The sequence below is a fragment of the Ruditapes philippinarum genome, unplaced genomic scaffold (assembly GCF_026571515.1).
Source record: "Ruditapes philippinarum isolate M1 unplaced genomic scaffold, ASM2657151v2 ctg3340_1_1_1_1, whole genome shotgun sequence".
In the NCBI taxonomy this organism is placed as follows: domain Eukaryota; kingdom Metazoa; phylum Mollusca; class Bivalvia; order Venerida; family Veneridae; genus Ruditapes; species Ruditapes philippinarum.
In genome coordinates, this window is record NW_026859239.1 from 57,044 (window position 1) to 129,132 (window position 72,089).

General features: G+C 32.5%; 5 protein-coding genes and 2 long non-coding RNA genes across 7 annotated transcripts; 2 read left to right on the forward strand and 5 right to left on the reverse strand.

The window, feature by feature from the left end:
• Positions 1 to 200: 200 nt before the first annotated feature.
• LOC132755744 (proprotein convertase subtilisin/kexin type 5-like) lies at positions 201 to 3,033 on the reverse strand. Its single transcript, XM_060746659.1, has 3 exons — positions 3,010 to 3,033; positions 1,588 to 2,694; positions 201 to 1,083 (listed from the first exon to the last, which is right to left on the reverse strand). The coding sequence occupies exons 1-3, from the start codon at positions 3,031 to 3,033 to the stop codon at positions 946 to 948; spliced, it is 1,269 nt and encodes a 422-aa protein (XP_060602642.1). The 3' UTR covers positions 201 to 945.
• A 494-nt stretch (positions 3,034 to 3,527) lies between these two features.
• Positions 3,528 to 4,628, reverse strand: LOC132755745 (proprotein convertase subtilisin/kexin type 5-like). Its single transcript, XM_060746660.1, has one exon. The coding sequence runs from the start codon at positions 4,494 to 4,496 to the stop codon at positions 3,528 to 3,530; it is 969 nt and encodes a 322-aa protein (XP_060602643.1). The 5' UTR covers positions 4,497 to 4,628.
• A 9,605-nt stretch (positions 4,629 to 14,233) lies between these two features.
• Positions 14,234 to 36,417, forward strand: LOC132755739 (uncharacterized). The gene is made up of 4 exons (XM_060746654.1): positions 14,234 to 14,868; positions 22,419 to 22,442; positions 22,744 to 22,868; positions 35,785 to 36,417. The coding sequence occupies exons 1-4, from the start codon at positions 14,415 to 14,417 to the stop codon at positions 36,100 to 36,102; spliced, it is 921 nt and encodes a 306-aa protein (XP_060602637.1). The 5' UTR covers positions 14,234 to 14,414; the 3' UTR covers positions 36,103 to 36,417.
• On the reverse strand, positions 26,269 to 31,472 carry LOC132755738 (uncharacterized). Its single transcript, XR_009629250.1, has 3 exons — positions 30,850 to 31,472; positions 28,132 to 28,245; positions 26,269 to 26,730 (listed from the first exon to the last, which is right to left on the reverse strand). It is a non-coding gene; the product is annotated as an uncharacterized LOC132755738 (long non-coding RNA).
• Positions 36,418 to 36,445: 28 nt separating the features above from the next.
• Positions 36,446 to 38,770, forward strand: LOC132755740 (uncharacterized). Its single transcript, XR_009629251.1, has 4 exons — positions 36,446 to 36,562; positions 37,045 to 37,092; positions 37,345 to 37,434; positions 37,804 to 38,770. It is a non-coding gene; the product is annotated as an uncharacterized LOC132755740 (long non-coding RNA).
• A 5,633-nt stretch (positions 38,771 to 44,403) lies between these two features.
• On the reverse strand, positions 44,404 to 46,819 carry LOC132755741 (uncharacterized). Its single transcript, XM_060746656.1, has one exon. It carries the CDS (start codon positions 46,355 to 46,357, stop codon positions 44,633 to 44,635), a length of 1,725 nt encoding a protein of 574 aa, XP_060602639.1. The 5' UTR covers positions 46,358 to 46,819; the 3' UTR covers positions 44,404 to 44,632.
• An 18,395-nt stretch (positions 46,820 to 65,214) lies between these two features.
• LOC132755746 (uncharacterized) lies at positions 65,215 to 68,496 on the reverse strand. The gene has a single exon (XM_060746662.1). It carries the CDS (start codon positions 68,494 to 68,496, stop codon positions 65,215 to 65,217), a length of 3,282 nt encoding a protein of 1,093 aa, XP_060602645.1.
• Positions 68,497 to 72,089: the final 3,593 nt, after the last annotated feature.

Consider the following 72,089-nt stretch of genomic DNA (forward strand, 5'->3'; position numbering starts at 1 on the left):
CTTTCAATCCGTATTGTTTCCGAGGTTTTATAGATAATAGCCGAGGCAGTTCCGTTATGCCGTGAAATCATGCACGTTTAAAAACCGTAATCATGCAGTTAAAATCGCGAATTTACGAAGTTGAATTCGTGAATTGAAATCAGTGAATTCATTGAAGTTGAAATCGTGAATCGTGAAGTAACATAAAAAAAATCGTGAATTCATGAAGTTGAAATCGTGAATTCGTGAAGTTGAAATCGGGAATTAATGAAGCTGAAATAGTTAATTCGTGAATTCTGTATGTTAAAATTGGGAATTCACGAAGTTAAAATTGGGAAGTCATGAAGATGAAATCGAGAATTCATGATGTTGAAATGGCCCTACCAGATTTTCGTAATAAGCCATTATTTGTGTGTGTGTGCGTGCGTGCGTGCGTGCGTGCGTGCGTGTGTGTGTGTGTGTGTGTGTGTGTGTGTGTGCGTAAAATAAGTGATAAAATGAAAAGATGCATTAGAAGATGTATTTAAGCACTAAAAATAAATGACATAAAGTAAACAAAACATATATAGCATATTTCCTCAAACAAATTGTTTTGCTCAGATGAGCTTATGAAAAGATACATGAGTTAACTGTGAATTTACTAATTTTACAACTGAAATGCATTCGCCTTTCAGGCATGAGTCATGTACTAGCACGGTGTTGCATGAATTAAAAACACTTTAAAGAAACTTGAATGAAAATTCATTCAATATATTTGAGGTAAAGTATGATTTGCAAAACATTGTATAATGAATGACAACTAATAAAATAATCAAGGCAAACATGACAAATAATACTGTCTGGAAAAAAACACATTTGTTTAATAACACACTTGTTGATTATAACTGAATGCAATGGAATTTAACTCAAATGTTAAATTTTTAATTGGCATACACCAGAATAGGTGAATGCCATTTAATACTGCGCTCAAAAAGTGTGCTCATCTTCCATGTGAGGTATAAGTTCATGCAAAGATATTACATCTTCTGCTCCTCTGTTTTTCTCTTTTAATTTTGAATTTGACTCCGACTGAATCAGTCGTTTTTCTTCTTCCTCAATCATTTCCTGAAATAGCATGTACGAACACTATAAAAGAGTGTTTTCGGATACAATTCTCCGACTTGTTTAAATTAAGGATTAATTTAAGCAAACCAAAATATGCTTTAAATTGACCAGAGCCTGATCGACTGTAAAATTTCGTTAATTTCATCGCATGGTTATGTTATTACCTGCTAGGCGAAATGGGACGACACGATGGGATCTGATCTTATAAATCGCCCGAATTTATACTGTAAGTGGCAAATTCAAATGGCAATCAGTGTCTTTTTATACCTTAGATAACCGATGTCATGTATAACATAAAAATTACAGACGAGCAATTGTTACTTATATATCTAAAGCAAGCTTCATTCAACTCTAGTGTCTTACAGATATATAAAACACTAACACTTATTTTGGCATTTTAAGTTAAGTTTAAAAAACTTTTTCATATAAATGGACTCATCTTTAAAATATATCTTTTTGAAGTATTAATGTGTTATAGATACAAACAATTACTAAAATACTTACATACGACATAAAAACTAGCCTTGCTGCCATCTTGAAGTCTGGAAGCAACTGTCGACTTAAAATAATCAAAGGCAAAAGCAGAAAGCAGAGAATTCCAACAAATATTTTTGGAACCAAAGTGTGTCGACACTCCCCCAACCATACAAGACCTTCGGGACATCTATGAAGACATTTATCATTGTATTCGAACATAGGATCGTCACATAAATAACTTTCAATACATTCTCCATCTCTAAATAATTTCGAATCTCCACAAGATTTTCTACACACAAATCTGTCTTTTTCTAAAGCTACTGGATGTGATGACGGACACTCGGACACACATCTTGCATTGAAAATGTATTTTATGTGCTTTGGACAGCGGCTATAACAGGACCTATTAAACTCCCCAACAGTTTTTGCACATTGATCAACACACACTTTTGTTGTTAAATTGTTCAGTTTATTTCCAGGGCACGATTCTACACACATGCCGTTTATTTGGTATGGAACATCTTTAGGACATTTTCTTACGCATGAATTATGAAATTGTAAAGGGTACCTCTCTGAGCACTGTGAAACACACTGACTTGTCTCCACAGTTTCGTTTCTAAGAACCCATTTATCTGTAGCAAGCGACCACCATTGTTTAAACCATGTTGAGATTGCAACTTCTGTCTTTTCGACTTTCAGGTGAGTATTTGGACAAACTTTGACACATCTGTTTGCATGTATAACTGTATTGTTCGGACAAACGTTCTTGCACTCCTTATTAAACAGAAACTTTTCAGGGGGACAACTAGCGCGACATTCTTTAAAAACAGCTACATGTTTAGCGCATATCCCTGAATAACAATTATACTGCTCCATTGCAATATGTCTTTCATCAATAATTGCGTGTGAAGATGGACAGAAGCGTACACAAGTTTGATCAAATACGTATTGATTATTCAAACATTGGAAAACACAAGTGGTATTTGAAAAAAATAAATTTGATGGACACGTATCAAAACATTTAATGCCAGTTGAATTATAAAATCTATATTTTGTTTTACATTCATCCCTTTGACATGATCTATTCACAATATATTGTCTATCTAAAGGACACGTGTCAACACATTTTTTTATCTAGTAACATTGGTACTCTTTGGGCAGTTTGCCAAACATCTAAGAATAGTTTTTGTGACTTCATTATTACTAAATTTTCTTTCCACCACTTTCTATTATCTTGTCGGTAAATGACACTGGACGACGTCCCATATAAAACGAAAGCATTTAAATGGGCAATATTCACAACCATACGTTCAAGAAGTAAGAAGTGGGGGTTTGGCAATAATTGACACCAAGATCCGTTGAACTGGAGAATATTCGTCCCCACAATCTTTTCGTGCAAATTATTTAATATAAATGTCGCCTTCCCAATAACCACCATAAGATTCAAACCTCATTTGCAATCGAAACAGCCATGATTATTATAGCTATGTGCATTTTTCAATGCAAGAACTATTAAGGGTGAAATTTCATTTGTGTACCTGTACATGTAGCCACGCACGTTTTGTTTAAAATGAATGTTTTTGGTTTGCACATATCGAGAGACATAATATTCCAGCTTTTAGTTTCCTCCTCGTATTTTGTTTACATTTTTGTTGAGAGCATGTTCTATTTTCAGAAAGTGTATAGCCATTTGGACAGGCTTTGACACATGTATAATTTAAATAAAATGTGCCGGTTCCACAGGCAGCGACGCATTGCTGAATATGTTTTTGTTCTTTATTTTGTTTGTAGAAACTACTATAATACTGCTGTATGAAAGGTTTGTAAAGTTACTTGTTTGAGTTTTTTTAAATGGTTTTTGTTTGGGACACATCGACACACAGTAGCTACCGCTATAACAGCGAATTCGGAGGACAATATTGAAAGCAAGTATAGTTGTAGATATAAAATTATCCGTTGAACAGTTTTCAACGACAATACAGATCGGTTTTAATGCTTTTACAACCTCCCCATTCGCAGTTGATGCCATTTGTTATATTTTGTTGATATGGTTTAACGACTGGGCACGTTTCAGTGCATTCTCTCCCGAAAGTTGAGTGTCCGATTTTACATGAAAACACACAGGTATTGTTCCAGATCAACATAGATTTAGGACATTCATTCACACAAATCGTATGAGCCAATCTTTCGCCAGGTTTTTCTCCGCAATTATAACCAACCGGTACCGTGCACATATAAGAAGTATACATAGGACATTTATCCGCACAATCATTTTTCACAGCAACAGTTTGAGATGGACAAACAAGTACACATTTATTCTTATACCTGTATTTATCTCCACAGCTTTTAATACAATATTCAAAACCCCTGTTGTATACGTTTATTGTAGAATAGGTTAATGGAAACTCATTTGGACAACTTTCGACACAGGTATTATTAACAACATATGGTCGTTTATCTGGACACTTTGATTGTACACATGTTTTATTATCATGTCCATCAGCAGGAGCGTCATACGGACATTGTTTCAGGCATGAGTTGCGTAACAAATAGGATGTATTCGATGGACATTGCTCAAGACATGAAGAACCTATCACTACTTTATTTTCGGGACAGACATTAGTACAAAAGCTACCGTCGTTGATTGATGGACATTTATTCTTGCATTTGTAATGGGATAGACCATGAATAGTTGTAATAACCTTGAACGGTCGCTCCTCTGGACATTGTGAAATGCAGTTATTTCCATCTATATATCTGAATCCTGAAGGACAAACGTTTACACATGAATCATTTGAAATATACATTCCATGCCACCTGCATCTTACACACTTCTTTTCTAAATACGGCTTGCATATGGTTTGTTTAAGTGTTTCTTTGTAAAATGTTCCCTCTGGACATGCAGAGATGCAGTTTCGATTTTCATCAACAAACATTTCTCCGCAATCGGAGACACAATTGCTTCCATGGATATAAAAGGGAGCTGGACATTCGAAGATACAACCAACTTCACTACAGAAAGGTTTATCGGATGGACATAATTCAGTGTCACTGCAGTTTCTTGAACAAACACCCTGAAATGGTACATTTGGTTAAAAGATTTATATTATGTTTTGAGGGGATGCTTTTTCTTTTTCATAAATTAACAACTTTAAATTTGAAAGTAAACATGAAAAGATGCATCTTTAAACTTGATCAACCAGTTTGACTTCCTAGTATAATTCATTTATTAACTAGCACTGTGTTCATGAGACGTTAAAACGAAAGACTTGTGGTGGCATTGCAACTTCTTAAATTCTTGTGTTCATCTCCATAAATTCTCGATTTCAACTTCAAGACTTCACAATCTCAACTTCAGGAATTCACTCTGTCAAATTCATGAATTCAAGAATTCACAGTATCAACGTTATGAATTCAACTTCATGAATCTACGCTTGAACTTAAAGGTTCCAATTTTGTAAAAATGGTATCTTGAACGAAAAGAAGTTGAAATCGTAAAGTTGAATTGAAAATGTGTGAAGTTGAAATCATAAATTCGTAAAGTTGAAATTTTAAAGTTAAAACGTGAGTTTGCAAAGTTGAATTTGTGAAGTTGAAACCGTGAGATCATTAAGTTGAAATCGTGAATTCGTTTACATGGTTTAGTTAGAATAGAGATGAAATCGTGAATTCGTGAATTTCATTTGTTGCAAATGTAAAATTAGTAAGTTAAGATAATGAAATCGAGAATTCATGAAGTTGAAATATTCCCACTAGTCTTTCGTACGTTTATGTCCCCACTATATTTGTCTGTCGCACTTGCATGTTTACTGACTTTGGAAAGAACATGAAGTAAATCACCGTTGTTTAATTAATAGACGAGATACTAGTATAATAAAAATTATGCAATCTGATGTGAAAACTAGAAATATGTCGTCACACCACAAATGCCCCGTGTGCAGACAACATTTTATATTTTATGATAATACATGTATATTGTTCAAAATTAATTCGCACAAACCATTTATTTTAAATTATTCCATGTTAACACAAACCATTTTTATTTAAAGTTCAAGGTCCCAAAACTTTCAGTGTTAACCAACCTTTTTCAAATTGCATATTGCATATTTGTAGCCGAGATAATTTTTAAAAGTTAAGACTTTTTTACATATTTTCCATCTTCATGACGAAACATGTCAAAAAACACATCTGACCATGACCAAATGGAACTGGACTTATATGTTCAGGTAATATACCAACCTCGAACATACATTACTTACAAAGTTAGAATTTTCTTCAAGTCTTACAACTCTGTCTAGAATCATCGAACAAAAACCAAACCAAAAGACTTTTTCTATTTTCTGGTTAAATGACTGCACATGCAATTTCAACATTAAACATACATTTCCACAGAATTAAGAGTGCGGAAACTGAAAATTTCAATTTTTTTCCAACGATCAAGAGAGATGAGTTTGTCCAAATAATTGAACCATGACAAATTAAAACCTGACTTGCTTATTCATATTATGTATCTATATGTTTAATTTGAATTTAATGTATACATCTGTAGGGGAGATGATGAAAGGAAACTGAACATTTTTTCAAAGTAAAAGGGGCATAACTCTACCAAAACCATCAAACCATAACCAATTCAAACTTGACCTATGCATTTCGTTGGCATATCCATATTTTATATTTGAGTTGAATATGTACAACTGTTGGGGAGATAAAGCTCAAGAGGGAAAACTTAAAAATCATCGAATCATGCCCAAATTTGACTTACGCATTCCTATTACATATCCATATGTCGAATTTGAATCAAATGTGTACAACCGCCGCGGAAATAATGAACGGAAACTTTTTTTAAGTTGAAAATGCATAACTCTGTAAAAAAAATAGTCGAATCACAACCAAATTGGATCTTGATCTGCTCATTCCTTTGCAAAATCCATAATTCAAATTTGAATTGGTTATGTACAACTGCTGGAGAGATAATGAACGGGAGATGAACATTTCTTCCTTTTTTTCAAAGCTTAAGAGGGGCATACTTCTGTCTTAAATCATAGAACCATGACCAAAATCTAATTAAATCTAATCTAATTAAGTTTAGTTTAATGCCAAGATAATGAACGGTAACTGATGATGACGGAATAACGGAATGGCGGAACAAGGTAACACTGTATACCCAAGCCATTTTATTTATCTTTACTAAACTTGTGTATGAGTTTATTTGTGTAGCAAACACAGGTAATGCACCATACCAACAAGTTACATGTTGTCCAGTATGCTAAATAAATATACAGTATTTCAGTCATATGTGTAAAAATTTGACAGAAACAATTACAAATAAGTCACATCCGACTGAATCAATGTAGTGCCTCTGCAAGTTAGTATTATTTATATAAAGTTAATAACTAAATTATATTAAGTGAACTACGAATAAACTATAATATCTAAGAAAATACTTACATAAGTAGACGCAATAATTATTAATATAAGACCTATCATTTTAAAGCTAAATCGAAAGTGCAAGTCATACACGTCTAATGATTGGGTAAATATTTGTGTTGTTGCATAGCATAGTCTATTGATATTTTTGTGCACTACTTACCACATACAAATTCATATGTTCGTGATATAAGGTAGTATTTGCATTGGAAAGAATTTTAAAAATCAATTTGAAATATTAATTTTATGTGTGAATATATAAACGTGAATATGGAAATTTCAAATTCTTTTTAAACGTTCAAGAGAGATAAGTTTGTCCAAAATAATTGAACCATGACAAATTTTAACCTGACCTGGTTATTCATATAATGTATTTATATGTTTAATATGAGTTTAATGTATACATCTGTAGGGGAGATAAAGTTCAAGAGGGAAAACTCAAAAATCATCGAACCATGCCCAAATCGAACTTGACTTGCATATTCCTTTTACATATCCATATCTCGAATTTGAATTAAATGTGTACAACTGCCGCGGAAATAATGAACGGAAACTTATGTTTTTAAGTTAAAGGGCATAACTCTGTAAAAAATAATCGAATCACAACCAAATTGGAATTTAACCTGCGCATTCCTTTGCAATATCCATATTTCAAATTTGAATTGAATATGTACAACCGTGGAGAGATAATGAACGGAAGATGAACATTTCTTCTTTTTTCAAAGATTAAGAGGAGCATACCTCTGTCTAAAATCATAGCACCATGACCAAAATCTAACTTGGCCTTTGCATTCTTGCGACGTATCTATACATATGTCAAATTTAAGTTGAATGTGTACAACTGTTTAGGAGATAATGAACGGAAACTGAAATCATTGAACAATTACCAAATTCGAACTGGACCTGTACATTTCTTTGACATTCTTTATGTCAAATTTTGGTTGAACGTATACAACAGTTTTGGAGATAATGAATGGAAACCAAACAATCTTATTTGTTTCAAATTTAAAGGGTTATAACTCTGCCAAAAATCATTGGACCATGACCAACTTTAAACTTGACCTGTAAATTCCTTTGACAAAGCCAAACGTCAAATTTAAGTTGAATTTGTGAAACTGATTGTGAGATAAAGAACGACGGAAACTAAAAATACTTCAAGGGGCATAAATCTGTCAAAAATCATCGGACCATGACCGAATTCGATTTGGCCAGCATTCTTCTATTATATATTTGATTTTAGTTTAATTTGTGCAACTGTTGCCAAGATAATGAACGATAACTGATGATGACGGAATAACGGAATGGCGGAACAAGGTAACACTGTATACCCAAGCCATTTTATTTATCTTTACTAAACTTGTGTATGATTTTTTTGTGTGTAGCAAACACATGTAGTGCACCATACCAACAAGTTACACGTTTACCAGTATGCTAAATAAATATTCAGTATTTCAGTCATATGTGTAAAAATTTGACAGAAACAAATACAAATAAGTCACATCCGACTGAATCAATGTAGTCCCTCTGCAAGTTTGTATTATTTATATAAAGTTAATAACTAAATTATATTAAATATCACGACATACAAACAAACAGAACACAGAAATAGAATATCTTAGTTTATCATTTATCTATGAGTGAACTACGGATTAACTATAATATCTAAGAAAATACTTACAGCGGTAGACGCAATAATTATTACTATAAGACCTATCTTTTTAAAGCTAAATCGAAAATGTGAGTCATACACGTCTGATGATTAGGTAAATATTTGTGTTGTTGCATAGCACAGTCTATTGATATTTTTGTGCACTACTTGCCACATACAAATTCATTTGTGCGTCATATAAAGTAGTATTTGCATTGGAAAGCATTTTCAAAATCAATTTGAAATATTAATTCTATGTGTGAATATATAAACTTGAATATGGAAATTTCCAATTCTTTTCCAACGTTCAAGAGAGATAAGTTTGTCTAAAAAAATTGAAACATGACAAATTTAAACCTGACCAGTTTATTCATATAATGTATCTATATGCATTTGTTTAATTTGAGTTGAAGGTATTCATATGTCGGGGAGATGATGAAAGGACACTGAACATTTTTTCAAAGTTAAAGGGACATAACTCTACCAAAACCATCGAACCATAACCAATTCAAACTTGACCTGTGCATTTCGTTGGCCGATCCATATTTTATATTTGAGTTGAATGTGTACAACTGTTTGAGAGATAATGAACGGCCGCTGAAAATTTCCTCTTTTTTCAACGTTTAGAGGGGCATACCTCTGTCGTCTAAAATCATGAAACCATGGCCAAAATTTAACTTGGCCTTTGCATTTTTGCGACGTGTCTATACATATGTCAAATTTAAGTTGAATGTGTACAACTGTTTAGGAGATAATGAACGGAAACTGAAATCATTGAACCATTAACAAATTCGAACTTGACCTGTACATTTCTTTGACATTCTTTATGATAAATTTTGGTTGAACGTATACAACTGTTTTGGAGATAATGAATGGAAACCAAACAATTCTTATTTGTTTCAAAGTTAAAGGGTTATAACTCTGCCAAATATCATTTGACCATGACCAAATTCAAACTTGGCCTGTCAATTCCTTTGACAAATCCAAACGTCAAATTTGAGTCGAATTTGTGAAACTGATTGTGAGATAAAGAACAGAAACTACAAAATACTTCAAGGGGCATAACTCTGTCAAAAATCATCGGACCATGACCGAATTCGATTTGGCCAGCATTCTTCTATTATATATCTATATGTCAAATTTGATTTTAGTTTAATTTGTGCAACTGTTGCCAAGATAATGAACGATAACTGATGATGACGGAATAACGGAATGGCGGAACAAGGTAACACTGTATACCCAAGCCATTTTATTTATCTTTACTAAACTTGTGTATGATTTTATGTGTGTAGCAAACACATGTAGTGCACCATACCAACAAGTTACATGTTTACCAGTATGCTTAATAAATATACAGTATTTCAGTCATATGTGTAAAAATTTGACAGAAACAAATACAAATAAGTCACATCCGACTGAATCAATGTAGTCCCTCTGCAAGTTTGTATTATTTATATAAAGTTAATAACTAAATTATATTAAATATCACGACATACAAACAAACAGAACACAGAAATAGAATATCTTAGTTTATCATTTATCTATGAGTGAACTACGGATTAACTATAATATCTAAGAAAATACTTACAGCGGTAGACGCAATAATTATTAATATAAGACCTATCATTTTAAAGCTAAATCGAAAATGTGAGTCATACACGTCTGATGATTGGGTAAATATTTGTGTTGTTGCATAGCACAGTCTATTGATATTTTTGTGCACAACTTGCCACAACAAATTCATTTGTGTGTGATATAAAGTAGTATTTGCATTTGAAAGCATTTTCAAAATCAATTTGAAATATTAATTCTATGTGTGAATATATAAACTTGAATATGGAAATTTCCAATTCTTTTCCAACGTTCAAGAGAGATAAGTTTGTCTAAAATAATTGAAACATGACAAATTTAAACCTGACCAGTTTATTCATATAATGTATCTATATGCATTTGTTTAATTTGAGTTGAATGTATTCATCTGTCGGGGAGATGATGAAAGGACACTGAACATTTTTTCAAAGTTAAAGGGACATAACTCTACCAAAACCATCGAACCATAACTAATTCAAACTTGACCTGTGTATTTCGTTGGCCGATCCATATTTTATATTTGAGTTGAATGTGTACAACTGTTTGAGAGATAATGAACGGCCGCTGAAAATTTCCTCTTTTTTCAACGTTTAGAGGGGCATACCTCTGTCGTCTAAAATCATGAAACCATGGCCAAAATTTAACTTGGCCTTTGCATTTTTGCGACGTGTCTATACATATGTCAAATTTAAGTTGAATGTGTACAACTGTTTAGGAGATAATGAACGGAAACTGAAATCATTGAACCATTACCAAATTCGAACTTGACCTGTACATTTCTTTGACATTCTTTATGATAAATTTTGGTTGAACGTATACAACTGTTTTGGAGATAATGAATGGAAACCAAACAATTCTTATTTGTTTCAAAGTTAAAGGGTTATAACTCTGCCAAATATCATTTGACCATGACCAAATTCAAACTTGGCCTGTCAATTCCTTTGACAAATCCAAACGTCAAATTTGAGTTGAATTTGTGAAACTGATTGTGAGATAAAGAACAGAAACTACAAAATACTTCAAGGGGCATAACTCTGTCAAAAATCATCGGACCATGACCGAATTCGATTTGGCCAGCATATTTCTATTATATATGTATATGTCAAATTTGATTTTAGTTTAATTTGTGCAACTGTTGCCAAGATAATGAACGATAACTGATGATGACGGAATAACGGAATGGCGGAACAAGGTAACACTGTATACCCAAGCCATTTTATTTATCTTTACTAAACTTGTGTATGATTTTTTTGTGTAGCAAACACAGGTAATGCACCATACCAACAAGTTACATGTTTACCAGTATGCTTAATAAATATACAGTATTTCAGTCATATGTGTAAAAAATGGACAAAAACAAATACAAATAAGTCACATCCGACTGAATCAATGTAGTGCCTCTGCAAGTTTGTATTATTTGTATAAAGTTTATAACTAAATTATATTAAATATCACGACATACAAACAAACAGAACACAGAAATAGAATATCTAAGTTTATCATTTATCTATGAGTGAACTACGAATAAACTATAATATCTAAGAAAATACTTACAGCGGTAGACGCAATAATTATTAATATAAGACCTATCATTTTAAAGCTAAATCGAAAGTGTGAGTCATACACGTCTGATGATTGGGTAAATATTTGTGTTGTTGCATAGCACAGTCTATTGATATTTTTGTGCACTACTTGCCACATACAAATTCATTTGTTCGTGATATAAAGTAGTATTTGCATTGGAAAGCATTTTCAAAATCAATTTAAAATATTAATTTTATGTGTGAATATATAAACTTGAATATGGAAATTTCCAATTCTTTTCCAACGTTCAAGAGAGATAAGTTTGTCTAAAATAATTGAAACATGACAAATTTAAACCTGACCAGTTTATTCATGTAATGTCTCTATATGCATATGTTTAATTTTGAGTTGAATGAATTCATCTGTAGGGGAGATGATGAAAGGAAACTGAACATTTTTGCAAAGTTAAAGGGGCATAACTCTCATAAAACAATCGAACCATAACCAATTCAAACTTGACCTGTGCATTTCGTTGGCCGATCCATATTTCATATTTGAGTTGAATGTGTACAAATGTTGGGGAGATAAAATTCAAGAGGGAAAACTCAAAAATCATCGAATCATGCCCAAATTCGACTTGTGCATTCTTATTACATATCCATATGTCGAATTTGAATTAAATGTGTACAACTGCCGCGGAGATGATAAAAGGAAACTTATTTTTTTAAGTTAAAGGGCATAACTCTGTCAAAAATAACATCATAACCAAATCGGAACTTGACCTGTGCATTTCTTTGCAATATTCATATTTCAAATTTGAATTGAAAATGAACAACTGTTGGAGATAATGAACGGAAGCTGAAAATTGTTTTCCCAAAGTTTTCCCAAAGTTTTAGAGAGGGGCATACCTCTCCCTATAATCATAGAAACATAACCAAAATTTAACTTGGCCTTTGCATTCTTGTGACGTATCTATACATATGTCAACTTTGAGTTGACTGTGTTAAGGAGATAATGAACGGTAATTAAAATTTTCTTATCTTTTCTTCAAAGTAAAAGGGGGTGTAACTCAGCCATCAAACATCGAACCATTAGCATCTTCGAACTTGACCTGACATTCCTTTGACGTTTACACATGTCAAATTTGAATTGAATGTATACAAATGTTGGGGATATGATTAGCGGAAACTGAAAATGTCTTTTTTTTTCAAAATTAACGGGACATAACATAACTGCAAAATAAATCATTGAACCATTACCAAATTCGAACTTAGCTTGTACATTTCTTTGATATTCTTTATGTTAAATTTGGGCTGAACGTATACAACTGTTTTGAAGATAATGAATGAAAAACAAAAATTTCTTATTTGTTTCAAAGTTAAAGGATATAACTCTGCCAAAAGTCATTGGACCATGACCAAATTCAAACTTGACCTGTAAATTCCTTTGACATATCCAAATGTCAAATTTGAGTCGAATTTGTGAAACTGATTGTGAGATAAAGAACGGAAATTACAAAATACTTCAAGGGGCATAACTCTGTCAAAAATCATCGGACCATGACCGAATTCGATTTGGCCAGCATTCGTCTATTATACAATTAATATTAATAAGCCGGTTTTAAGCCGAAAAATGTGGCTAAATTGAACGTAAAATTTTACACAAAATTTACAGTATTCTTTCCATTTTTTAAACATTTTTTTTTTGCGTAAAACGATAAATTTTATATCAGCTTAAAGGAAAAAATAATTTCCGTCGAATGCTTTAGAATTTTAGATATTTTGTCCGCCAATGACGTTGAAATATCCGTAACAGTTGCCAAGGATACGCAACGACGTCATGTTCAGAAACGGGATTTGATGGTCAACTTTGACGTCGTGTGTACAAAAATTGGATGAAACTATTGGAATAAAATTAACGGAATCAAATCAGAAATATGGTCAACTTTTTGCATGCCAATTTTTAAAACGCTACTCGAAAGTTCGCAAAATGTCGCGTTCTACCTTAATGTGTGCAACTGTTGGCAAGATAATGAACGGTAACTGATGATGACGGAATAACGGAATGGCGGAACAAGGTAACACTGTATACCCAAGCCATTTTATTTATCTTTACTAAACTTGTGTATGATTTTATGTGTGTAGCAAACACATGTAGTTCAGCATACCAGCAAGTTACATGCTTATCAGTATTGTAAATAAGTATACAAAATCTTAGTCATTTGTGTAAAAATAGGACAGAAACAAATACAAATAAGTTACATCCGACTGAATCAATGTAGCGCCTCTGCAAGTTTGTATTATTAATATAAAGTAAATAACTAAATCATATTAAATATCACGACATACAAACAGAACACAGAAATAGAATATCTAAGTTTATCATTTATCTATGAGTGAACTACGAATATACTATAATATCTAAGAAAATACTTACAGTGGTAGACGCAATAATTACTAATATAAGACCTATCATTTTAAAGCTAAATCGAAAGTGGAAGTTATAAACGTCTAATTAATGGGTAAATATTTGTGTTGTTGCATAGCACAGTCCTTTGATATTTGTGTAGACTAATAACTTTATTCACATTCGTTCGTTCGTGATATAAGGTAGTATTAATTTGCATTGGAACGAACTTTAAAAATCAATTTGAAATATTAATTCTATGTATAAATATATAAACGTGAATATGGAAATTTCTTCTCGTATACCGGATTTACCGCCTAACAAGGAATATCACTTATTTATTTGTTATGAACGGAATTCTTTGTGTACTGTTGCAGAAATTGTTCAAAATTTGGAGAAAGAAGGAGTCGATTGTTGCTACTTTGAGAGAGATTTCGTTCCGGGAAGGTCAATTACTGATAATATGTATGATGCAATAGAGAAAAGCATGAATATGCTTATTGTTCTATCGGAGGAATTAGAAAATAGTTGTTATTGTATCGATGAAATTGACAAGGCATTTAATTTAAGAGTACAAGGACAGTATAATCTCATACCTATACGGATCGAGCCCTGTTCTATACCAGTATGCCTACAGCATCTCGTGTATATAGATGTAGAAGAAGCCATTGATGAAGCACATACAAAAATAATTGATGCCATGGTGAAGAAAGGTAAGGTTCCGATTATCATTCTAGCTCACCTGGTAAAAAAAGTCTATTATGAGCTATTTCTGGGTGTGTAAATGTGTAATCACATGTTCCAGCGCACCACAAACAGAATGAAAATATATCCATATATATGATATCCTGCAAAGAAATCAAAAATGGAGAAGGTTATTTTCATTTGAAACCCTGGTAACACTAAAAAAAGATAGAAATAGTAAAAAAAACTGTATAATAATGTTGTTTCAGGCATTAATTAAGAAAGTTGTTTACAAAAACATCTTAATGCACAAGTTTGATAAATGCATGTATATCCTGACCAAAATCTCAAATTACAGGCATTTAAAAGAAGAAAAAAAGAAAATCTTGTCGTACGGTATTGGTCCACGGCGCACGTAACTGTCACAAAAATAAAACGTTATGTGAAATCTATTGGTTACTTCTTTTCAAAAATGTCCCCGCTATGTGTTGTTTTTAAGGTGGAGTTTTAACCACTTTAAAGTAGATGTTTAATTTTGTAACAGTAACTTCATATTTACAATTTAAACAAGACAAATGAATTGGTTACTATTTACCTCTGAATAATAAGATATGTTGCCAGTGTACCCCCGTCTCACTATGTGAACGAGTCTGACGCCGTGGATATCCTTTAAGACAAAACATACCATCTAAGATCTTTGCAACGAACTTAACGTTGTTAGTCTTACTTGATGGCGGTCCTCCCTGATTCTTCCATATCATAGACATCTCTTTTCTATTTTCCTGTTCTTAATAATGAACAAGCATTTCGTTCGTGATGATTCTAGGTAGAAACGATGGGTCTCTCACAGCTTTACGGATGAATTTTCGAGATGCCGAGACCTTGTTCATTTTCTCCTCTGCCGTCAATAAACGGGAAGCACATGTGTCATTTAGAGAACGTCCATATAATATGCATTTTGCTAGTTGCATAATTTTACAGCTATTCCCCAAACAGCATGTACGTAGTTGTGATTATCAACGTCTGTCCCTAACGTGTGTTCTTCCGCGCGGCATATTTTGTCCACATACATACTCCATCAAACTGATGGATCAAGACTGTTTCTCTTTATTTTACACCAAATATGTATTATCTCCTATTGCATATACAAAAGTTCCAGGTGTAGAAGCCTCTACTATTTATAAGATGTTAGGTAAATGCGAAAACATGAGAATATTTATAAGAATATATTAACCAATTTTGCAGCGAATATGTCAATATTGATCAATGCGAGTTTTATGATTTTTTAATGTTCGATCAACAGACAAAATGTACTTTAAGTCGGAGGCCTATATTACTTGAAAAACAGCTTTAAACGTTTACATGTATACAACATCTATAATTACACGTTTTCCCACATTTAAGGAAAAATAAAAGCCTACTTTGTGTTAGATATTAAAATAATTATTTAAAGAATTGTCAACATTTGACAATGATAATGAAATATCTGCATTTAAAAATGGTCCTTAATCGCACATATTCTTTTCTTTATCATATCATAACATGCTATTTAATATTTATGATGCTGTTTGGTATGTAAATAATTTACAAGAAAAATCAGGAAGGTTTGATAGTAAATTCGAACAAAAAAAATTAAATTTGGTAAATTATATAAAAAATAAGATGATGAAAAATCTTCGACGCTCTTTCGGTCTTTCTAAACATAACACAATGGTACGTCATCAGTAACACATAATCGGTGAAGTGACCCATTCGTTAAGAAAACAAAACAAACATAAATGCCAAAGACAGCAGCTCAGCAAGCTCAGTAGGTTATATTGTTTCCAAATTTACATTTGTTTGGGGTTGTTTTTTTTGGGGGGGGGGGGGGTGTTGTTGTTGTTGTGTTTTTTTTCGTTACAACTGATATTAACCTGATATATAGTATGATTACAAATAACGAACGCGAGAGACGCGGTTTCTTCCTCACCCCCATGTTTATTAACAAGATGTGTGTGCGTGTATCACGTGACCTCCGTTCATTTACAAATAAGGATGTAACATACACTTAGTGATAACGTCAGATTTTTCTAACGATAACTATGCGACTATTTACATTCTGACAGCCGCAATTGTTTTTTTTAATCTTTTGAAGACTATCTCTAAAATCTAGATAAATTGTAATTCCTCGGAAGCATTAATCACAACAAAATCACATCAAAATTGCAGACTCGGCCCGACTGAGTCTGTACATGAGGGATGATGAAAATGTGCAACATCCTACTAACTCCCCCTCACACCGATTTGAGCGGTACCGAGTTTTCAACACTTACAAGTGCCGGAATCAATGAAACACATACAACATGCAAAAGTACTGTTTGTACTTCTATCAAACGTATATGAAATGTCACAGGATCTTTAAAATCTAGAATTTAAAGTTGATATTAACAGCCATATTTGGGACGGTTGTAACCTGTATCAAGGAGTATTATATACAAGTACCGTATTCGGAGATAAAAAAAACCTTTAATTTTCCTCAAAGGTGTATTTTTCCCTATATACTTATCTGAAAGTTACGACAGACGTATAATTATATAAGAGCTAATTTTTGAATCTCTTACCCGAAAATAGTAATATTTAAATTTTTCTAGCTGATTGTTAATTTTCGGGATGTAATTCGTGAAAGGAAAATTGTGATCATATCTAACTCGAAGGTAAAGATGAAAGTCGATTGCCTAGCCCAACAAATATGTTTGAATGTCTAATTTAAATGTGGATTGTCTAGACAAAATGTAGATTGCCTAGACAAAATGTAGATTGTCTAGCACAACATTCAATTAAAACATGGTACATTTTGAAGATCTATTTTTGAGCTCGCACGCAGCAGAACATCGACAAAATCGAAATAGCTGCACGGTGGGTTACTAAGGACTATTCTACATACAGCAGTGTCTCCTTTATATAAGATAAGTTAGGTTGGCGTTCACTAGAAAATAAGAGAACTGATGCCAGACTCCTAATGTTTTACAAGATTGTGCACGGACTGGTTGCAGTGCCTAAACCCCTTTCAATATGTTCAGTCCTCCCCCGCCTTACCTGACACTCGCATCCTCTTTCTTTCAGGCAGATCTTCACTCCATGTAACAACCACACATGTTCTTTTTTCCAACAACTATAGTCCTCTGGATCTCACTGCCATCTGAAGTTGTGAAGGTCCCTTCCCTGGACCAAATTAAACAGGGAATGGCCTCTCTTCCTCGCATTTAAAATGAAAATATTGTTTTAATCTGCTTAAATTGTGTATTTTCTCTCTTTAACTATCAACTTTTTATTCCAACTGTTACAAATACGTGTACGGTATTTACTTTTATTTTTTCTTATAGATAGACAAACTAAGACTAGACTGACTTTGACTGACTAAAATATGATAAACAAGATCGACAAGGAAAGGCGGCACTCAATGAACGCAGCCCCCACCCGACCAGCAACAAGCGCCAGCTGCAAGGAGCCCAGGAGGACCCCAAAGAAAAACAGGACAGGGCACAAGGCAGAGTACGGGCAGGCAAACCACTACATCAGAATACATAATTAGTAACTTATAAGGAAATAAAACAAAACAAATAAATGATTTAATATAAGGCCCGTAATGTCAAAATGCACAGGGGAAGGGGACATGAGACACGGGGAAGGGGGGGGAATAAAATAAATAAAAACTAGGGACAAAGGGAAGATACTTACCGTAGACGAGCAACAACAAGAGACACGAGCAAAAGTGTCACCAAAACAGTATAAAACAACATAGACATACATCTGAGGAACACAGAGGGGCGCCGCCTTGGAACGGTCAGCAGCATAATAATGACTACTGGGGAGTTTAAACCGGTTAATGGTGCACCAAACCTCGCTCTTAGCCCCACCATGTTCCTATAAACGAGACAGTGTAAATAAAATGAATCCCCGCCAAGTGAAATTCTAACAGTTGTTATGGTTACAAAAGGTTAAATAAGTAAAACACCAAAATGATCATGTAGAAACATATAAAAGTAAACCCAATGACCATAACAAAAGTACTCGATGTCTTAAAGGAAGACAGAGCAACAAGAAAATCACCTACAAGGGCCCGACGAAGCAAGACAGAAGACAAACATTAAGGCAATTCAGTCCCAAAGGGCTTTAAGAACTGTCCATCATATAGTCTCCCACTTGGCCCGTCAGATGTAATCAAAAGAGGAAAGCGTAGTGTCCAACTGTAAATGGGTTGAACACTAAGCATGCGGTATGTCTTAAAATAGTAGGGTCATAACCCCTTTTAATAAAACGTTTTATAATTTTAGTAAACACAACAGAAAAATTACAATGACCCAAGAACTTACGAAGTTTGTAAACAACATCACCGTAAAAATCAGACTGGCTAATCCCTTGTCGCAGAAGTGTTTTAGATCACTATTGAATTTTGAAATTAAATCAAAGTTACGATTGTAAAATTTTGTAAAATATTTACGTAATTTATAATAGCGGTAGCCCTGTTTTAGAAGCTTACCGGTAATGAAAATATTTCGCTCGTTAAAATCCTTTACGTTGCTACAAGCTCTAGCAAATCTAATTAACTGAGATATATAAACCCCGTAAGATGTTGCGTGCGGTACGTCTCCATTCAAATGAGGATAATTTACTATACTAAAATCAAAGTCATTTTATCATAAATTTTCGTGTGAATCGAATTGTTTTTGATAGTGATATGAAGATCCAAAAATGATGTAGTTAAATTTCAAGAATTCGTTTTATTAAGTTGTAGCTCCGTAGGATAAATATTAGACACCATTTGATCAAAAAAAGAATTATCTAAATTAAAAATGTCATCAAGATATCTGGAAGTGTTATTAAATGCTGATATAACATCTTGTTGTGTATTTTCAGAGAGACTTAACATAAAATCTCTTTCATAGCAATACAAAAACAAATCGGCGACCAGGGGTGCACAATTAGTACCCATAGGAATTCCTATGATTTGCTTGAATAGGGTATTACCAAACCTGACATAAATATTGTCTAAAAGAAAAGAGAGTGCTCTACAAACTTCGTCACAGGTCTACATAGTATATTGTTTAACAATACAGTTTGTAAAGAAGGCTTTTTGAGAGTTACATGCAAGAAATGTAACCTTTTCCCGTGCAAAGGTTTTCTGAATAAGGGAAATTAGTTTATCATTAATTAAATTATGTGGCAGTGTAGTATAAAGGGTATAAAAATCGTATGTACTGACAGTTGAAGCCCGATAGTTCTTAATTTTTAATTAGTCCCCTACCGGTTTAACCGGAGGGGACTTTAGGTTTACCCTCCGTCCGTCTGTCTGTCTGTCCGTCTGTCTGTCTGTCTGTCAGTCCGTCAGTCCGTCCGTCCACAAAACTGGATCCCGCGATAACGCAAAAAGTACTGAAAATATTTTTATGAAACTTGATATATGGATAGATGGCAGTATGGAGATTATGCACGTCTTTTTTTTTCTTCCTATGTTGAAAATTCTGGTTGCTATGGCAACAAATAGTCTGAAAATATGGCAAATTTAACACATAAACTGGATCCAGTGATAACTCAAAAAGTACTGAAAATATTTTTATGAAACTTGAAATATGGGTAGATGGCAGTCTGGAGATTATGCACATCTTTTTCTTTTCTTCTTATGTTGAAAATTCTGGTTGCTATGGCAACAAATAGCCTGAATTTCAAGATTTATGATTTAAATTTTTCAGCTTTTTCACTATATGTTCTTTTATTTCTTAAGGTGTTTACTTCAAACTTTAAATATAAGTTTCTGGTCATCAACCACATCATATGTGACAAGGTTTATAACTCTAGCACAAAAAATATCAGTATTACCTCCCTTGAACTTAGATTTTTTAGGGGAAAAAATGTTGTCTTTTTTAAATAACTTCTTTATTTCCTAATGTATCTACTTCAAACTTCATATATATGTTTCTTATTATCACTCGACATTTTTGAGAAGGTTAAATACTCTAGCAAGACTATTTCCAGAATTATGTCCCCCTTGAACTTAGATTTTTTTCGAGAAACTGGTATTTTCACTCCAACTTCTTCATTCCTTATAGGATTTACTTTAAAATCCCACATCGTAATAATATGACAAGGTTGTATAAACATAATTTCCTTACTAAGCATGGAAACTTAACACATTACTGTGATATAGACAAACTTATTTTATTATGTTTTGTGGTCGATATTTTCAAATACAGACTTCATCCTCAAATTCATTATAAATGGCAATACACAGGAGTGTATGACAATTAAAGAACTTTTTGAGGGACCGGTAGGGGACTACTGTATTGCCTGCAATACTATCAAATGCTTGTTTATCCAGAATTTCACCGGAATTCTTAATGGACCAAAATAGATGTTTGCCTGTATTTTCGTATACTTTATCACAGTATCTAATTACATGTGTTTTAATGGCAGTCAAACAAGACGTCAATAAAATAGAAAGTTTAGTTGTTGTGCTAGATGTAGAATTAGCAATGAATCTGGCTTTGTAAGGTTTTTTATGTAATTTAGGAATCCAATACATAATAGGAAGTTTTAGTTCTTTTTCATCGATTCGGACTTTTAGACTGGATATATTAGTAACATGATTGTTAACAATGTCTTTTTCAGAAGCAGTAGTTTTAGAATACGCATTAGTGCTATTAAGTTCTTTATGTAAAACGTTAATGTAATGGATACGTCATATTATGATATTATTAGCCGCCTTGTCCGCTGGTACCAAAACAAATTTTGAGTGAAAAGCTAGAATATCCTTTTTTAGATGTCTTAAAGTAAGTCTCGGTTTAGGTGGAAGAAGATGTTCATTTCCACGATAAAAATTAATACGTGAATCAATAATTTTGAAAATGTTACGTTTCCAAGTAGCTAGAGCATTACTATCAGCATTTTCACGGCGACACTATTTACTTGAAAAATCCTCAATTGTTTCAGCAATCTGACAACGACAAGCATTAAAATCAATTTCTGAGGGAATTCTGTATTTAGGTCCTTTTAAGATAAATTACGAATAAGACTAGACTAGACAGACAGACAAACAGACAGATCCAGTGTCTATTCTAGGATTTGAAAAACAAGGGGACTTTTATTTGAAAGTGAGAATTTATTATATTTGTTGATTTTTTCCATTCTTTCTCTGTGTAAATTTTTTCCCTGTCTCTGAAGAAATAGGGGGGGGGGGGGGTATTTTCAAAAACATGAGTGTCCCCCCCCCCATCCCCCCTGCTAGAATGGACACTTATAGATCTGAACATCGATTCAACGTCGATTCAACTATATTTCAATAGTTATATGATTTTAAAATATTAGAATTAAAATGTACTAAAGTCGGCGTAAACCAGACAAACGAACTAAAAGATACCATATCACTATCACAGCACTGGGGAAAGTGCGGTGTGCTGCCAGAAGACATGTCATGTTTCCTCTTTGTTTGCAACATAAAGGTGTTTCCTATGGAACAGAAAGTAAATTATTCAAATAATTTGAAATTTTATTTTTCGAAATCCTATTTTATCCTATCATTTTGTTCTGCTTCTTACTGTTTCAGATCGACAGATTGCACTTAAGGAAGGTAAAGTGTCTTGTTACTTTATTTATCTAACATACAATATAGTGCCAAACTGAAATTTAAATATTAATATGGATCAAATATACTATACTTAGAGACTATCGTATTATATAATCATTTACTTTGTTGTTTTTTTTTCATGCAATATCTAATTTTGATTTTTTTTCGCGTTTTTGTCCAATATAACTTTCTTTATTTGATACGGGTTTTGAGGATTCGGAGGAAAATAAAAATGAACTATTTAAATTTAGATATATTTTATGTTGTTCCAATTTCTTCTTTTTTTTTTCTTTTTATCATATAGATTTAAACGGGGAGTATATTGAATTTGGATTAAAGGCAAATAAACCTTACTATTTGCCTTTGACAAGATATAGATTGAAGATTACAGAAAAGGAAAGGGCAAAACTATGGAAAAACCAATTCGAGGTAAACAGTTAGTACCAGTTTATTATTTCTGAAGTTATTGCATATATAAGTTTGCCGTTCGTTTGTCTGTCTGTTCGTCTGTCCGGGCGAACGAGATAACACTTGTTGGGTACCAAGAACAATTGATAACAGTAAATTACATTCGTTCCGTCAGTATTGTTGGATACTTTAAGGGTTATTGGGTATTTTAACAAAAGAAATGTCCAATGAATGACATCCGTGAAGTTTGTACGACAGTCTGTCCGTACGGACTCACTCCTCATTATGTGATGCATATCCGTTTTATGGAGTGAAAAAACGCTGCTTATGGGATTTTTGAGATCAAAGAAGATAAAACAAAAAGAACGTATTTGTTAAACAGAAATGCCCCTTGCTCAGATTCTTATCAGTTATAATATTAAAAAGAATGATTACACAGAAAAATTGCCGGAAAAAATGTAAACGCAATTAAATAATTTGGCGCTGTGTAATTGTGCAAAAATATAAACTGGAAAGGCATTGCTATGTCTTGTGATGAAAATGAAAAATATTCAATTTTATCAAACATATATATAAAGGCAAGACTTCACCTTGATCCCATGTTACCACAAATTCCATCCCAACCTAAAGGACCACCTTAGGTACGTTCCTTATTATTATGAGACATTGAAAAAAACATGTGTAGAAATCCCTAATTAGCTCCTTTGACCTTGACCCACTGACTCCTCTTTCTATCAACCTACTAAAAATGAAAAACATCTGTCAATAAATAACAGCTGTATGGGCAAAAGTGTAATAATCTATGTTTAGCACTGGTAATATCGACCCAACTGACTTTTAACTCCATCCTAAACGAAAAATATATTTGTCAATTAATAAAGGTTATATGTGTTAAAGTGTTAACATATCTTTTAAGCACTGGTGACCTTGACCCACTGATCCCTACCTTAATCAAAAGGAAGAATTCCATGCAAGCTATATCCCTACACAATACAAAGTTCACCTGTCAATAAATTAAGGCTGTATGAGCACAAGAGTAATCAAAGTGCTGAAGGCACTGCAGTTGGGACGTTCTTGAAGGATCAAAATAACCATTTTTTACTATTTCGGGGGCAGATAATTCAATGAGTGAAGGGTGTTGCCGGTTGATAAATATAAAGTGCACAATTCAGTTAATGAACAGTAGTGGATACAATTATGCTATGACATACATGTTCAAATATAATATTTAGGTAACATGTACGTGAAAGTCCATCACAAACTGTTTTTGGCCCTTTTAGACAAAAGCACCAAGTGAAATAAGAGCTACAAGAGGAAACTGCAAGCTCGACTTTTTTTACACATGACATAATAAAGGGAGACAAAGCTATGAAAAAACAAGATATGTTTGTGAAACATGTATGCCCCCTATCAGAAGCCAATTTGTCATGTGATCAGGTTATTATGCACAACTTCTGACCCAGTGAACAAAATATGACACTGACCCCTTGACCCTAAAATCAATAGGGGTCATCTACTGGTCATGACCAATCACCATACTAAGTTTGAAGTTCTTAGGCCTAAGCGATCTTTAGTTATTGATTGGACACCGTTTTTCCTTACAAGGTCAATGTGACCTTGACCTTTGACCCCAAAATCAATAGGGGTCATCTGCTGGTCATGACCAATCACCATACCAAGTTTGAAGTTCCTAGGCCTAAGCGTATTTTAGTTATTGATCGGAAACCGTTTTTACTTACAAGGTCAATGAGACCTTGACCTTTGACCCCAAAATCAATAGGGGTCATTTGCTGGTCATGACCAATCACCATACCAAGTATTAAGTTCCTAGGCCTAAGCGTATTTTAGTTATTGATCAGACACCGTTTTCACTTACAAGGTCAATGTGACCTTGACCTCTGACCCCTTGACCCTAAAAATCAATTGGGTCATTTGCTGGTCATGACCAATCACCATACCAAGTTTTAAGTCCCTAGGCCTAAGCGTTCTTTAGTTATTGATCGGAAACTGTTTTTACTTACACGGTTAATGTTACCTTGACCTTTGACCCCAAAATCAATAGGGGTCATCTTCTGGTCATGACCAATCACCATACCAAGTTTGAAAATCCTAGGCCAAAGTGTTCTTTAATTATTGATCGGAAACCATTTGGTCTACGGACCGACGGACCAACAGACAGACAAATGCAAAGCAATATACCTCCTCTTCTTTGAAGTTGGGATAATAATCAATTGTGATATAAATATATTAAATTTTCTGTATCAGTATCAAGAAAACACTCAAATGGTCAATATTTTTGCATCACATTATATGAATGTGGCCATGTCATTGGAACTTATGGTGGCTTTAAAGTGTTCACTGCACTTCTCATGCTAATCTCTGTCACTGTATGAAGTTTCAATCAAATTCCTTCAATATTTTAATCCTCTCTCTGAACATTCAAAAACTAAGTAATGTAGAATTTTTGTTATTTGACACAGCACTTCTGCTCACTAGTCTCTACAACTGTATTTAGTTTGAGTGAGATATCATTGAAAAGATTTACTCCAGACAACCAATATTTTTAATGTTGATGTATTATAAGAGATGATAATTGTAAAAATTATGGTTCTATGAAAATGCACTTCCTTTCACTTGAATGTTTTTGCTGTGTAAAATTTAAATCAAATTCCATCAACTCTTTTCCAGTATTTCTCTTGGCAAGCATAATTAAGTTATGTATTATTAAAAAGAAAGATAATTAAAAAAGCTAAGGAATGCAGTTATGGTTCTTTGACACCTTGGCAAATTTGAGTCTGTACAACTGGGTGTAGTTTCAGTGATAGTTTGGAATAAGCATTTTTAGCTTAAGGGAGATAATTAAAACATGAAGCAAGGTAGAGTTATGTTTCTTGGACACTGCACTTCCTCTCAAAAGTCTCTATCACTTTGTGAAGTTTACATAAAATCCCTTTAATACGTATCTAGTTATATTCATATTCAGAACAAGAGTGTGAAGGACGGATGTCTATCTAAGTTCACAATGTGTTTTTTTTTCTTTAATCACCTAAAATCTCAAAAACACCATAAGAAACATATTTTCCTCCCATGACTTCCCCATAGGTACAAGTTCCCCACAAGTAAAAGTATATATAGAATGAACACGGCTATTTATCCATAATATCAATTGAGTCCATACAGACAGATGGTTAAGACCGCAACTGTATTCTCTCCCTTTTGAAGAGCATAAACTATAATAACATGCTAAATCTCTGTATGGTTCTATATCAGATACCAGTACGATGAACCTTGCTTTTGTACCTTTTGAGTAATATCAGAATGCAGATTTCATTGACATACAGAAAGGGTTAGCCTTTAGTCCCCTCTTGGTGATAACAGAAGGGGACTAATAACAACAATTTATTGATAATTCTAGTTTCAATTCTCAGGTTCATTACTTTTCATCAAACCAGGCAAGCTAAGATACATGTTATACTAGCTCTGAATGTATTTACACAACATTGCTAAACATTACACAATATTTAATAAATTTTGGAATGTGCAGTCATATGTTACACAAGTCCCAGGAGCTTCAATTCATGGAAACTTTTGGGGAAACAGTCAAAATATCACAATTGGTTTAATCTATCACTGCTGGGTAAGTGTCATGGTTTTGTTTGAAGCCAAAACAACTAGAGTTAACATTTTCCTTCAACACAATGTTCTTGACAGGGGATTCAACTGAAGTGGTAACTCAGACTACCCCTCTAAAATAGTCCAACTATATGTAGTCCAAAGTGTTCATATCGGTGCCTATACAGTTATGATCACTACATCTGGAAACTGGAGATTCCCACAGACTGTGGTGCTAATCTTCATTTGCTTGACAGTAACACATGTCCACCTTAAAAAAATGCAACAACAATTATATGAAGACACTGAAAAAATTTGAAAAAATGTTTTAAATTTTCTTATTTGTCTCTTCTTATATACATTCATGATGCAGAGCACTAGATTTGTGTGTCTGTCATACAAAATGACTTTCAATAACACTATTTAATTTTTAGATATATTTGAAATACAATTTCTTTAATAAATACTCATATTAATACTGACTTCCTTTTTGTGATATTTTTTCTGTCACATATGTTCAGACAATATACAATTAATTTGTTTAGAGGGCATACAATTTAAAAGTATAATTATTTATTTGCTACAAATAAATGTAAATTATGGTTAGTTTAATAACCAATATGAATGTTTCAAAGATTATCACTTCAAACTTTAAAAACAGCCTGTCAATTAAGCAGATCTTAGCAATATTAAAGGCACACTAAACAGAAAAACAATGGTCAATCAAAGGGTAGGGAAATATTTTTGTACATATTTAAATCATTTGGTGGGAAAACAATCACTTCACAGCTGTGCTTTGCTATTGAATATTTTCATTTGTTTCAATCTTGAATAATCAAAATGTAAACAATGTTCATAAGGATGAACTGTATTGTTAAATTCGTATAAATATTGAGGTCTTGTTCAAGGCAACAGTATTGTAAATTTTGCAGTTCCTTGTAATGCCCTGTATGATTGATTTGTACAACCTTAAAACACCATACTATGATATTTCATGTAAGTGATCATTTTCAGCATAGGAAAAAGACTGTCATAGGCAGAATCTTAATGCCAATTGACAGAAAATTTTGAAGTATGTTCTCAACTTACACTATAATAAACTGTGAGCATGCACTGACACTCTTATTTAGGCTGTACTATATATGAACAAGTCTTGGACTATTTCAGTATGTAGATTAGAAATGCAAACTAAACAATTTCAGTTTCAAGCCTTTTCCTAGACATATTTTAGGAAAAATTTCCTAGCACAGGTTAGGAAATTTTGCATCTTAATTGGGAAAAATATTCAGCACCATGTACAAAGTTGTTTATCCAACAAATTGTATATCATGTACAAAATTGTTTATCCAACAAATTGACTTAATATGTCATTCAAAGCATAAAAAATACATAAAAATGACAATAAAATGTGTTTTTGAACATCCTATGTCTGGTACCATATTGGATTGAAATGGAATGAAGAAAAATTGTCATCTTTGATAACAGGAATTTTGACTCGATTATGATTTTTTCTAAACTTGAAAAAAATAAGCATATTTGGCATTGTTTGCCACTGGGAATGGGTCAGGTAATCTGGCCTGTGGTGATACTGGTAAAAAGGCATATGTTTTCATGAATACTTTTTGGAAAATAGTTTGATTTTTGAAATATACATCAAATATCATACAAGTACCTGTTGTTTGTGATCATCTTCTTGTCTAAATTCTTTAATCTTATTCTTTTTTCTAGCTTATTACATGTACCAGCCTTTCCAAGTGAATATTGGAGTAAATGATCTTTTATTTCCCTGAAAATATCAATTTAGAGATTTCATCTTCAAAATTATCTAATACTTCTCTTTTAGTGTGTACAATGTATATATATATATATATGTGTACACTATAATATGATTGGGTACAGCATGTAATGACATAAAATTTGAAAATTTATGATAATAATATTTCTTCATTTACTCCGCATATTACCACTAAAATAGAAAATGTTCTTATCATTTTATTATGATATTTATTTATTACATGACGTGGATATGTGAATAAAATGTGAATATCAGTATTATCAAAAATTGTTAAATGTCTAATTAACACTGATTAAATTACTTCAATCATGTAGTGAGAACAGGTATAGATCATTTCCAACAGCCTTGCTGTTGTGTTGACATTTTCACAACATGGTGTGTCTGGGGTTCAAATCCCTTTCCGTGCCTGAAGATTTTTCAGGTTAACAATTATCATGGTGGCAGTGATTTTTTTTTTCAATTTTCAAAACAACCTGTGGCTTTCTGAAGGGGAAAATATAGCTTAAAATAATTAAGAAAAGGGGAAAATCAAATTCCAACCACTGAGAATGGAATTTACCCATACATTTAAAAAGATTCAATTCTAATTCAATTTAAAGGGATTCCACTGAGGTATTTTGACATGATGGCACTAAAAATATTTTTTTCAGATAAATGTACCATTTTATGTAAGTTTAGACCACTAATCTTTGTGCAAACTTTCAGATCATTCAAGCACTTCGTTTTTCCAGAACAATTTAATATTCAAAATATGAAAAAAATATGCAAAATGAAAAGCTTTTTAACGCTTTTCATCCAAATCTAGCTAAAAAAAAGCATAAAAATATGTTCAATTTATTTCAAAGTATTTTTCTTAACTATCTTTGCATATTTCTGTTTAAAGTGCCCTAACTAATTTATGTTTTTAGGCTTTTAAAGCTCAGTGGAGTTCCTTTAACATGCATGGTAATAGCAGAGGCTATCTATAGGGACAGCTTTCTGTCTTCTAGCTGATGTTAAGTTATCCTCCTGTGAAGAATGTGCACAGGGGTTTTAGGGGAAAATATTACATGTAGCATTTTCAGGGGAAAATATACCTATTTTGGGGCTACTGGTTAAACAGCCTTTAAAAAAGAGCTAAATGGCTCATATTGAGGGTTAAATCATTTTTTTTCTAATCTTTCATAGAATACCTTTATTCATTGAATAAGTTTATAACTTAATGAATGTATAAACATGAAGATAAAATAAAATTATTCTGAAATATTTGAGAATGTGCCCCATTTGGTAGCGACGTTACGGCCGTGACAAGACCAACAAATTGTAGGCGTATATGCCAGTTTTCCCTGTAAAGGCAGACATCTGTGTAAAATCAATTTGTAACATCTGTCGGTTATGCAGTCTAAAAATTGAGACTAGGCTACAGTAGGTTCGAAATGTCTTGGGGTCGAAATGTCTTGGGGACGAAAGACTTGAGATCTCCCAAATTACTTAATAATAAATAATAATAATAATAATATCTTTATTTAAAGAAGGTTACACATTAAGAACATACAATAACAATCATATATATCTTATTTCCAATGTGGCCTTCTGAAATAGAAAACAACAACAACAACAACAGGATATGCATAGGTAGAAAAATGAATGTATAATATGTAATTTTTAAAATATTACAACTCATATATTTTCGACAGACACTCAACAATTTGTTTAAACATATACGTATATTGCATCATTCGTTCGTTCATATATTTATTCGTTCATTCACTCATTCATTCACTCATATGAACATCAAGATATTCATTCACTCATATGAACATCAAGATATGCTTTGTATTTTTCTTTAAAACATTTAAGGTTATTAGCATTACGAATATTTAAAGGTATATTGTTCCAAATGTTCATGCCATAATAAGAAAATGTGTCTTTAATATAATTTGTTTTAGGTCTTGTCCATAATACAATATCTTTTCGTGACCTAGATCTTAAGTTATATATTTTGTTGTCGGATAAAGTCATCAGTTCTGTCATATAAGTCGTGCCATGTTATTTAAAGTTTTAAAAACAAGCACCGCCGTGTGGTATTTACATCTGTCAAGGAACGGTAACCAATTAAGAGTTTCGAATAGATTTATTGACGGAGATCTTTGAGGTTCCTGTAAAATGATTTTAGCAATTCGTTTTTGTAACTTACAAACATTATTTATGTACTTTGTGTTTCCTTTACCCCATATAATACAACAATAGTCCATAATGGGCAATATATATGCATTGTAAAACAATAATTTCATATCAAAGTGCAAAAAATACGATATTTTTTTCAATAAGGCAATTTTTCCGTTAAGTTTTCTACAAACATTGTCAATTTGCAAGTGCCATTTTAAGTTGTTATCTATGCAAATACCCAAGACTTTTTGATCAGTTACATTTTCAAGAGCTATTTCATTTATCTTAAGAATTAATTTTCTCATAATATTTACTTTTTGTCTTGTTCCTATTACCATATTTCGAAATTATTAACGAAAGTTTAAGTCCTCGGAACGAACTGACATCAATAAATAAACTTACTATTATTATTCATCAAATTAATAACATATTTGCTTTAAAACTTACCTTATGGGCTATACAGGTCGATATGCTTGTCAAGTAGGTCATATAGTAAACCGGAAGTTGTCGAATTCATATGAGCCGTGTCACGACAAAACCAAAATAGTCCGTGTGCGACCAGCATGGATCCAGACCAGCCTGCAATCCATGTTGTTCGCTATCAGTTTCCCTACTTGAAGTAGAGTTGGTAAGCGAACAGGATGGATCCTGATCTTGATTCATGCTGGTCGCAAACCCATTATGTTGGTTTTGTCGTGACTCGCCTCATATGTACCAATTAACATTCCATTCATAGAATTAATCAACCTTTCAAATTATATCTGCTACATTTCTAATACCGTTATTCAAGCTCAATTGCAAATGATTTTCAAAAAAAATAATTTTCTTATCTCTCTTCTATTCGCAATAAATCAAAGTTTTCAGAAATACAGAGCACTATTTTTTACTCGCGGCGGTTATGCGTCAGTCATGGTCGGATGAACACTATGAATTCAACATACCTGCAAAATGTTAGAATACAATATAGCATATAGAATGGTGATGAAACGTCACTGCAGTGGGCGTTACCCTGTATGGTTGGAAATTTCGGGTTTGTAAGTACACTAGTTGGGACTACGTCCCAACTAAAAATTGTATTTTTAACACTGGCGACCTTGATTTAACTGACACCTAACTCCATTCAATAAAGAAAACCTCAAATTTATGTTCTTACCAAATATAAAAAGTCTATAAATCTGTCAAAAACATGAGGTAAATATACCTGTAAAAGTTTAAAACCGTTTTTTTTTACATTTGTGACCTTGACCTTGGCCCAAATGAACCCATTACTATACTCAAATAAGGTGGGTCTTCCTTTGCATGTTTGTATTAAACATGAAAAACGTCAACTAAAAAATAAAGGCTGTTTGAGCAAAAATGTTTAAATTTATTTTTTTTACCAGCGACATTGACCTTGACCCAAGAAACCACTAACTCCACAAAACATTAGAGGATGATTAATGGTATCCACCTACCAAATCTGAAATATATCATTAAATGAATTGAGTAATAAGGAGAAATTTAAGATAAATCCAACTTGTCGGAATAGGTTAATTTACAATGCCCTATTTTTAAAGTGACAAAAAAAGGAAATAAATAGAAAAAATGGCTTACAAAGTTAAATAACTTGGCTATATCAAGTACATTGTATTGATGAGTAAGTGTGAAAATTATGAAGTCCTTAGTATAGATAGAACTAAAATTATATCCAATTTGCCAGTTCATATTAGCCATTATTCATTTTCTTAGTGCTGAAAAGGGCAATAACTTAGTAAAAGTGGAACCCATAGCCATGTAACTTGCCCAGATAATGTTATTTGTATTGATTAGTAACTGTGTAAATTATGAAGCAATTGGTACAGGAAGAACTTAAGAAAAATCCTTCTTGTCGTTATAGGTTAACCTCGAACGGACAGACGCCCTGTCTGTCTGACTGACGGACGGAAGGTTCAATTACTATATTCACGGGGGCATAAAAACATAAGGTCTTCTTAGGGTGAACGTCAGTGCTTCCAAAATAACTGGATCCCGTGAAAAAGTGCTGAAAATATTTTTTTATAAGACTTGATATATGGATAACAGTATCGAGAGTGTGCACTTTGTTTTGTTTATTACTATCAGGTTGCTTTTGGAGCAATAGACTTAGAATGTGGCAAAAATTGCAATATATTGTGAATTCAAAAAAAGTACTGAAATTTATTTTTATAGATTTGAAATACATTGATGGATAGATGGCAGTATGGACATATATGCATCTGATTTTAGCTCGTCTTTTTCGAAGTAAAAGACAAACTATTATCAATGTGGCCATACCTGGTGACATTTCGGGTACATTAGTCGATTTTTTACCGTATCAGGTATGTTTTTTTCTTGACGACTTCGCGGTGACTCAATCGATTTTGATCAGATAAGGCGCAGAGTACCCGTAATTATATCAGCTACCCACGGTAAATAAAAATTTTGTAAACCCCTGAATGTTTTTTGAGAACATTTGAGTACAGTTTTGTTTTCATAGCCGGGCCGAGGGGAAACGTACAAACTCATTTATCACAACAAGCGATTCTAGCAAGTCGTCCGTTCTTTTTCATTGTATCTTAGAAAACTGAATGCTATATCTTATAAATTGACTATGTCTAAAGTATCTTGTGAATGCAGTGATGTTCTAGCATATTTTAATAAAGTTATGTTGAAAAGGTAAGGAACAAACTGCTATTTTAAAAAAATACGGTACACACAAATTTAGATCCAAATAACTAATAGTGGTTACAAAAAGACAAAAATTACCCTTTATCTCCAACAAAACCATCAGTTTAAAGAAAATGGTGTTTAATTCCAGAGGACCAGCCGTTCAATGGATAGTTCTATAAGAATTATGTACTGAAAATGTAAATGTGTTTGAAATAAGAAACGGCAACGAAAGGAACAGTTCATCCCTTTACTGTAGAATCAAACCGTTTCTTTGCATCCAACTAAAACTGTTGTGTACAGTATTTTTATGCCCCCATTCGAAGAAGAAAGGGTATATTGTTTTGATAATGTCGGTCGGTAGGTCGGTCGGTCTGTCCGTCTTTAGACCACATGGTTTCCGCTGATTATCTTGAAAACTATTTATCACAAAGTCTTCATATTTCACATACTGATTGGTCATGACTAGTAGATTTTTGGCTCATTAAGTCAAAAGTCGAAAAATATGATAAACAAGATCAACAAGGAAAGGCGGCGTTCAATGAACGCCAAGGTCACAGCGGCCTTAAATGTCAGAGTGCTTTCCGCTCATTATCTTGAAAACAATTAATCACAAAGTCTTCATATTTCACATACTGATTGGACATAACTAGAAGATGACACCTGTAGAGTTTGGGGTGACTAGCTTCAAAGTCAAGGTCACAGGGGCTTTTAATGTCAGAATGGTTTCCGCTGATTATCTTGAAAACTATCACAAAGTCTTCATATTTCACACAGTGATTGGCCATAACTAGTAGATGACCCCTAGGAAGTTGAAATGTCAGAATTGTATTCGCTGATTATCTTAAAAATATTCATCACAACGTCTTCATATTTCACATATTGATTGATCATAACTAGTTTATGACCCATATTTATTTTGAGATCACTAGTCCAAAGGTCAAGGTCACAGGAGCATTAAATGTCAGAATGGTTTCCGCTCATGATCTTGCTTACTATTCATCACAATGTCTTTTATTTATACAGTGATTGGTCATAACTTTTAGATAGCCCCTAATGATTTATGGGTCATAAGGTCAAAGGTCAAGGTCTCAGGGTCTTAAATGTGAAAATGGTTTTTGCTGATTATCTCGCTATCTATTTATCAAAAAGTCTTTATATTTCACATTTGGATTGGTAGTAACTCGTAGATGATCGCTATTGATTTTGGGATCACTAGTTCAAAAGTCAAGGTCACAGGGACATTGAATGGTTGTATGGTTACCGCTCATTATTTTGAAAGCTTTTTAACACAAAGTCTTCATATTTCACATATTGCTTAGTAATAAATAGTAGATGACCCCTATTGATTTTTGGATCACTAGTTCAAAGGTCAAGGTGACAGGGAGATTGAATGGTTGTATGGTTCCCGCTCGTTATTTTGAAAGCTATTTATCACAAAGTCTTCATATTTCACATACTGATTGGTCATAACTAGTAGATGACCCTATTCATTTTTGGGTCACTAGTTTAAAGGTGAAGGTCACAGGGGTCTTAAATGTCAGGATGGTTTCCGCTGATTATCCTGAAAACTATTTATCACAAAGTCTTCATATTTCTTATCTTGATTGGTTATAACTATCATATGACTTCTATTGATTTTGGGGTAACTAGGTTACAGGTCAAGGTCACAGGTGCCTTAAATGTCAGAATTGTTCCGCTCATTATCTTGAAAACTATTAATTATAAAGTCTTAATATTTCACATATTATTAGGTCATTACTAGTAGATGTCCCCTTTTGATATTGGGATCACTATGTCAAAGGTCAAGGTCAAAGGACCCTTGAATGTCAGCATGGTTTCTGCTCATTATCATGAAAACTATGTATCACAAAACTTCATAATATACATATTTAAAAGCCATATGTAGAAGATATCACCTATTTATATTGGGATCACTAGTTCAATGGTCATGGGCCTTAAATGTAAATATGGTTACTGCTTATAACCTTGAAAACTTTTTATCACAATGTCCTCATATTTCACATATTTATTAGTCATAATAGGCTTACTAGTTCAAAGTTGAAGCTCTTTATATTTCACATATTGATTTGTTATAACTAGTAGGTCATTTTTTTCTATAACTAAACACTTCAATGTATCCATTTATGGCAAGTTTCTATAACAAAATATTCAATAATGTGAGTCAGAGCTAGAAATGGGGGGGGGCATATGTGTCGTTCGACATTTCTTGTTCATTTATTTATTTATTTATTTATTTCCGTTTTTAGTAAAACTGTTTATCTATGAATTAATAAATTATATCGAGCTCCCATCACAAAACAATTCATTCGTTCTAAACATCCCTTTTGCACCTTTTGATGACGTCACAATTGTTGTGTTCTGTTTACTTATTTATATTTTTTTCCGTTTTAGTAAAACTGTATATATATTAAATATTAATTATTTAATCGTACTTATTATACGCTGAGGTTCAAAAATACAGTAAGACAGTTACACCCCATTTGCACCTTTGATGACATCATAACTGTTTTGTTAATTTTTCCTTTTATATATTTATCACACTATTATAATTCTGACTTTTCGGTCCCAGGCCACAATGTCGTAATCGGACACATGTCGCTGATAATTTGTGAATCATGGTTAAATGTACTATCTCAATCAATCAATAGTAACAAGCGTATTTTGCGTGATGATAAAGTGGTTTTTTCTCTTCAGGTGTCAGCAGAAATACTTCAGGAAGTCGGGGACACTTTCAATGGATCATACTACATAAGACTCCATCATGTTATTGATCACCAGTATCTACTAATGACGTTCGTGTTTTTGTTTTTCTTGATACTCATCATGATCATCTTCTCAATACTGGTGTTGATGCTGGAAGGGGAAAAAACAGATAAATTAACATCGGCAGAAATGTGTCTTGCGGTTGGTTTACCAACTTGGTTTATATCATATACTGCAAGTATGATAGTCCTTGGTATTTGTCATTGCCGTAGCCTTATGTTGTTTAAACTCGAATTGAAGGTAAAATAATGATAATTTCTCAGCTCTTAAATAAATGAAATAAAATACATTTTACGTATTTTCAACGTACGTGTGACAGATCAAAATGACATTTAAATGACTCGTCAGTTGCGATCAGCTGCATGCAATGCATATAGCAGGCATACAAGTATTGATTGTAGCTTACCGTAAATTAACCATTACAAACAAAACCAAGAATATTTTATTGTATTTTCCTTTTTCACTTCACGGGTAATTAATAGATGTGATTAAGTACTTCCAAATAGAATATTTGAAAAACCATTTGTAAGAGTAAAAATCAATTATATAATATTGAACTGTATGAATGTCTATGGGTACACTTACAACATTTCGTTTTTTGTTGCAGTTATGGACTTTATTACGCGGATCGCTCTGGAAAATAAGTCGACAATACAATAAGCAGACAGGAGTGATTTTTTTCTCAAGGCGAAACTTTTTTGATGAAGCAGTATCCTGTATTTCCCCTTCGTGGTCCGTTAATTAATTAAATCTGAGTATTACAAAATTTGGTTCTCGTTGTCCAGTTTTTCTTTTATCATTTTTACTCGTATTCGAGTATTACATTTAAAATGGTAGATATATGCTATTTACTGCTCACAAACAAGTATTCTGAAAATCATACAAAATTGATTCTTTTTTATCATGAAAAGGTTATGATATTAGTTGCCCGAATTTAAGGTACAACATATGTGCTTTTCTGAATATTTCTTTTAAAAAAAAGAATAGAAAAAAATACATAAATCTCATATCAGCAGTACAACCTAAAACAAGGACATTTAAACCACTAAATTGAAATTTCCTTCAAATATGTTCCAGATTTAAATATTCGGCTACCAAATTGAATATATTTCGCTTACTATAAATAATAGCAGATTATAAAAAGTTTTCAAATGTTATATCTTGAAGCACTATCCTTAACATGTTTGTCAGAAGAACATTCAGTTTTACGTTATGCGCATTAACTTCAAGCCATGCCAGGTAATTCTTTCATGAGAAACATAATAAGAAATTAAGGGCGTATAATGATTTTCTTCTACATTACATTAAAATATTGTGTTAATTTAAAATAGTAACTTCTTCATAATTAGTAAGTTGTAAGCAATTGTATTTTTTCCTCCATTTTTTGAGAAAATTTATATACACATGATATATTTTACTTTATATTAAGAATTTCTTGATTACTTGTTTAATATTTCAAGAAAAAGTTGTCTTCTTTTGTCCCCTTTACAGCTTTACTTTGAACGACAACTTGCAAAAGAAAATAAGGCATATCTGAAGAAATATCTGAAGGAAACACCTGAGGAAAATGAAAGTCCTGAGGTAAAATATTTTTTACTGTGTAAGAGATATCACGTTTAGTTGCGTTTATTTCATAGAATGTTTAAAACATTAATGCGATAGTGATAATTTTATGACAAATACAAACCTGATTTCTCATATCGGTCTCAATATTAGTCTCTATTAAATGTAACAACCATCTGACATGTAAAAATATCAGGAATATTTCTAACAAACGATATGTTCATATCATTTAATATAATACAGCTTTACCTGTTAATTTTGAATAAAAACAAATATGAAACAACCGGAACAGGGTTCAGGTGTGCGTGTGTATGCGCATGTGTATGCGTGTGTGTAACTAATGCAAAATATTAATTTGTGTTTTGATTTGACTTTTATACCTCGCAGGAATATACATTACGGATGTTTGATTCATTCTTGGCAACCAGTTGCCGTCAACTAATGGACATAAGTTCGAGGGGCAGCAGGCATAACATGAATAATGGTGCAAAATGTGTATGTCTTCTCGTTGATGATTGGCTGAAAGACTTGTCAAAAGACTCTTAGTGTAAATTCTTTGTAACAAACAATATTTGTTATTTTACACCAAACAATGATTGCGTAATGTATTAGAACTACCAAAATGTAATGACTTGAAACAGATTGTGTACGCTGTATTAAGGAAATTTCGGTCGACCAATGATTTGCAAGATTTTCAAAATTCTATAAATATGCGCAAGAAGTTTTAAAGACTTCTTATATCAAAAACTCCTTTACCAGCATCACAAACGAAAAGAATTAATCAAATGTAGTAAAGGTCCTAAAACATTTTGGCAAATGGTGAAATCTAGACAAAAGAAAGATGAGATAAAGACTTGAAACATAAAGCCCGATACATGGAGAAACTACTTTCAGAATTTATTAAGGAGGGATAATCTTCCTAATTAAAGGACACAACTTTTATTGATGCCGAGTTATCCGAAGAACAGGAGTCTATTCTAAATTTTGAAATAACACATATGAAGATGAAATATTTAAATCATTAATAAAGTAAAACACGAGAAATCTCAAGAAAAAAGATTGTTTAGGGGCAGAATTTTATAAATAATTTCCCTGATCACTGCTTTTTCATGTATTATTAAATAAGATATTAGAAACTTGCGACTTTCAGAGACAGTATTATTGTGCATATACATAAATCCGGTAATAAATCAGACCCGTCAAAATATAGTGGTATATCCTTGATAAATGTATGTGTAAAATATTCTCAAATATAATTTACGACAGTATGTATATTGGCCGAAATAATTAACAAATAGACAAACCTCACGCAGGATTTAGGACTGGATATTCCACTTTTGATAATATGTTTACTTTACAAAGTTAAGTTTGTTTGTTTGTTTGTTTGTTTCATTTTACGCCTTTTTCCAACAGTATTTCAGTCATATAGGCGGGTAGTTTCCTAACCATCGCTCCTGATGAGTTACACCAGTACTTATTTCAATCTTAGATCAGATAGTAAGTCATTGTAATCCTATTTAGTATTTATTATCTCATTGAAAAATACGTGACAGTTCTCATACTTCGGTTAAGTGACTTCTTTCGCAACTCAAGTTAGGGAATAGTGAAACCATTTGTGAATGACTTATTTCCTTACTGTTATTCAAATTGTTTCCTGGTAAGAATAATAATTGCTTTTTATAGAGTAAAATTTTTAATTAAACTATTAAGTTATTATATTCTTGTCTTTGAAACAACGAAATATTAATGATAAACAGGAAAATTCCTACATTATAATTGAGCTTATTTATTATTTATTATACATGCTTGTTTGTTGAAATTTATTTATTTTTGACAAAGTATTTTTAACCTTTTAAAATACTTTAAATAAGAAAACAAATGGATCTCTGATCGTTTAAAAAAGTAGCCAAAGATTACTAGATATTTAATTTTTCCTTTGCCTTTGTTTGCACCATTATTCATGTGTTTATCCGATATCCCATAGTGATACAATGTTATAAATTCAATGCAGTACTAGAGACATTTAAATGAATTTTATACTTTAATTATTAAAATAATTTTCTACTTTTTTAACTACGCTGTTAGTGAGTTAATAAAAGGTAATGGATGTCCTAAGATCTTTTTGAACTAATGAGATTAATGAACATATACCTGTACATCGGAGAAATGGTTTTAAACAACAATTATAGAACACGTTTTTCGACCAAATAACCATTCTCCCAGATGAGCCCTCGCCATTTGGAAAATTCAAGTGGTCTACCGGACCAGTTGCCTGTAAAATTAGGTGGTCCTTGTCAAAATCAGGTGGTCTCGGACCAATGGAGCACCGCTAATGTCGAGGCCTGCAGTAAGTGCAAGCAAAACTTAATTTCGCCCGCACTTCAAGTGACAACGTGTCAGGGTACCGTGAACAAATGTTGATTACGATGCAATGACGTCATTTTTTCACATGGCGTCACTGATATAGTGTACAAACTATTGGCGGAGATTTACGTTATTGCAAAAAATGTTTCTTGCTTTACTTTATATTATTAGTTACGTCTTTATAAGACAGAACGGGCTGGGGCGATAACGCGTTACTATGGTTATTGAAATGAAAATAATTTCTATGTTACGTTATATTTTTTCTAGCAATCAGCTAATCTGAATAAGAAATAGAGGATATTGAATGAGTGTAAGTTCAAAACTGAATTTATTGCACGAGTTGTATAAAATTATATTATGCGAGCCTCTGGCGAGCATAATATTATTTTATTCAACGAGTGCAATAAATTCAGTAATGAACTTACACGAATTTAATATTCTATTTATCACATACCCAAAATAAAGACCGTTTAAAGTGAAATAAGAGTCATTTTTCATTGACGCGCCTATAGTATAACGCTAACATTTAGCGCGTCTTTACACTATGTTTGTATAACGCTAATGACGTCACGTCAAAATATATGCACGGCCGTGCAATACCATATTTACGGAGTCGCAAAATCGGCACGGGTGTGTGATAATAAGTTATATGTAATAATGATACCACATTTAGTTATATTTCATGTTAGAATAAAAATATATGAGGACAGTCTCATATATTGAACAGCCCTCGTATTATAATATTGAAATCTTATACACTTCAAATGGACAGTACCAAACTTTAAAAGGCAAATCCATTTCGTACAGGATAAATAACAAGAAAGTTGATATTAAGATAAAGTTTACATCAGTTTCATAGCTTCAGTTGAGTTTTCTATTATAAGATAAATCATTATATAATATATATGTATAGAATTATTGTTAGCCTTTACATGAAAGTTATGTAAGAAAATGTATATATTTTATTGTGTCTTATAATATATCTAATATTATGCTCTTCAGGATGAATAAATAAAAATATCCGGAGTTATACTCGTAGTTTTTGTGTTTTATATTTTAACGTCATGCAGATTTAAAAAAGAAATGTTAAATATGTTTAAGGTCAAATCAATCAGTCCATCAATCAATATAATAATCGATACAATGATACGTTCATAAGCTGGAATATATTCGTGTCAGTTTCATCCAATATTGGTCACAGTGTACACCTTTATCATGCTGTCATCCGGTTGTGTGTGTATTACTTGCCACCGAGTCCAGTGTTTTTACATTTTGGAGGACACATATACAGAAAAACTACCTGCTCCTGGTTCTTTAACGTGCCAAGTGTTTAAAAACTCATTCACGGTACCTGGATTTAAAATCTCATCCGAAAGACTAATAAGTAATTTTAGTTGGCCAGCACGGGAATCGAACCCCCAATGACGAGATTACAAGTCTTGTACAATAACCGATTAAGTTATGTGGGCTGGTCACCTGCATTGGCATTAATATTTCATATTTCAGACTGCCTTGAATAAATTTAAATTGTGATTACCTCTTAAATATCTAAAATTTTAATAGATTCATTGATAGAATAAAATGCTTATTAAATATTAGTGTTTTATTTTTTATCTTTTGTAGAATAAAAAGCAGTATTTCAAATAACACATTTACTTTGGTAAATCGGCTAAAAAGTTATTTGTCAAGTAAATTGACTGTTTATAAAAAATATAATTTCAGACACTACAGTACTGCAGTACATTAATTGGTGAGATCCAATTCACATAAATGTACATACAATGTATATTCTTTATTTCAATTTCACCAATATAATGTAGACAAATAAAACTCGAATAGTAGTATAGACAAATGAAGTATAATTATAGTTTAAATTTACTATTAAACACATGCCTGTCATTTCTAAAGAATTAAAAAAAAATATTGATTTCTAAGGCATGCTGTGCCTTTAACTCACTGGATGAGATGAAATAACAAGAGTTTTATCTATCTTCATTTTCGCGATGAAATAATGTGAATGCGGACATGTAAGATATGTACATGTATATATCTTCTTGTGCGGAGCGGATGGGGGCTTTGAATTAATTGTAGTCTTTATTTCGCAAATTCACATACATGTATGTACATTTATGTGAATTGGATCTCACCAATTAATGTACTGCAGTACTGTAGTGTCTGAAATTATATTTTTTATAAACAGTCAATTTACTTGACAAATAACTTTTTAGCCGATTTACCAAAGTAAATGTGTTATTTGAAATACTGCTTTTTATTCTACAAAAGATAAAAAATAAAACACTAATATTTAATAAGCATTTTATTCTATCAATGAATCTATTAAAATTTTAGATATTTAAGAGGTTATCACAATTTAAATTTATTCAAGGCAGTCTGAAATATGAAATATTAATGCCAATGCAGGTGACCAGCCCACATAACTTAATCGGTTATTGTACAAGACTTGTAATCTCGTCATTGGGGGTTCGATTCCCGTGCTGGCCAACTAAAATTACTTATTAGTCTTTCGGATGAGATTTTAAATCCAGGTACCGTGAATGAGTTTTTAAACACTTGGCACGTTAAAGAACCAGGAGCAGGTAGTTTTTCTGTATATGTGTCCTCCAAAATGTAAAAACACTGGACTCGGTGGCAAGTAATACACACACAACCGGATGACAGCATGATAAAGGTGTACACTGTGACCAATATTGGATGAAACTGACACGAATATATTCCAGCTTATATGAACGTATCATTGTATCGATTATTATATTGATTGATGGACTGATTGATTTGACCTTAAACATATTTAACATTTCTTTTTTAAATCTGCATGACGTTAAAATATAAAACACAAAAACTACGAGTATAACTCCGGATATTTTTATTTATTCATCCTGAAGAGCATAATATTAGATATATAATAAGACACAATAAAATACATACATTTTCTTACATAACTTTCATTTAAAGGCTAACAATAATTCTATACATATCTATTATATAATGATTTATCTTATAATAGAAAACTCAACTGAAGCTATGAAACTGATGTAAACTTTATCTTAATATCAACTTTCTTGTTATTTATCCTGTACGAAATGGATTTGCCTTTTTAAGTTTGGTACTGTCCATTTGAAGTGTATAAGATTTCAATATTATATAATACGAGGGCTGTTCAATATATGAGACTGTCCTCATATAATTTTATTCTAACATGAAAAATAACTAAATGTGGTATCATTATTACATATAACTTATTCTTGATCAGATTAGCTGATTGCGTAACATAGAAATTATTTTCATTTCAATAACCATAGTAACGCGTTATCGCCCCAGCCCGTTCTGTCTTATAAAGACGTAACTAATAACATAAAGTAAAGCAAGAAACATTTTTTGCAATAACGTAAATCTCCGCCAATAGTTTGTACACTATATCAGTGACGCCATGTGAAAAAATGACGTCATTGCATCGTAATCAACATTTGTTCACGGTACCCTGACACGTTGTCACGTTAACATTATGACGCAAGAACGCCTTGAAATGCGGGCGAAATTAAGTTTTGCTTGCACTTAGGCAAATCGTCGACGGAAACATTTACAATGTTGTAAGAGGCTAAGGAGAAAGACAGTGTTTGTCGAATGTTAGTGCTTAGGTGGCACAAAAAGTTTTCTGAGGGACTCACATCCCTGAATGACGAATATAGGTCCGGCAGAAAAAGTCCGTGAAGCGTCACGCGTCGCGTCAATTCAGTCAGCGCTTAATACGGATAGGCATTTAATGGTGTGGCAGCTTGCCGAAATTGCTGACGTGAGCGTAGGAAGTGCGCATCGCATACTGACGAAAGATTTAAGTATGAAAAAGTAAGTAACTATTATAGTGTTGAATAATCCTTATTTAAGTATAATATTACGGCGTTTTAACTGCGCGAACGATGTCGCTGACGTCACGACATGTTGTGCGGGGGCGATAGTGCAAACATAACTTTCTTAAAAAGTTTTCTGTAACTTTAAAACTGTTTTATGAATTACTTTAACATTTTCAGATTGTATTCAGAAATGAATAATCTTTGTTATTATGTATTGTATATAACCGTTGAATGTATCAAATAAAAGATATGAACAAAGTCTCATTATATATTGAACATCCCTCGTATAAAAAAGCTGATCAAACAGGTCGAATATGCATGCTGACTACTGGTGGCAATGGCTAATCACTTCCGGGTCAGGCAGAATATGCTGATTTAAAGTATTAAAATTATATCAGTAATACCTGAACAAGAACTTCGGCAAACTGGTATTTACAAACTCATATACTTATTACAAAGTCAACGTAATGTGATGTTTAAAACATAAGATAACTATGGTACAGAATATAACTGCATATAAGCCATGCAAAATAAAAAAATAAAGATAGGGTGATCATTCGGAAACATTAATCACAATAAAATTACATGAAAATTGCAGACTCGGTTTGATTGAGTCTGTTCAATGTGACGATTAATTGATTAATTGTAAATTTAATGCACGTGTGCCTAAAATGAAATAAATAATAATATCAATTGAAATAATTAATATTGAATTGTTTACTTTTGATGTTCGCAATGTTAAATCTGTCTGTCAAAGCATACATTGACTACATTTAAACGATTTTGATAAGCACACTTTTTCCAAGAATATTGTTTAATTTGAATATTGTTTTCGTTATAAACAGCTACATTGGTGCTAGAACAAATATAATTCCATGATCCATCCATCATCTGTAACCGATAATTTCTCGTTTCATTCTTTAATAACTTTGTGTATAATTAACAGTGTGTAAATCTTATCTGTGAAACAGTATATTGTGTCACTAACATGATATTTTGAATTTCTGCAATTTTTTGTTTCCAGGATAGCTATTTGTAACAACAAGAAATGATTTATCACGTGAGACACATACTATACAAGGATACTCCATGTCTATCTTGTACGATGATAAAATCTGACATGTTTTGGATATCTGTACAATGGAGTTTGTTTTCATACTACACACCAGGATAGTATCAGAAGGTCCAACTGCTGCACCACGTGGTTCCTGTATCTGATCATCCTTCACTACGACTCTTGTGTCTGTCTTGATATCATATATGCAGACAGTATGCTCGTATCTATCTGTTATCACCACTTTGTCACTGCTCTTTATGTAAGTACAATCGCTAGTGTCTATAGGATATGTCTTGTTTGGAAAGTTAACACTAAAGTCATGTTCCTTTCCTGTCAATGATACAATACGTACAGGTTTTGGTTCATCATAGGTCCCTACTACAAACTGTTTATCATCTTTCAAACATATAGAGTCATATTTCGTTTTTACTATACATTTCCTACTTGAAGTTATTTCATTACATTTACTGACATGTAGAAATTCTATATCGTATCCACGTGTTATCGCTACTTCCTCCTCAGATACTACAACAACAGAAAATGGTTTGTAAGATAGCTGATATGATCCTACTTTCTCAAGCTTCTCATTGTACACTAAACATTTCTTGTTTGTGTTATCAACAGCCACCAGTCTACCATCAGGTAGAAAATCTATGCCTGTATAGAACAGTTCATCGATATCATCTTCCGTCTTCTTCAAATCAATAGAAGAAACTGGTGTTAACTTCATCATCATGTTAACAAAATTAACATCTCCCTGGTGCTGAAAATTCAATTCTAATTGTCCTGGAACATATTCAGTTACTGGTAATGGCGGCATTTTTATTGTTTCGTCGAATTGAAAAGAAATGTTCACCGTCTCTAAATTCTGACATTCCTCTTTGATGTTTCTGCAGAGAGCATTGACGTTACTCTCCATTTTCTGTTCTGCTATATATTTCTGTACTGGAGTTCCATTTTTGAAAATACTTTCAATCGTCTCCAAGCACGATGTTACATCAGCCAAATGTTTCTCGTTTTGTGTTTGTTTCATTGTCAGATTTTGTAATGTTTCTTTCTGCAGAGTTTCAGCTCTTTTGTTAACGGACTCTTCTAGATCGGCAAACATTTCCATTACTTCGTCTCGCATTCGTCTAATCTTATCATGTATTTCTTTTATATCTTGAGCAAGTTGATCTTTTGAAGAGCGAATATGTCTCGCAACACTCTCAGCAGCTTCTTTAGCTTCCTTCAATGTCTCCCCTAATGTAGAAATTGGTGAGGTAATATTCCCAGCGATCTTCTCAATTTCTACAACGCTGTGACATTTTCGATGATTAACAATTGCACACTTACTGCAGCAGAGCTTCTTTTCATCTTCACAGAAAAATTCAAAAGAATGTTGATGTTGATCACATAGATCTAAGGCCTTCATTTTAACCGAAAAACTTGCAACATCAGCTTCATTCACGCTCACCAATTTATGACTTTTTAAGATGGCGAGCACGTTGTGTACATTTGAACAATCATTGCATTGGAATTCATTACAAGTTGAACAAAACTTGTCCGCTACAGTTTGCTTATCCTTACTTAAACATGGTTGACACAAATGTTCCTTCACACGACCAGGAACTTCATCATCTTCTCCTATTTTACTTCCACTGTCCGCCATTTTGTGTAACGATTATATTGTCCCTTATTTAGATATTACATATATACATGCACATATATTTACATCTCCAGGTCAATATTCAGCGACTTCACAAACTAAGATATTTAAATGAAACAAATCCGGGGTTTAAACTGATTTAACTAAATAAAAATGATCATGTTAGCCGTAATATATTGTTCTGATCCAAACGTTATCTGTCGTTATCTGTTTACTTTAAACTTGGGACTCGGATGAAGTCTATATCTAAATTAAAAGTCGAACACGATAACGTTTATGGAGGCTATTCGTTGCCAAAAATCCAGCCTTGTTGATCTGAGTTGAACAGTTTGTTAATGGAAAAAATACAATTGTATTTCTTTGTATGTAAACTCCAATGTTGCATACTTGGATTGAGTTTGCCGATTTAACATTGTAAACATGCATTTCAACAAAATACATTTTGTTAAACGACAAAACATTAACTGATAGATTCAAGATTCAAATAACTTTATTTGTGTTCAAAGGCCTCAGACCCAAAATACATAGCATACATACAACAATAAAGTATTATGGTTGCGTCACCTTAACAATGTTTATTAATGCGAAAAAATACTAGTTGTTTATGTTATCCATTAAAACATATACATAAAACATAAGCTTCCTTAAAGTGATTATATCACATGTACCTATTAATACATAAAAATCATGTAGTTCTTTTCCGCCAAAATACCAATTGAATAAATACTTATCACGGATTTGTTTATATTTTTTACATATAAAGAAAGCATGGAATTCACAATCTATACTATCATTACAAGTTGTACACAGACGTTCTTCCCTTGGGATATTTATGGAGGGTGATTTATGACAAAATTACATCTTGCTTTCTTACGTTACATCGTGCTTTCTAACTTGTACATCGTGCTTTCTAACTTGTACATCGTGCTTTCTAACTTGTACATTATGCATTCTGACATATACATCTTGCATTCTGACTTTTACATGTTGCTTTCTTACATGCACATTATGCTTTCTGCTGTGTGCGACTTGCTTATTTTTATGTTGATTTCGTTATTTAACTATCAATTATTATTCATTTGTTTATCTGGTATATCAATTCAATAAATAAACCTGCAACTGTTTGTATTTGGGTCTATTTACTCAGCTTGAATGACGAATGTCATAAGGTAGAATGCGCATAGCCGAAAGCCGAATGCAGCAAGCATAATACAACGCGACATCTGGTGTAATAATATGTGACACCCAAATTATGCTAACAGGTGGCGCTACAGTTATATTCTCGGTAAAGTCCGTATTGCGGTTCGGATTCAGTTTACCAAGTTACGTCCCTTTGTTTTAAAATTTCCATTTGCACTCATGGAGAAAATATACAAAACGATTTAACCAATTTTTATATTTATTAATGAAACTCTGTAGGTCAAATTATATTTCCAGCTGATAATGACAAGTTGCACATTTCCAAATCAATGGTTTTAGAATATTTTTTTTCATCAACAAAATAATTATAAAATAGAACAGTTGTTCAACATTGTTCAAAGTGCTTGGGCCATAAAAAACTTCTTATTAAGATATTTCATACTCTTGAAAAGTTCTTAAATTTTGACATGGCTTATTTCCAATACCTGTGACCATCCACAACATTTTTAATGTGTTTTTATTAATTAGGACATTTTCTTGCCTATTTTTAAACTAATTTTGTACACACGTTAGATTTTTTAAATTCAACTTGTCCAAAAAATGTATTTTTTCACTAAGTTGAAATTATTCACTAAGATGCTTAATGAATACGGCCCAGGTTTTTGTTCACAGTGTCAGCTTAAAACTAAAGAAACTGCTGCCAAAATCAGCTGATTCTGAGAAAAAAAAATGTCAAAATTGTCTAGTCTGTCAGACTAGACAGTTTTGCCTTTTTTTTCTTTTACTGGATTGTTATCCACCGCTGGTTCGTTTTTAGCAGAGAATGACCTGTGCATGTGTAAAGAGGGTACCGTTTGAGCAGATTTCGCAAAGAGGGTACCGATATAGATATGCACCGTGGTGTAGCTTTAGGACGAATGATTTCATAATATTAATTGATGAGTACATAAAAATAAAATGTACAAAAATGGTCCCAAGAAATGGTTATAAAATGAATATTGCATGTTTGGCTGAAGATGCCTTTTTAGTAGTTTTCTTTAATTATAGCGTTCATGATATTGGAAATGTATAGCAGATCTTACTCATTTAAAACAAAAAAGTTTTATACCTGAAGCCAATAGTATTTGCAATACAAACACCACTGAGAATGTAGAAAAAAATGTTTATTAATTATATCTTCTATGACAAACAATTCATTTGATTTTATAACCATTTCTTGGGACATTTTTTGTACATTTTGTTTTTATGTACTCATCAATTTATATTATGAAATCATTCGTCCTAAAGCTAAACTCTCACAGATTGACAGACTAGACAGTTTTGCCTTTTTTTCTCAGAATCAGCTGATTTTGGCAGCAGTTTATGTGTTAAAAAAGTGAGAGGGTACCTGTGATATAAAAAATTCAAATGAAGAGAGGTAGCCCGTGTCGCTGCAAAAGAAAAAAAGGCAAAACTGTCTAGTCTGACAGACTAGACAGTTTTGACATTTTATTTTATTTTTTTCTCAGAATCAGCTGATTTTGGCAGCAGTTTCTTCTGTTTTAAGCTGACACTGTGAACAAAAACCTGGGCCGTATTCATAAAGCATCTTAGTGAATAATTACAACTTAGTGAAAAAAGACATTTTTTTGGACAAGTTGAATTTAAAAAATCTAACGTGTGTACAAAATTAGTTTGAAAATAGGCAAGAAAATGTCCTAATTAATAAAAACACATTAAAAATGTTGTGGATGGTCACAGGTATTGGAATTAAGCCATGTCAAAATTTAAGAACTTTTCAAGAGTATGAAGTATTTTAATAAGAAGTTTTTTATAGCCCAAGCACTTTGAACAATGTTGAACAACTGTTCGATTTCAAAATTATTTTGTTGATGAAAAAAAAATTCTTAAACCATTGATTTGGAAATGTGCAACTTGTCATTGTCAGCTGGAAATATAATTTGACCTACAGAGTTTCATTAATAAATATAAAAATTGGTTAAATCGTTTTGTATATTTTCTCCATGAGTGCAAATGGAAATTTTAAAACAAAGGGACGTAACTTGGTAAACTAAATCCGAACCGCAATACGGACTTTACCGGGAATATAACTGTAGCGCCACCTGTTAGCATAATTTGGGTGTCACATATTATTACACCAGATGTCGCGTTGTATTATGCTTGCTGCATTCGGCTTTCGGCTATGCGCATTCTACCTTATGACATTCGTCATTCAAGCTGAGTAAATAGACCCAAATACAAACAGTTGCAGGTTAATTTATTGAATTAATATACCAGATCAACAAATGAATAATAATTGATCGTTAAATAACGACATCAACATAAAATTAAGCAAGTCGCACACAGCAGAAAGCATAATGTGCATGTAAGAAAGCAACATGTAAAAGTCAGAATGCAAGATGTATATGTCAGAATGCATAATGTACAAGTTAGAAAGCACGATGTACAAGGTAGAAAGCACGATGTAACGTAAGAAAGCAAGATGTAATTTTGGCATAAATCACCCTCCATAGATATTATTATGTCTGCCTATTTCTATACCTAATTTATGGTTGGACCAACGAAAATTACCAAACGCCTTTTTATGTTTAAATGGTATTTCTATTAATAAGTATCGTTCAACATTTAAAAGTGATTTAAATTTATTATAGTGAAAACATCTACTAGAGTTCGTTATATTTTCATACCATTGTTGAGTACAGCAATTAATAAGTCTTTGTTTGAAATTTAATGAACATATTAGTGTCACCAATTTCTTGAGATATCCAGACAAAACCAAAACCATATCTAAACAGTACATTTTTAACTTTGGTAACCCAACATATTCGACCTACATCGTCTAGTGACTTCAACATTAAATAACACTGTTTAGGATATCTAGATGAAGGCATGATCAGAAGTTTACAAAAATATCGTTTGCAGTTTGTCATGTACGAAATACTTAAGGGCAATCTACCACATTCCCCTAAAACCATAGCTGTATTTGTAGTTTTTTTAACAGATAAATGTTTTCGGCAAAAATCGTTATGCACATACTCAATAGTTTGGCTATATTCAAAACCCCATATTTGTGATCCATAGCATAAAATTGGTTTAATCATATGGTCAAAAATTTTAAACAATTCATTACTTGGAAAATGACCGAAAGGTTTCTGATAATATTTTAACGATAATATTGCCTTTTGGGCTTGAGATGCCATTTTTTCCTTAGCATGAGTCCATGATAATTGAGGAGTGAAAATGAGTCCCATATACTTATACATAGATGTTATATTTAAGCTTTTACCTCGGAAATACCATTTCTCATAATGACGTAAAGGACCACCATTACGGAAAACAATTACTTCTGTTTTATCAAGATTGATTTCCATGCCAGTATTATAACAAGAAAAGCATTGATGCAAAGCATCAAAGGGCGACGCCAAAAGAATTTGATCCAGGTTTGCACCTAAATACTTAACAAATGATGTGTACTTTATAGCAGTACCATTTCATGTGACCTGGAGGCTTGGCCCAGTTTATGTTGAAACTTAAACCAAAAAGAATAGACTCTGCCTTGCCAAGATGCAAAGACAATTTATAGTCAATAAACCAATCTTAAGATTTACTTTACCAGATACAAGGATACCTGAGTCATCATCATATAATGACAGGCACAAGTATCACACCTGGGAAGAAAAAATATGACCAGATTAATAAAAAATCTGTGTTCATCTTAAAAGTGTCAAAAACCAAAAAAAATATGTAAATAATGATCCTTTTAAAAATATACTATTAACTTTAAGTATATTTTTAAAGGGGGTCATCATTTACATTATTTTTTTTGGGTTTGTGACACTTTTAAGATGAACACAGGTTTTTTTTTATCAATCTGGTAATATTTTTTCTTCCCAGGTCTGATACTTGTGCCTGTGCATTAGTCTCAATATTTCGACGGCAAGACAGACCGATTTTATAATCTGATATTTCATAAATGTCTGTCTTTAGGGCGACTGCCGAATATACAAAAAAGCCCTAAAGCGCACAATTTGTTGGGCTACCTATGCATATAATAAAAGCTTATTGCTTAGGGTTGCAGACATGTCATTGACATATATTAGACATAAAAGAGGACCTAAAATGAACATCAGGGGGACACCATAGGTATTCAGAGAGAAGGAGTACCAGCCACATTCACCAGCTGCTATCAGAGATAAGACTTGAACCATTCAAGAATGTCATTACATATGGCAGATGCTTGAAGTTCCATGAAGAAGAAGAAAAAAGAACTTCTTCATGTGCAGTATAGTGTGATCAACTGTACCAAATGCTTTTTGTAGATTTAAAAGTATCACGCGATACTGCCTTTGTCCATTTCAAATTAAATGCAATCTTTTAAATGAATCAAACATGTGTCAGTTGAAAAACCACTTCTAAACCCTGACTGAAACTGCCTGACCATGACTCGAACCCATGACTTTCAGAAGACCAACTGAGCTATCCGGCCGGCTACACATTTTCTCTTTAATAATGAAACAGTTCTAAACCTCAACCTTTTTCCCCACTATATTGATTCATGTACTTGAATTTCTGATGTTTACAGAGCATAGTAAATTAAACTAATGGTTATTTGCAGTAACAGGATGAGAAAAACTTTCAGCTTGACCAGAACTCAAACCTGTGACCCACAGAATAATATACCGCGGCTGTAGCGATTGAGCTATCTGGCCGCTTACACATTTTCTCCCCTAAATAGTGAACAGTTCTAAACCGTGACAGATATTTAGATTTTTAAATTAACAGATAATTAATTCTTAATTAATAAATAAGAAAAAAACACCTTACATACTCATAGTCTTAATTAAAATAACAATTTATATAATTATTATTGTATAATTATTTTTACTAAAAAGGGCTAAGACAGTTATTGGTTGTGCCATTATTTATAACAGGTCAATTTGAAAGTGAATATAACTGTGCTAATTAATACATGTACAATATCTATGATAAGAAATTTTATGAAGGCTGATTTGTATTTTACATCAAGGGCACCGGGCGAAAACATGAAAATGCAACAAACGAACCACTTTGTGGTAGATTGTATTTTCATGTTTTCATCTGGCGCCCGGTTACTTTTTGTACTTTGTTGGTTTTCATGTGGCACAAATCACCCACTATAAAATTTAGTGTACAAATTTATTCAAGGACAAGTAACAATCTACTATCTAATGTAAAGTCTGTTGTCGGGTTGACTCAGGAGACCTGGAGGTTGAGACCGGTGTCCATCCATTACAAATAGATAAGGCAGAAGCTGTCCTTTTCAAACTATGCACATGTTAGAAAAAAATTAGGCCATCCTTAAAAAAATGTTTGTTAGCAGTAACGCGACCGACTCACAAAATTTGCCCCTACTCAATTTTTTTTTTCATGGTCTGGGTAAAAAAAATTTTTTTTGAATCAGAAAATTATGCCTTTTGCTTTGTTTTCGTTCTGTTTAAGGTTAATAGAAGAAATAAAGTGTAGGTCTTTAACTAAATTAGATCAGTTATCAATTTATTAATTGTTACCAGATTATCAAAGCATATATTGTCCAGCATTTTGAAATTCCATGTTTATTTGGGAGGACAGTTCAATAAAAAAAAAAATCGACCTACCTACCCTCCTTGAAAATTCTGGGTCGGGTTACTGCAAACAAACAATTTTTTAAGGATGGCCTTAGAATAACTATTCAGAACATGATTTTTTGAGGCTTTATCAATTATATTGCTTGATCCAAGTTTCAGGACATTTTCAATCAATACATGTATTATCATTTATAACTTTAAATGAAAGTCTCATCCCTTTAATAATAATGACATAACTGCAACTCTTTAAATTCAGAAATATTATAAGTCTCATCATACCAATATACTAAGATATAAATGTATGCACATAACATTAATAATTCCAAGTTTCTATTAAATAAATATGAAATATATTTGGTATATAAAGCCAGTAAAAGTATATATATATCAATATTCACTCATCAGGGCCTCTATGCTTTTGATGACCTTACAACTGGTAAATTTTATAAAACAAAAATTGTAAGTAATACCTAAGATCACAGGGGCTTGAAATTCTATCAATAATCGCTCAAAAGTCCGATCTAAAAAAAATCCATACCTATATATAAAAAGTACTAGGTATAAGAAATGTTGCAGGCTCATTTTAATTATGCCATGCAAATTAATGGTAAAGAATTCATAAAAAAGTAGATGGCCATGTGACAGCAGTAATTGCAGAAAATCGGATAGCTGTCAACATCCGGATACTGGTACACTTTGTAAAAACAACCATTCTGTTCAACAGATAAACGTAATATGGATAAAATCAATAGGATAATCGTTTACAACAGTCCATTACCTATCCTAATACTCATTTACAGGTGAACTTTCTTCTTGTAGGAAAGTTTTGAAAATATATAAATGAATGAGCATCAATGTAGACCACAACGATATTCGAAATCCGGGTTTTAGTATTGTCAATAAAACAAAGGGACAAGCTGTTAATCAGAGCCTGCAATTTCGTGAAAATTATATCACAATGCACATGCTTTTTATATAAAGTTATTAAATACAAATATAACAACATATTTGTTTACTTGATTTTTACGAATCAAAATAAATATAGTTAACACAATATGAAATTAACTGCTAATAATAACAGCTCCTTCCATAGGCAAAAATAAAAAGCATTCCATAAAAGACGACGCCGCTCACCGGCGTCGCCAACAAAAAGTGTCAATTACATTTAATTGTTGTTGTAATTTAGATACAGTCTCTGCACAGTTTGCTACATCATCGGCAAACATTAGACATAATATATCAGGTATATCATTAGTAATAAATATTCCTGTGCCACAATTTTGTCTAAGTAAGATAGACAACTCATTGATAAAAATAATAAAAATAGTCGAACTAGATTTATCTCCCTGTCTTGTTCCTATGTTACACGGGAAAAAATTAGTTAAACCGTTTTGTGTTTTCACACAAGACTTTAAATCGGAATACATACATTTTAAAACCCGTAAAAATTTACCATGAATGCCTATTTTCTGTAGTGAATCAAATAATTTTGAATGGTCAATTTTATCAAAAGCTTTTCGGAAATCGACATATAAAAAATAAAAACGACCACCTTTTTTAGACAAGTATTTTTGTATCATGGCTTGTAAACAAAAAATATTATCAATAGCTGAGTAATTACACCTGAAACCTGCCTGACATTTGTCTATTTTATTATTTTCTTCAGCCCAATTATATAACCTTTTATTAACAACGCCAGAAAATATTTTATACATTGTATTTGTGATAGAAATGCCCCGATAATTGTTCGGTAAGGAAGACGACCCAGATTTGTAAACTGGACATATAATGCTTTGACCCCAAGTAATTGGAAAATTTCCTGTTGTTAAAAGTGTGTTAAACAGCAGTAACAAATGTTCCCCGATGTCCTGGCGTGAATATTTAAAAAATTCAGAAGGAATCCCGTCGAATCCAGAACTTTTATTATTTACAAGTTTAGAAATAACTGATTCAATTTCACATAATGTAAAAGGTAAATGTAGCGAATTCGTACTTTCATCAGAAGATACATGTTCGTTATTTACGTGTGTCGGTACTTTTACCGCGTTTGTGTCATACAGTTATAGTTTATTGAAATAATCATACCATTCTTTAAAAGAAATGCTATTGCTTGTTATATTATTTTGTGGTTTGGCTGATTTCAATTGTTTCCAAAAAGAAATGGCATCAGTGCTGTTCACTAAGTTATATCTATTTTTACTTTGGTATTCGAATTTCTTTTTATCACAGCATATTTTAAATTCATTACGACTAGTTTTATATCATCTCAAATCATTTTGTGTATTTGTGTTACGAAAATGACGTAATAATTGATATTTTCGTTTCTTCAATCTAAAACATTCATCATCCCACCATGCAGGTTGATTAGAACTAAATTTAAACTTAATTCTCATACATTCGCCAGCTTCATGATAAATCTGAGTTAATAAATTTATATACTCATCAATGTTTTCGTTAAGCTTTTGTATTAATGTATCATTTTTCTCATGTAAAAGGTTTCGTAAACTATTCACGAAAATTTAATTATAATTATTTTTCCAGCGGAAGTTTATCATATTAATATTAGTACACGTGTTTGTTTGATAAAGTGTATCTTGCACAGGTATTTCTATCTTAAATTCTAAATTGCAACATATAGGAAAATGGTCTGAATCGTCTTTATCTAAGACTTTAAAATATTTAACATACTGAAAAACATTTGTTGAAACAATCATATAATCTACAACACTAACTCCGTCGTTAGAATAACATGTATATTCCCCTTTAATATCACCATGACACCTGCCATTTAATAAGTGAACATCAAATATGCAACAAAAATTTACTAAATCTTTACCAAAATTATTCCCTCTTATAATATCTTTATTTTGACGTGGAATTTCAAAATAGCTACATTCATAATCGACATTACCAAAAACATAATGAAGATCATCGTTAGGAATGAAATCTAAAAAATCTCGGGTCCTAGCATTGAAATCTCCGCCCAAAATTAGGTCAACCTCTGGATAATCAAACTTAATTTTCTCAATATTATTATACATTTGTAAAACGCCATTTTTCTCAAGCATTCTATCATAGTACACTGAGTTTTCAGGTGATATGTATGTAAAATATATAATGATATCGATACAATGATAAAGTTCTGAGAAGTTAATCAACAAAACAACACAATTCTCAAATTCTGAAAAGATATGATGAACTATGCCCTCTTTATAGATTATATTGCTTATGAAAACACTTACACCACCACTGTTACGCTTGGCATTTGGTAACATGCTTCTTACATAATCAAAATGAGTATGTGAGTATGAAAAATTTTTCATATTCCCCCTTAAATTTACTCCAAGTTTCACATAAGCAAAAAATGTCAAATGAACTGAGAAAACACTTTAAATCAATATTGTCACAGTGTTTATTTAATCCGCCGATATTCCACGTTAGACCACAGCTGTTTCCTCTCGGCCAATCAGAGAGGCTAAAAAGTGTTTGATATATCCCACACATCACAGTAAAGTGTTTGATATAACTATTATGTTTGTATTCAACTGAAAGGAAAAACCCGTTATGTGCACGCTTTATGAGGGGGGAAATTCTATTTATATTGTAAAGTAAATAGTAAAATTCCTTTCTTAAAAAACAAATAGATAGCAAAAGTCCTTTGATCAATTTATTTCGACATTTCATTATTTTACAAGAATAGTTACTGTATTTGTAAATAAGAAAAATAATGAAATGAAATGCGTTTATCAATCTATTTAAATCTATATTTGTATCTAAATTTTACTACCGCTTTTGTGCTAATATTTTCAGGCACTGTGATTTCAATAATCGCATCCTGAATTATGCCCGGCTCACTCTTAATATCAGACACTATAGATGTACATTCATTTACTGGTTTTGGAAGAGGGGATTCCACTGGTGGGCAAGGGGGTGGAGTTTCCGTACGGTGACTGGGCTGCGGGAAATGCTATGCTTTAAGAGGGACGTTTGTAATAATTTTTAAGTTCATGAATGAGGTAAAAAGTCAATGCAGGATGTCTATAAAGCATGCAATAAATAAACGAATCTATAAGTCAAGTAAAATATTTTCAACTTCAGCCGAACAATACCAATAAATATCCTGAGCCCTAGGGTTCTTTAAAGGGATACTCAGGCAAAGAGCTAGGTTCACTAACCATGGATTTTTGCCCAAGATTTTGGCAAAAAATAATTTGATGAAAAGTTCTAGTTTTTAGGTTTTATTTATAAGTTCAATCCTTAAACTGTTCAAAAAATATGAATTTATAGACATATGTTTACATTTAGTATGATTTATGTTCTATGGAAATACCCCTATTTCCAGCAAAATTAGGAAAATTCACGTATTTTTGGTGTTTTAAACGAAAATTAAAGTATCAGCACAGTCCAGCCCCAACAAAATCATTACACCTTTGTGTTGTAATGTATCAAAGGCTTCAACTATATCAATATAAAGTTGGGGCTTGCCTGTACTCTATTCCAAAATAAGATTTTTATCTAATATCTAAACGTCCTTTTCTGGCATTAATTTCAGTAAATGCAAATCATGGAGCATGTATATTGAACTCAACATTATTAATTTTTATTCTAAGTTGTTGAAATATGATTCATAACATATATTTTAATAAATGTTTGCAGGAAAATCATTTCTAGTAAATTAAAAGCACTTTCACTAAAATAAGTACGATTATGTTTTGGTACGAGTTCGACGGTTTCCACTGTAACGGTTGTAAACAAAACTCTGGCAGGTTAAAAGAATTATATGTAAACGCTTATAAATAAATGCTGAAATTCTACTTATGCCTTAAATATTTCATTCTTAGAATTAGCAAGGTGTTGTTATGTAATTTTATTGATTCATTGAAAGAAGTTATGCTGTTCAAGCTATTTTATTGCTGAATACTTGATCTGGGTCCGGTTCTTTCGCCCTCACAAAAAAACAACAACAACAACAACAAACAACTGTGGTCGTTTAAACACAGTGATTAAGAGGTTTTTATGTCTTTTTAAAAGGTAGATAAGAAGAATTCAATTTACTTTGTGAAAATAAAATTATTGCAAGTCTCAAAACAATTTAAAGATACAGTACTGTATGTAGAGTATTTAAACTTTATAATTCCACATCGTCTGCATTGATGTATATGTAAAACTACCATCTAAATGATGTCATAACATCTCGTAATGTGGCACTAGCTCAGTGGTAGCATGGGAGCCTCTCACCCAGGAGAAATGAGTTCAAAACCTTGATCATGAACTCTTATTTTTTTTTTCGTTTTAATAATTAATAAAATAGATAGTGCTTTTTCAGTAAATAATATGTTATTTCATTAATGCATTTATTCCTTCAGATTTTTAGCATTTTAAGTCAGTGCTATTTCATAGTTATTAAGGTATTAAATATTTGTAAGACATTCAATTGCTTAAAAATTCAACAAGAAGTTTTAAATCTAAATAATTTAGTATTATTCTCATTAAAAAATATTCACAAGAAATTGCCAAAGTAGGAACTATGTTAGGAGTCAACGGACGAAATGTGTTCAGTACACTTTCCCAGGATGAGAAAAAAGCATGGTATTAAGCTCTAGCTGTTTCCAAGAATAAATAGACAGAAAGTCTTGACTTGTCATTTTTCACAATTCAAAAGGATCCTTTTATTTTGTGCACGAAATTGCAGAGCATACATGTAAGCAGCCATAACTACACGAATTGGATTATCTACACGAATGACAGCATTTATGTGTATTACTGCCTTTCTTATGGCTGGTGCACATGTAGTTTGAATGTGTTCCTATGTCTCCACCGTTACATGGTACCTCGCATATGGACACCATGAGGAGTTGTGAGACTCAGTCAGGAGTGAGAAAATGGGCTGATAATCTTGCTGATCATGTAGCTGTATTTTGAAATTGATAGCCATTCAATACAGTGTGAAAGAGAATCGTTAAAAGTAACAGTAATAGAGACAATGCTAAATTAAATTTTTGATTGTAGGCTTCCTTATGTTAAGTGTTTAATTTACACTCATTATGTAGATGTAAGGGCATATTGGAATGATATAAACCAAATCTTACTTAGAGTTGTTTTATGTCACATAAATTATGAATACATGTAAATAAATGTTTTATGCCCTCGAAGGATGGCATATTAAAATCGAACCGTCCGTCTGTCAGTCTGTCATTCCGTCAGTCATTCAGGCTTTATACATATAGACATTGGTGGTCATGTCCGCTCTGATTCAGTATGCATGAAAGGATTTTAATTTTTCTTTCATATATGAAATAACCATAGATGTATGGTGTGTCGCGAACAAGACTGGTTTCTATGACTTAGGTCAAGGTCACTGTGGGGGTTCAAACTTTGTCAATTTTGATATTAATATACATATAGGCAGAGATGGTCGTGTCTGCTCTGAAACTAATATGCATGAAAGGATTATATTTTTTATTTCACATATGAAATTATCATAAATGTATGATGTGTTGCCCTTAAGACCCGTGTTCCTACGCCTTAGTTTAAGGTCACTGCTGGGGTTTAAACTTTTTCAATATTTATGTTATATACATATAAATGGTGGTTGTTGTGTCCGCTCTGTAACTTCCATATACATGAAAGTTTCAATTTTTATTTAAAAATATAAAGTCACCATAGATGGACAATGTGTTGTGAACAAGGCCTTGGTTTCTTTGTATAACTTATAGTTCACTGCTGAGGTTCAAACTTTGTCAATTTTTACCAACACACTTAACATGTAATAGTTGGTTTAGAACTAGAATCCTTCGGGGGCATTTGTCACGTTCTGTGACAGCTCTTGTTTTTTCTGAGTTCTCATATCGTCATGGATCATTACATTACAATTGTAATAAAAGTCTGATTTCCATAATTATAAATAACACAAATCATTTCTGGATTTGGCTGTATCATAATTCATAAAAGAAAATAGTATCGAATTTGCAGTTCAGTATCAAATATTACGTATACTCCAAAAGAGCATACAGTCAAACATTATTTTTACTTGACAAAAAAATTCTAACGTACTTTATATCTATAAATTTACTTAATTAATTTAGTCAGACTTTTACACTATACATTGGAATAAGTCAACAACTCCTAGTATTTACATACTATTTGCTTACATGTATATAGTTACTCAGTGTAAGTTTAGTTAGGTTAGACAGAAATACCTATCTGTTTTGTGTTATTATAATATAATAATAATAATAATAATTATTATTATTATATTATTATTATTATTATTATTATGTTCAACGTCCTTGTCTAAAGACTGACTAAAAAGGCCGTTAAAATTGCGATTGATCCTATACACCCTTATTTTGAGCGTAATATAAGAAGTAGATGAATATAACAAGCAAATTAGACATTTATTATTAAAAAATGAACAAACTTTCAGTATTTATAAAAGTAAAAATAAATACATTTAGTTAGGCGAAAAATAATATGCATGCACATTTTTATTTCTAAATATCCGAATTTGGAATATCCGAAATGAGCTCCATTTATCTTTTATATTAGTTTTGTGACACAATAGTCTAATTTTAACTGAACTATAATTTTGTTTACAATATATAAGAAATATATTGCTATCTTTATGAGTTTAATTCAGTCAAACACACACACTTATTAGTCTTGTATGAAAATTGTCGTCAAATTTGTGATTTAATTGAATCAAGCAGGTGCTCTAATTATGACGTCATTATGTCGTCATAGTAACCAGAAATGCCTAATAAATGTCTATTTTGAAAATGTAACACATTGTACTATACACCTTTAGGTTTTTATCAATATCTAAGATGGGGCCATTTTTGGTGCTTAGTGAACCTTGCTCTTTATGGCAAAAATATCAAATTTATCTTTTGTTCTCGAATCACGCTAAAATGACATTTTTAAATGTCCCAGCAAGATTTTCTGTAAATAATCTATATATTTTAGGTTTGAAGCGTAAAACTATTTATATATGTTGAAAGAAATTTAGACGCCGACAGATTCACCGAGTAGTTTTTAAACTAGTAATGTGACTTGAACAAACCATGGAAGTTACAATAACATATATTGTAGATGTAGTATTATTGAAACAAACCTAAATCATTCATTTGACATGTAACGTTTCAAGATATCACTGTGACAATTATTGTAAAATCTTAACACTCTAACCTGACCCGCGTGGGTCAGATTAGGAAACCACCATTTTATTCTTTACAAGGAGAAAAGTTTTGTTCCTGTGACTGCCTAGTGTATTCATTTTGAGGACATTTACAGATAAATGAAAAAAGATCAAAACGAAGAAATGAAAATTATGCCTGTGTATCCCTTTAAGCATTAAGGAAAATATTTAATGAAAGTTACCTGCCAGTGTCTCCAACGAGCCCACTCTTGTTAACAGGCCATCACCCATGATTTCTGTCTAAGAGCATTTTTCGGTAAGCAGTCTTGCTTCTTGACTTCTTATTCAAGCACTGTGTACGGTGTTATGTCATTAAATCATTTAAATGAGGAATCAACAGGACGTCGCCCTTTTTCCAGAGTGTCGTAACTCCAATTTTGAAAAAAATGAGTGTTTGGTATCAAAATGTTCGTAATTTTTTTCTCTATCTAATGGTAAGATCAACATCACTCTGGTTCTTGCCTGTAACAATATATTGAATGGGTCAGAGTGCTGTAAGTCCAAAAATTGTGATAAAAATACAGTCCATAATATCGTAACTTCTGAACCAATAGTTTGTTAAGATTCTAGTCACGTGATGCTGTTTTGACAAAATGGCAGATTTTTCAAGGTATCAGGAATGACATTTTACGTTTTATATTTCTTGATAACATGTAAGTGTTTAGCTTTAGATGTTATCTAATTATCTATGGATTAATTTTTTATTGAACTGTTTCAAACCTTAAAAAGAAATAATAACTACTCTTAACCCTTGAGCTTAATTCAAAGCACCATGCTGTGTTATGAAATTCGGATAGCATGGAAATCGGATAAATTGATACAAACTTTCAATATTCACAAGTATCAACTGTTAATAACTTGATATGTGATTGATTATATGATTGATTGATCAATGTTACCATTAAATACGGACAATCAGGTTTTGCATAAGATTGTTTATACTTTTAACTTACAAACAAAACTCATCAAATAGAAATATACTACTGCCATTGTTACATTTTGTACAATGTTTTTGTTTTACTATATAAGACAAATTTCTGTACTGGTGATAAGTGATTCGAATGAAATTTACACATATACTTTACCACTCATAACTGATGTTGATTTATGTTAATCATGTTTATTTCATATTTCATAATAATTATTTCATAATTTTCATAATTTCAAAATTCTGCACTTTCATATAACGATCACAAAAATATCAAAAGTTTTGCTGTCTAAGGCATTATGCAATCCAGAGTGGTTAACAATACCCACTGTCATATAGAAAGAAAGACAAAACACTTTTAAAATGGCAGAAGTGTTCAGTCATACATCACTCGTTTGTGTTCTTAAAACAGTACGTCCAAACGTCAAAGCCTATATGGTGGGTTAAAGTTGATAATATCCCTATAACAAAAGTTTAAAAGCTGAGACCGAGTTGTCTCAGATGCACCATTTAGCGTTGAATAAGAGACGTCATTTGCACAACAAATACTTATTAAACAGAAAGCCACCCTGTTGACCTACTCAGCTATTTTGCATAAATCAACAGGGTGTCAGTCTATACCTTTTTGTCAACATAATCTTATGCTAAAATTTCTTAAATAATTAGAACATGAAAAGCAAAATTAATCTAAGTTTCTAAGTTAAAAATAATTCTGGTACATCTACTTCCAACTCATAATGTAATACTACTTGTACTTAATTATCAAGTGATTTGAACCTTTGAACTGAAAATTATCCATTACCAAAACTATTTTTAAAAAGAAAGAAAAAATATGCTTAGTTAGAAATTGTCATTCGATTGAAACGTAGAAAAATGATTTTGTGAAAAATGTTACAAAGTCTTAAGACCATATAAAACATTTAAGAAACTTTAAATTGTCATATTTTTTTCATCAAACGGTTGTTGAAGTAAAATAGAATTAATATTTGACGGAAACTCTTAGATATTGAGCATTGCTTTTATACGAATGAGTTATTGATGTAAACAGTTCAGTTAAAAACATTAAAAGCAAACGTATACTTAATTTTTATTTTATGTAAAGATGTTGTATGCCACTTGATATATAAATATACTAGTATGAAGTAATTGAAGTACAGTAGTTCATTGAAACACCATATCCAGATCTGTAGCATCTTTGAAAATTTGTGAGCTTTGAGTTGTGTTTCATATTTTTCTTTTTTCTTTTAAACAAAACATTAAGTAATGCTGTTCTTAGAAAAGTAAAATACATAGGTTTATTCTTTTTCATGTTACAGAGAAAGGAAGTCATTGTTAATGTTGTTTTTCAAAGTTGAAGCAGTTACATCTTTCAAACATTTTTGTGTGTTTTATAAGTCAAATTGTGTTCAACATGCTGTTTGTATGCAAGTAATAGGTATTCAAAATTGAATTTGGAATGAATTAATGGTATAATAAACGAAACCAAAAGTAAATCTGAATTCCAAATATTTTATAGTGCACAGTGTTAATGTGAAAATAGCATATCATGTGATAAATATTTGCTATTTAATGTGGTAAATATCAATACAATGACGATGTTTTAAATTTTGATTTCGTTCTATTTAACTCAATGTGATACATTTACAAAATCAGTAATATTTATTTTTTTTTGTTCATTTGCAAGGCTCGCTATTTCATGTAAATGGTCATAAGATAATGAAGCCCGAGTTCAATTACAACCTTAAAATGCACAAAAATATTCACACTTCACCGCATTGCCTGCATTTCTATTATTGACTTTTAAGACTAAATTTACTGTTTTGATCCTGATCACATTACATGCTCCGTGGTGCCTAAATAAATGTGGATCCAGACTATTCGTTAAAGCATTCAATTTTAGTTACGTCTAAATTTAATATAATTTTAGTATAAAACAGTAAAATAGTCATTATTTCACACTGTTTTAACTCCTAAATGTAATGATATTTTAGGGTCACATTGCTGTAACTTATTACAGAATTCTGGTTCTTGTATTTTTGTCAATAAAATATATTTTTCAGTGATTTTTCATTTCTTTTATTTTGATTTTTTAAAAAACTGTCTTCAAGAACTTCTTCGTAATTAAAAGTGTAAAAGTTAAAATCATTCTGCACACTATGATGTATTTTATATTAAAATTGGTTAAGTAAGTGTGAAGATATAGCCTGTTAAAACTTTGAAGTCGATTTTCTCAAAATGGTAAAATACGACTTACATCATTATGGAATTAGGGCGACGAGGAATAACAACAAAAACTCAAGGTGCGAAATCGTAATGTTATCACATTCAGAAATGTTAAATTCTTCCTGACTGCACCTTTTGTGATAGAAATTTAAAATGGAATGCGAAATATATTGTAAAGGATTTCGGATAACAACTAGACTTTTCGAGTATGCGCTTCTATATATCTTTTATTTTCACACATCAGCATAAAACAAAGCGATTCTCGACTATAATGTCTTTCACATCGAAACCTTTAAAATACAGTTTCAGCTTTAACGTCTAACGCCGCTACATATAACGGAAGTTACCTTTTAAATTCATAACAAACAATTACGTCAAAATGACGCGCTAAACTATTCAGCGCGTAACGTTAAATAAATTGGCGCCAAACAACGTTTAACGTAAGAAATATATTTTAATTAGAATCGGAAATAAACGATTCTTACAGTGCCCTCCATGAAATATCTTAATTTCATCAAATCATTTAATATCAATAAACAATATATTATCGATACAAAAATGTAAATTGCAACGAACTTCATGTTCATAAGAATGATTATATTTGCAATAAATCTTGCATTATATTAAAGTACTTGCTAATGTTAAAACAATCTATTTAATACACAGTATGTATCCTTTTAAACATTAACATAATCTTGTGAAATATTTTCAGCGTAATACAATAATTAGTCTGAACATTCTAAAAGGCACAACTTTGTGATTGGCCTTATCATAGCTGAGTCCCTAGTTTGAACTTTACATTTACGAATATGCCCATCCCTAGTCCCTTAATGACTTCGGTTACTCTGCCTAGTGGCCACTGTCCTCTAGGAACACTATTGTCTACCACAAGCCCAATGCCATCTACATGTACATCTCTAGGGTTGAGGCTAACGACCGTCGGCGCACGTTCAGATTCCGGAATCGTATTAAGTACCCTCCGACTGTTGCTTATCCACTTTGTGACTCTGAAGCCACCTAAGCTCATCAGGGACTGTAAATCTGCTGCAAGTTTAACAGCTTTATCTTCAGATTCTACAGACTTCAGGCAGTCGTCTACGTAAAAGTTTCTCTTTACAGTTGATAATACTGCAGGTTCAAATCTCTCTGCATTGTCAATGGCAGTTCTTCTCAGCGCATACGCAGCGCAGCTCGGAGAGGAAGTTGCTCCAAATAAGTGGACTTTCATACAATAAGTCATGGGTGTTATAGATAAATCTCCACCAGGCCACCATAGAAAACGTAGGGCATCACAGTCCTTCTCACATACACATACCTGGTGAAACATTGCCTCTATGTCAGCGGAAAGAGCTACCTTTTCTTGTCGAAATCTGGTTAATACGCCTACAAGACTGTTCATCATATCAGGACCTTGTAAAAGTTGACTATTTAATGAAATACCTTTATATTTTGCCGCACAATCAAATACAACACGCACTTTTCCGGGCTTATTCACATTTGCTACAGGATGGTGGGGTAAATACCATATCTGTTCAGAGTTCGTATCTTTATTTGTCACTTCTTTTGCGAATCCTTTATCAATATAGTCTGTCATTGTTTTGGTATACATCTCGTGTAACACGTTGTCACGAGAAAGTTTTCTTTTCAGGTGATTCAATCGCGCATGCGCAAGCACTAAATTATTCGGCAATTTTGTGTCATCCTGTCGCCATGGTAATCCCATTTCATAGTGTCCATTAACACGAGAAAGTGTAGATTCCATAATTCCAAGTGCTCTCTTATCTTCAACTGACATGGAATTTTTCTCATTATAGGATGCGTCATTGAAGTCTGACGTCCACATACGTTCAAGTTGTTGTTGTAGTATGGCGTCACTTGACTGACCGAAATTAATGTTAATTGGGGTTCTTTTGTTGTCTGATTTATTATGTTTTGAATTATTGTATGGTATTGGTCCACGAACTGCCCAACCAAGTTGCGTTCTCACAGCATATGGCTCATTACTACTTCCTGTTCGTATCTCTAGGGGAATATGTGCTACCGGTGTATCCGTGCCAATTAGTAACATGACTTCATTAACGTTCACGTTCGGAATATTCAAGTCACTTAAATATGGTATATTTCTAATATCATCGGCAGTAGCTGCAGATCGCGTAGAAATAGGCAATTGTTTTACTGTCCAAACATTGTGAAGCTTCACTTCACTTTCACCGGAAATAGGACTCACAGTTAGGTCAACTTCTTTTCCGTGTATTGCATTCCTTGTTGAATTAACAGTTGAAATCTGGAAAGTAACTGGCCTACTTGATATATTCAGCTTCCTTATAAGCTTTTCGTCACACAGGGTTTTGTCTGCGCCATCGTCAAGCAGGGCATATGTTTGACAGAAGTAACCGTCCCTACCCTTAACAGTTACAGGTATAATCCCCAAACATGTTTTAGAAAATGAGCCATTTGTGGCCGTACAATTTATTGAAGGTTGCGTTACAGATTTATCAGAACCTACCGGGAACCAGCTATGTAATAATGTGTGATGTTTGCTGCTACAATCAGGTATAGTACATGATTTTTCTTTCCTACATTCATTAGACATGTGATTGCGTTTAAGACAATTGAAACACAATCTGTTCTTAACAACATATTTCTTTCTATCTGTTAAAGTCATTTTCTTAAATCTATGACATGATGCTAAGTCTAAGCATGAACCAGAGCAGCAATAACATTTTCTTTCGTTCTTGTGTTTATCACTTTCAGTATATGACGACAAGGTAGTTATTTTGCCTTTAACAGAAGTACTAGGCAGACTATGGGGCTGTTTTCTTACTTGGGATGGTACATTTTCTTTAACAATATCAATACCATATACCGAACAAGCAACACGTGATCTTTCTTCAACAAATTTCAACAAATCAAAGAATCTCGGCTCTTTGCCGCACTCATAGATTGTATGTGCAATATCTGCCCACTTGGTTCGCATATGCATAGGCAAACGTCTAACAATTCGTCTTAAGTTTTCTGAATTATTTACATCAGAAACAAAACCTAATTGGGATAGTGTCATATGACATCTTTGCATATCTAATGCTAACTTAGATATTTCGTCAATATCAGACGCTTTAATTTGAGGGCCATACAACAGTTTATCAATGTAATTTCTGGCAATTACATGTGGCCTACCATAACGTGACTGTAAAATAGCTTTAGCTTGTCTGTACCCTTCATTTGAATCTAACAATACGCAATCTTCAATACATGATTTCGCCTCACCATTACAATATTGAATAAGGTAGCTTAATCTAAGTCTATCATCACTTACTTTTGCCTCTACGTTTGTCTCAAAATTCTTGATAAACTTGCAATAATCTATCGCAGAACCATTAAATGTTAATAATTCGGGCTTTGGTAAGTTAAACCCTTCTTGTAATATTGTTGCTAGTTTCTCAAATGCTGAATTACTGCTATCACTCGAACCGGAAGTTAAGGTATTGTCTGTCTTACCATTAAATCTTGACTGTTCTGTAACCTTAGATACGGACTCACCATCGAATCTGTTCTGTAAAAACACATGAGATCCTGCACTATCTGAAGTATCACGTGGTACATTTGTGTGACCGGAAGTAGAAGCATCTATGACACGTTCATTTTCCTGATGCGTCTGTTCCGTAATTCGTGCACTTACTGGAATTTCTTCGTTACTCTCAGTAAAAACTGACTCCTCAATTCTAGCAATTTCTATCTCGCTCTCCTGTTCTAATAGTTCTCGTTCATTCTCTATTTCCTTTTGCTGCCGTTCAAGTCTCTGTTTTTCTCTCAACATTTTTAATCGGTGTTCTGCAACAAGCCGCTTTGCTTTTGCGTTTTGCATAGCTGCACGTGATGACTGTACCGAACTAGCTCTCGTGCGCACAGACACGTTATCATCGTCTGCTGCCGAATCTAAACATTTAATCCACTCCGTATATTGTTCCTTACATTCAACAAAATTGTTTTGCTGGCTTATATAACTATTTTCTAAAGTCTCAAACGTTTCCGTATCTTTGCACAAATCCATACATTGTAAATGTACTGTTTTGAAATGTTCGTTATATGTAGCGGCGTTAAACGTTAAAGCTGAAACTGTATTGTAAAGGATTTCGGATAACAACTAGACTTTTCGAGTATGCGCTTCTATATATCTTTTATTTTCACACATCAGCATAAAACAAAGCGATTCTCGACTATAATGTCTTTCACATCGAAACCTTTAAAATACAGTTTCAGCTTTAACGTTTAACGCCGCTACATATAACGGAAGTTACCTTTTAAATTCATAACCAACAATTACGTCAAAATGACGCGCTTAACTATTCAGCGCGTAACGTTAAATAAATTGGCGCCAAACAACGTTTAACGTAAGAAATATATTTTAATTAGAATCGGTAATAAACGATTCTTACATATATCATTCATAAGAGTGTGTATTCAGTAACTTATAAAAGAACATGAATAATGCTATTTTCTCGTGCATTTTTTTTTTTGCCTACAATAAGGCCAAATAGATTGAATAAGAAATATTTGGATATCCCTATGTAGTTGTCGGAGAAAAAATACGTTTACGCATGTTTAATCTTCAAAATAAACAGAGAAAACTACATGTGGTCTAAGTCAGATAGATCGCTCGTACCAGTTGGATGTGAGATTTATCAACTCGCTTCGCTCGTTGATAAATCTCACATCCAACTGGTACTCATGATCTATCCTATACATAGTATTTTTATGTTTACAGTTCCAGGTGAGTGATTATTTGGTATGCCTTGGCCGCCCTGCTATTCTATCGTCGAATCAGAAAGATACTCATCCTGTGACGTTTGTCGTGTAGATGTTATTGGCTGTCTCAAGTCAGCTGATATGTCACGTGGTTGTGTTTCACTTCTTCCCGCTTGATTTGTAACCAATCGGCTTACGTCCCCGGTGTTTACTTGCTCATGTTGTGATTGAACACGTGTTTGTGTACCACGTTGTCTGTTGCCAACAAAAACAATACATTCATTGTGATCATCGTATCTATAAATGGAGTCGTTAACAAAAAGTTTATCGTATCGCCGTTTTTTTTCAACGACAAAAACTTTCGATAAATTCAATGGACCAGACGGCTATGAACGAAGCTATCCGATTATGTGGTTCCCAAACTTAAAAGCGCTGCGCATTTTGCACACGGCAAAGCTGGGGCCACATAATCGGATAGCTTCGTTCATAGCCGTCTGGTCCATTGAATTTATCGAAAGTTTTTGTCGTTGAAAAAAAACGGCGAGAATATTGATGTTTAATTCGGCTGTTGCGTTGTTTATATTACCGTTGAAGTTTAAAATTGACCATCATCGTGAAGAATTATATCTTCTGTGTCGATGGACCAAAGGATTATGTGAAAATTTTGGAAATGGATTAAAATACATGGTGTTTATGACGGTAGGGGTGCGGATTTTTCCGGCGAACATTTTTATCTTGTGTATTATTATAGATGTTGAAATATGATTTTTTTTTCAAAACGGCTTATATTAAGTTTTTTTTGATATATATGATCAGTACATGTCCTGGGATTGACAAATATGCATTTTATTTGGATTTTAAAGGCGTTTTGAGCTCCAAACCCCAAGTGTCTGTGATCATACCTTTTAGGTGTTTAGTTACTAAACATAATTCACTTGCATGATTGCCTACAATCAACATCAGCGGACTTTAAAGGAATATAGGCAAATAAGTTTTAAAACGTTGTAGACACCACATTTCCTGAAAAAAGAAACTTAAAAAAAACCCCAAAAAACACCAGGTTACATAATGTCTGGGGTTAAATATTTTTCAAGGAAGTGAAAACTATTGAAAAGACTATATTCAACGACAAATAAATTTTACTGATGGTATTCCAATTTGCATAGGAATGAGTAACATTTACAGTTAAGCTGCTACCTTACCACTTTCAAATTTTCAAGTCAACATCTGATAGAGATTTTGATACGACGAATTACTAATACAGACCAAATTCTGGCTGCTGTCTTTCCTAGTAGTACTATTATATTAGTAACCTTAATTCTAGCGTATGACTTGACAAGAAAAAAAACTTTTAACAATAGTAAAATTATAACCAAAGTTGTATGTACCCTTTCGTACATAACTTTTTATTTTTACCATATATTTTCCTATTTTTCCCGTTTTATTTTTCAATAAGTAAAATTTAAATGAGTCCAAATGTATGTATGTTGATTATCAATTTATGTATACCTTGTTTATTTTATCTCTTAGAAAGGCATCACTTACAAAACTTAATAAATATTCTATGTAGTATTTCATGTACATAAAAGTAGTTCTCTGTTTTTGATCATATATACAGCAAATCTAGACAGCAAATCTAGGTAACAGCTAATGACAGCTTGTATACACATATTTTAGAGGTGCTATTGATTCAGCACAATGCATAAAAAGACCTTAACCTACGCCAGCTTACATATATTTAACAATAAAAGGCTAAATCACATCCTATGACTCAAAATACCTCCCAATGGAGGCAAACAGAGTTGTCATGATACACTGAATATTTATTTCAACATTAAAATGGGACAAACTCACAAGTTTTGGTTATACAACGGAATTATCGATAGTAAACTTTGCATTGTTTCGTGGTTATACACTTGGTCAAAAATATGAGTTTTTCTACAACCCAACATAGTCCTTTAAAGAAAGAAAGCACAGGCTTATTGTTCAGTTCTCTTTATTCGTGTTGCCAAAAGTGCCTTACATGTATCGCATTCTAGTACTATTTGCTGAAGGTAAAAAAAAAAAAAATAGATATGCGTAAGAGTATTGCGGTGGCTCACAAAACCCTATCATTTATATCAATGTATAGTGGTGTGTGTCATTATATATGGGAAACATTTCCTTATGTTATTTCACCAACTTTAGTTTTTGCATATTATTGTGCTCATTATCAGTATATACGTTGTTACATTTTTACATTATATCTTAACCAATTTTGCATTACTTGAATATCCTGTACTAGAATACGTTTTAACAAAATCAGAGGATGTTCAAAGTCAAGATTGATGTAACAGTTTCTGTATAATTTGAAATATTTTTGTACCAGCAAGAGTAACCTCTCTTTATATTCTGCTTTCGTGAAATTGGCTCCGCCTATTTATTTTCGTCTATTTCCGTGATAATTCCATATATGGAAGTTGCAAAAACGTTTACAAATGTTAATCGCGTTAGAATGTAAAAGGAAAGTGTGGTGTTGTAAACCTGAGTGTGTCAAGTTGACGCAGTTACATTCTCAACGTCATGATGCACAGCATTAAACGTATTGTGTACGTTCTATATCGTTTACATTTCTACATGTCGCAAATTTGAAATTATACATTTATAAATACAGTGTGCAATTTATCTAAGTTGCATGTTAACAGCTTTCATTTTATCAAAGCGAGATAATCAAAATACTTAATACCAGTGCAGTATGTAACTCTCGGATAGACAATTAGATTTTTACTTATCTGTTTAGTAGAACCGAAGTATGCATTGTCAAGTTTCAAAGGCTGGATTTTTGGCAACGAATAGCCTCTATAAACGTTTACATTATCCGGTCGTACCATAGTGAGTTATTCAACTTTTACATGTCAC

Excerpts from the sequence above, each read along its gene's own strand:
- LOC132755744 (XM_060746659.1), bottom strand. The coding sequence starts at position 3,033 with ATGGCTGTTTCGATTGCAAATGAG. Across the intron at positions 2,695-3,009 it reads CTGTTTCGATTGCAAATGAG|ATAAAAAAATGTGTTGACAC; the intron begins GTTTGAATCTTA and ends CAATGTTACTAG. Across the intron at positions 1,084-1,587 it reads GGCTAGTTTTTATGTCGTAT|GAAATGATTGAGGAAGAAGA; the intron begins GTAAGTATTTTA and ends ATGCTATTTCAG.
- LOC132755745 (XM_060746660.1), bottom strand. The coding sequence starts at position 4,496 with ATGTTTGTTGATGAAAATCGAAACTGCATCTCTGCATGTCCAGAGGGA.
- LOC132755739 (XM_060746654.1), top strand. The coding sequence starts at position 14,415 with ATGTATAAATATATAAACGTGAATATGGAAATTTCTTCTCGTATACCG. Across the intron at positions 14,869-22,418 it reads TGATGCCATGGTGAAGAAAG|ATCGACAGATTGCACTTAAG; the intron begins GTAAGGTTCCGA and ends TTACTGTTTCAG. Across the intron at positions 22,869-35,784 it reads TATGGAAAAACCAATTCGAG|GTGTCAGCAGAAATACTTCA; the intron begins GTAAACAGTTAG and ends TTTTCTCTTCAG.
- LOC132755741 (XM_060746656.1), bottom strand. The coding sequence starts at position 46,357 with ATGGCGGACAGTGGAAGTAAAATAGGAGAAGATGATGAAGTTCCTGGT.
- LOC132755746 (XM_060746662.1), bottom strand. The coding sequence starts at position 68,496 with ATGGATTTGTGCAAAGATACGGAAACGTTTGAGACTTTAGAAAATAGT.